This window comes from Pelodiscus sinensis, chromosome 1 (genome assembly GCF_052426305.1).
Source record: "Pelodiscus sinensis isolate ZL-2025 chromosome 1, ASM5242630v1, whole genome shotgun sequence".
Classification (NCBI taxonomy): Eukaryota; Metazoa; Chordata; order Testudines; family Trionychidae; genus Pelodiscus; species Pelodiscus sinensis.
This window is the reverse complement of record NC_143052.1, coordinates 134,846,117-134,916,333: the sequence shown is the minus strand read 5'-3', so window position 1 is coordinate 134,916,333 and position 70,217 is coordinate 134,846,117. Positions and strand designations below refer to the sequence as shown.

General features: G+C 47.1%; 4 protein-coding genes across 9 annotated transcripts in view; 1 reads left to right on the top strand and 3 right to left on the bottom strand.

Annotated features, from left to right (window-relative positions):
* The window catches only part of LOC112545270 (C->U-editing enzyme APOBEC-1-like), a 22,193-nt gene extending 22,040 nt beyond the window's left edge, over nt 1–153 (bottom strand). The window contains exon 1 of one of the 3 annotated variants that reach the window (XM_089771661.1): nt 1–153. This exon is cut by the window's left edge and continues 68 nt beyond it. The gene's annotated coding sequence lies outside the window, so the exon portion shown is untranslated. The other 2 variants (XM_025183026.3, XM_025183025.3) reach the window with 2 other exon arrangements.
* A 14,647-nt stretch (nt 154–14,800) lies between these two features.
* LOC102452472 (C->U-editing enzyme APOBEC-1-like) lies at nt 14,801–24,572 on the bottom strand. The gene is made up of 4 exons (XM_075901924.2): nt 23,514–24,572; nt 19,384–19,803; nt 17,677–17,792; nt 14,801–16,967 (listed from the first exon to the last, which is right to left on the bottom strand). Exons 1-4 carry the CDS (start codon nt 23,533–23,535, stop codon nt 16,554–16,556), a joined length of 972 nt encoding a protein of 323 aa, XP_075758039.2. The 5' UTR covers nt 23,536–24,572; the 3' UTR covers nt 14,801–16,553.
* A 1,742-nt stretch (nt 24,573–26,314) lies between these two features.
* LOC102450155 (C->U-editing enzyme APOBEC-1-like) lies at nt 26,315–43,424 on the bottom strand. Of its 2 annotated transcripts, none has more exons than XM_006119932.5 (5): nt 43,367–43,424; nt 38,046–38,073; nt 37,359–37,759; nt 36,256–36,374; nt 26,315–26,925 (listed from the first exon to the last, which is right to left on the bottom strand). In XM_006119932.5, exons 1-5 carry the CDS (start codon nt 43,407–43,409, stop codon nt 26,815–26,817), a joined length of 702 nt encoding a protein of 233 aa, XP_006119994.2. In that variant the 5' UTR covers nt 43,410–43,424; the 3' UTR covers nt 26,315–26,814. The 2 variants fall into 2 exon arrangements, with proteins under 2 accessions (XP_006119994.2, XP_014427439.2); XM_014571953.4 differs by lacking the exon at nt 43,367–43,424 and adding an exon at nt 41,272–41,360 and having other exon boundaries at nt 26,316–26,925.
* Nucleotides 43,425–52,975: 9,551 nt separating this feature from the next.
* On the top strand, nt 52,976–69,331 carry LOC102452218 (C->U-editing enzyme APOBEC-1-like). Of its 3 annotated transcripts, none has more exons than XM_089771624.1 (5): nt 52,976–53,079; nt 55,589–55,711; nt 55,912–56,312; nt 57,142–57,260; nt 68,715–69,331. In XM_089771624.1, coding segments are annotated over exons 2-5 (633 nt in total). In that variant the 5' UTR covers nt 52,976–53,079; nt 55,589–55,709; the 3' UTR covers nt 68,826–69,331. The 3 variants fall into 3 exon arrangements, with proteins under 3 accessions (XP_089627750.1, XP_075758112.2, XP_075758095.2); XM_075901997.2 differs by lacking the exon at nt 68,715–69,331 and adding an exon at nt 58,079–60,437 and having other exon boundaries at nt 52,990–53,079; nt 55,589–55,616; XM_075901980.2 differs by having other exon boundaries at nt 52,996–53,079; nt 55,589–55,616.
* The last annotated feature ends 886 nt before the right edge of the window (nt 69,332–70,217 follow it).

Below are 70,217 nucleotides of genomic sequence, written 5' to 3'. Positions count from 1 at the left end.
AAGTTTATCTCTCTTTCAGTTTCTATTCCTTTGAGCACTGAGAATTTTGGTCTACGCCTACTCATGGTGCTACATGCAACTACAAGTAAAAAGCCACGCCCCAACATCCCTTCATTATACCCTCAAAAGTGCCAGAGTGGACAGTGCTATGTAGGTGGGAGAGGAAGAGAAATTCCATGAATGGTAAAGGGGGGGAGGGACATGAGTGGAAAAGCTAGTGCACCACTGAATTAGTCCCATTGACTCAGGGCAAGTCTACACTTAAAGACTAGCTGTAGAGCTTTAGTGAAGAGACTCCAAGGCTTTGTGTACGTGAGCAAGCTCACAGCAGCACAGCCACACAGTCTCTCATGTGGCAGCTCTGAGCCAGTGGGAGAGAGCTTTCCCGCCAACATAATAAAACCACCTCAGCAGCTTTGTCAACAGGAGAAGCTCTCCCATCCATAGAGCACTGTCCACACTGCCACTTTTGTTGGTGAACTTATGTCACTCAGATGGGTGTTTTTTCACACCCTTGAATGATTTAAGTTTTGTCAATGGAAGTGGTGGTGTTGGCATGGTCTAAGCCATGGGTAGGGAACCTAAGGCTTGACTAGATCTGGCCCCTGAGGATCGGGGCTCCCCCTCAGAATTGAGAAGCCAGCGCTAGTACTCTGGAGCCTCCCCTGCTTTACTGCTCCCTTTGTGCACACAAAATCTACTAGCCCAACTGATTTTTCTGTGGGTCAGCAGCCCCTGACTCAAAAAAGTTTCCCCACCCCTGGCCTAAGCAAACTAGTGAAAGCTCTCCCATCAGCATAGTTAACCCTGCTCCCCTATTTACACCGGGAACTTATATTGGCATCGCTATGTCTTTCAGGGGTGTGAAAAATCTACAGCCCCTGAATTCTTCCGAGCTACCACCTCTCAGAAAGCTGGAATAATTACGATGAGGGGAGAACTCCTGTCAGTTTAGGTAGTTTCTACACTGAAGTGCGACAGGCATGCAGCTGTGCCACGGAAGTGGTATAAGCGTAGACATACACTTAGGTGAGATCACTCAGTCCTGTTTTTTGTTTCAGCTACCCGAGCACAGTACTACTATCTGTACTTATTGCAAAGAAGGTGGCAGAATTAAGCCCTCAGAGTAGAGTAACCTATTTCTGGCTCTGTGCTGTTGAAGAGGGTGAAAGGCTCAGGAAAGGGGAACATTGAGCTGGAGCAGAGGGAAATGATCCCATAGTTGGGACCTTCCTTCCAGAGGATGTTGTGGTATCCTCTCGCACTGAGGATACCTCTCCGGGAGAGGGAACGCCAGACACTAGGAAAAGGCAGGTATTAGTAATGGCGGATTTGATTATTAGAAATATAGACAGCTGGGTTTGCAATGACCAGGAGAACTGTATGGTGACTTGCCTGCCTGGTGCAAAGGTTGAGGATCTCTCAAGACATCTAGATAGACTTATGTGTAGTGCTGGGGAGGAACCAGTGGTTGCGATACATGTAGGTACTAATGACATAGGGAAGGGTAGGAGAGATGTCCCAGAGGCCAAATTTAGGCTGCTAGGAAAAAGATTGAAATCCAGGACCTCTATGGTAGCATTCTCTGAAATACTTCCAGATCCATACGCAGGGCCAGGTAGGTAGACAGAATTGCAGAGTCTCAATGTGTGGATGAGACAATGGTATAGGGAGGAGGGGTTTAGATTTATTAGGAACTAGGGAAACTTTTGGGAAAGGGGGAGCTTATATAGGAAGCATGGGCTCCACCTGAACCAAAATGGAACCAGACTGATGGCACTTAACATTTAAAAGGTCATAGAGCAGTTTTTAAACTAAGGGCTGGAGGAAAGCCAATGGGTGCGGAGGGGGAAATGGATCAGACAGAGACATCTCTTAGGGACGAATCTATTAATAGAGATTCTCTATGTTTTAGTCAGAAGAGGATGGAAGATGATAAAATATGGGTCAGATAAGAAGAGAAACAGTCAAATGAAAAAGAATCTAACACATCAGGAAATGGCAGACAGCCAAATACTGACAAATGCTAGAAGCCTAAATAATAAGATGGGTGAACTAGAGTTCCTCATTTTAAAGGAGGATATTGATATAACAGGCATCACAGAAACTTGGTGCAATGAGGACAATCAATGGGACACAGTCATACCTAGGTTCAAAATATATTGGAAGGATAGAATAGGTCATGCTGCTGGGGTAGTAGCACTATACGTGAAAGAAAATGTAGAATCAAATGAAGTAAATGAACCAAAATGTTCCATATTATCTCTATGGATAGTAATTCCATGCTCTAACAATAGGAATATAGCCTTAGGGATATATTATCAACCACCTGACAAGGATAGTGATAGTGACTATGAAAAACTCAAGGAGATTAGCAAGGCTATAAAACTAAAAAACTCAGCGGGGGATTTCTACTAATCCCATATGGACTGGATACACCTCACCTCAGAACAGGATGCAGGGATAAAGTTTCTTGACACCTCAAATGACTGCTTCTTGGAACAGATGGTTTTGGAACCCACAAGGGGAGAGGCAATTCTTGATTTAGTCCTAAGTGGAGTGCAGGATCTGGTTCAAGAGGTCCATAACTCGACTGCTTGGAAATAGTGACCATAATGTAATAAAATTTAAAATCCATGTGATGGGAAAAACACCTCAGCACCCCAACACTATGGCATTGAATTTCAGAAAGGGGAACTACAAAAAAATGAGGAGGTTAGCTAATCAGAAATTAAAAGGTACAGTGACTAAAGTAAAATCCGTGCAAGCTGCAAAGAGACTTTTCAAATACACCATATTAAAGGCCCAACTTAACTGTATATCCCAAATTAAAAAACACAGTAAGAAAACCAAAAAAGTGCTACCATGGCTTAACAACCAAGTAAAAGAAGCAGTGAGAGATAAAAAGGCATCTTTTAAAAAGTGGAAGTTAAATCCTAGTGAGGAAAATAGAAAGGGACATAAATTCTGTCCAATTAAGTGTAAAAATATAAGAAGAAAAGCCAAAAAGGAGTTTGAAGAACAGCTAGCTAAAAACTCAAAAAGCAATAGCAAATTGTTTTTTAAGTACATCAGAAGCATGAAGCTGGCTAAACAACAGTGGGGCACTTGGACGATAGAGATGCGAAATGAGCACTCAAAGGGTACGTCTGGACTACAGGCTTTTGTCGACAGAAGTTTTGTTGACAGATACTGTTGACAAAGAACGTCTAGACTACAGCCAGTTTTGTGGACAAAGCAAGCCGCTTTGTCGATATGACAGTGTAGACGCAAAGGACAGTGTGGATGCAATAACTCCTTCTGTCAACAGAATTCTGTCAACAAAAGGTGTTATTCCTCGTAGAATGAGGTGTACAGCTGTCGACAAAACTGCTGAGTTCTGTCGACGTTATGTCGACAGAACTCAGCGGCAGTATGGATGCAGGTGTAGTTTTGTCGACAAAAGTCCACTTTTGTCGACAAAACCCTGTAGTGTAGACACACCCAAACACAATAAGGTAATTTTGGAGAAAATAAATAAATTCTTTGCTTTGTTCTTCACAGCTAACTCAGGTTAGCTAACTTGGGTCAAAATAGCATTCATGAGCCAGCAACTCTAGCTTTAACTGGCATTAGCAGCTCTAATCAACCCCAAGCTCCCTTGTAGGTTTTCACATGACCTGCTAAACTGAGCTAAAACTCAGGTTGCTGCATCCTCACTGCTATTTTAAGCTAAGTTAGCTAACCCAAGGTAGGAACACACTCAGCCACAGGGAGGACCTCTGCAGAGGAACCATGCCAAGCACTTGTGCAAACAGTGCCATGCACAGGGCCCTGCACTGACAATCTTGGTACACAAACACAGCCTAAGCAATATGTAACCTGGGGGTTAATCCTCCAGTGGCCTCCACAGAGATTTCACTAGTTTCCCTCTCAATCAGGTTCAAGCCTCCTTGTGTGTGGAGGGGGGAGGTGACTGTGGGAGAAGGAATGGAACAGAAGGGGTACGTCTACACTACAACGTTAATTGGAACTAACTTAGTTCGAATTAGTTAATTCGAACTAAGCTAATTCGAACTAACGGATCTAGACTAAAAAACTAGTTCGAAATAGCGTTTTGCTAATTCGAACTAGCATGTCCACACAGAGTGGACCCTGAACCGGGGTTAAGGATGGCCGGAAGCAGTGCCGGCAGGGCATCAGAGGAGGACTTAGAGCGTGGAGATGCTGCCTCAGGCTAGCCGAGGGCTGCGCTTAAAGGGACCCGACCCCCACCCCGGACAGACAGTTCTCAGGGGTGCCCCGCTTGCAAAGCAGTCCTGGCTTGGAGTGCCCTGAGTGCCCACACTGGGCACATCATAGCACTCGGCCATCAGCCCGGCTGCACTTGCCGCAGGCTGCCATCCGGGGAGAGGGAGCAATTGGGGGGCTGCAGGAGAGGTTCCACCCCCAGAAGCCCGCAGAGCCAGCCCAGTCCTCCCCATAGGGGGCTCGTACCCCATTCCTCCCTCACCTCCTTCCACTTACCCTTCCCTAGCCCCCCTTCCTGATGTACAAAATAAAGGACAATTGTGTTCAAAAATAGAATCTGTCTTTATTGAACAAAACTGGGGGAGACTGGGAAAAGGAGGTGGGAGAGGGGAAGAGACTCATAGACTCATAGACTTTAAGGTCAGAAGGGACCATTATGATCATCTAGTCTGACCCCCTGCACAGTGCAGGCCACAGAATCTCGCCCACCCCTCTTAGAATAATCCTCTCACCTATGTCTCAGATATTGAAGCCTTCAAATACTTTGAAGGCCCCAACATGCAGAGAGTCCTTCAGCTGTGATCTGTGCCCAATGCTACAGAGGAAGGCGAAAAACCTCCAGGGCCTCTGCCAATCTGCCCTGGAGGAAAATTCCTTCCTGACCCCAAATATGGCGATCAGCTAAACCCTGAGCATGTGGGTAAGACTCACCAGCCAGACACCCAGAAAGTTCCCTATAATGAATGGTAAATTAGTTACCAAGATCATGTTATTTCATCCAACCATCCCCTTATCCTAGAATCATAGAACTGGAAGAGACCTCAGAAGGTCGTCAAGTCCAGCCCTCCGCTCTAGGCAGGACCAATCCCATCTAAATCAACCCGGCCAGGGCTTTGTCAAGCCGAGACTTAAACACCTCTAGGGATGGAGACTCCACTACTTCCCTAGGTAACCCATTCCAATGCTTCACTACCCTCCTAGTAAAATAGTTTTTCCTAATATCCAATCTGGACCTCTCCCACCACAACTTGAGACCATTGCTCCTTGTTCTGCCATCTGTCACTACTGAGAACAGCCTCTCTCCATCCTCTTTGGAACCTCCCTTCAGGAAGTTGAAGGCTGCTATCAAGTCCCCCCTCACTCTTCGCTTCTGCAGACTAAACAGACCCAAGTCCCTCAGCCTCTCCTCGTAGGTCATATGCTCCAGACCCCTAATCATTTTGGTTGCCCTCCGCTGGACCCTCTCCAATGCGTCCTCATCCTTTTTGTAGTGGGGGGCCCAGAACTGAGAGGCTGGGAGAGGGGAGGGCAACTACAATGATCAGGGGTTGGGAACAGGTGCCATATGAAGAGAAGCTAAAGAGACTGGGACTGTTCAGCTTAGAAAAGAGGAGACGGAGGGGGGACAGGATAGAGGTCTCTAAAAGCAGGAATTGGGTGGAGAGGGTGCATACAGAAAAGTTCTTCATTAGTTCCCATAAAGAAGGACTAGAGGACACCAAAGGAAAGGAATGGGTAGCAGGCTTCAAACTAATAACAGAAAGTTGTTCTTCACAAAGCAAAGAGTCAACCTGTGGAACTCCTTGCTGCAGGAGGCTGTGAAGGTTACAACTAGAACAAAGTTTAAAGAGAAGTGAGATCAAGTCATGGAGGTTGGATCCATGGAGTGGTATTAGCCAGGGGGTAGGAGTGGTGTCCCTGCCCAAGGTTTGTGGCAGGCTGGAGAGGGATGTCACGAGACAAATGGCTTGGTCACTGTCTTCGGTCCATCCCCTCCAGGGTCCCTAGGGTTGGCCGCTGTTGGCAGACAGGCTACTGGGCTAGATGGACCTTTGGTCTGACCCAGGACGGCCATTGTAAGCTCAGGGCTCAGGGTCGGGGGTCTCATTGGATCCCCTTGATTTTCATGCACACCTGCTCCTGGGTGGCCAGGCTGGCAGCTCTCCTGCCCTAGCCGGCCACCTTCCTGTGCCTAGTACGGAGGTCGTGGACGAGGTCCACGATGTCTGCACTAGCCCAGGCGGATGCCCACCTCTTGCGGTCCTGGGCAAGCTCCCGGGAGCCGCCAGCCTGGTCTCGGGAAGAGGGGGAGAGCTGGAGGGCATCGGGTGGGTGGCTCGAGCCGTGCCAGGTGCAGGGTCTGCTAGCTAGGTGCTGGCAGGCTTGCACCTGGCACGGGCACTGTAGCCAGCCCGTGCCCCTTTAAGAGGTCCGGGGCCGGGAGGGGGGCAGACGAGTTTCCCTGGTGGTGCCCAGAGTGGCCACCAGGGAAAGCTGGGGAGGGCTAGCCTCCCACTAGTTCGAATTAAGGAGCTACACACCCCTTAATTCGAACTAGCAAGTTCGAACTAGGCTTAATCCTCGTGGACTGAGGATTACCTAGTTCGAACTAAGCGCTCCGTTAGTTCGATTTAAATTCGAACTGGGAGCGCTAGTGTAGCGCCTATGAAAGTTAGTTCGAACTAACGTCCGTTAGTTCGAACTAACTTTGTAGTGTAGACATACCCAAGGTGAGCAGAGTTTGCCCTTGGTATGTACTGGGTGCCTCCTGAAAGGTTCAGTAGGAGCATCCTTAGTGCTACTGAAATCAACGCAGTTGAGGGCTCTCAGTACTGCATTGGGATCAGCCCTAATTTATGTAGGAAGGAAACTGAAAGGCGGGGAGAAAGTGATAATAGGGCCTGTTCCTACTCCCCTTGAGATCTATCAGGCCTGTGTCTGAGCTGTGTTTTCTCCTTGCTACACCCTCTCCATGGCTAAAATTAGAAGGGATGACATGGCATGTAGTATTTAGCATTTAAAGAGAAAGACACACAATTACAGGTAATTATCATATTAGCTAGAAGCTTTTTCCCTGATCAAAACACTACTTAACAGCATGGAAGGCAAGCAGATTATGAAATGATTCATGGGTGGTTTAACAGAGATGAATTTCATAGAATTGAGAATCACAGAGCTGAAAGAGACCTCAGGAGGTCATTGAGTCCAGCCCACTGCCCAAGGCAGGACCAACTCCAACTAAATCCAACTGTCTAATTGCAGAATAGACAGACCCTGGGAAACAGCCTACAAAATCTTGCTCTCAAATACAGAAGGATAGAGTGAATTCCTCTAATATTTTTCAATACCACGAGTCCAGGTTGGTCTTGATGTGAGTGCATGGAACTCCTACTCCAACTCCAGCCAGGGCTTTGTCAAGCTGGGACTTAAAAACCTCTAGAGATGGAGATTCCAGCCCCTCCCTAGGGAACCTATTCCAGTGCTTCACCACCCTCTTAGGGAAATAGTGTTTCCTAATATCCAACCCAGACCTCCCCCGCTGCAACTTGAGCCCATTGCTCCTTATTCTGTCATCTGTCACCACTGAGAACAGCCTCTTTCCATCCTCTTTGGAACCTCCCTTCAGGAAGTTGAAGGCTGCTATCAAATCCCCCCTCACTCTTCTCTTCTGCAGACTAAATAAGCCCAAATCCCTCAGTCTCTCCTCATAGGGCATGTGCTCCAGCCCCCAAATCATTTTTGTTGCCCTCCACTGGACCCTCTCCACATCCCTTCTGTAGTGGAGGGCCTAGAACTAGATGCAATACTCTAGATGTGGCCTCACCAGTTTTGAATAAAGGGGAATAATCACTTCTCTAGATCTGCTGGTAATGTTCCTCCTACTCCACCCCAATACACCATTAGTCTTCTTGGCTACAAGGGAACACTGTTGACTCATATCCAGCTTCTCATCCACTGTAATCTCCAGGTCTTTTTCTGCTGAATTTGCTGATCTCTTGTCTATGGTTCACAAAGTGGGAGCTTTAGGTGGTCTCCCCTTTCATTAAACCATTGTATATCATGACATGTTATGAATGAATGAAAAATGGTTCCTGTTCAGCCCTGGCATAAATACATACTCCTTTTGAGCTCAGTAGGAGTTCCATGCACTCACATCAAGACCAACCTGGACTCGTGGTATTGAAAAATATCAGAGGAATTCACTCTATCCTTCTGTATTTGAGAGCAAGATTTTGTAGGCTGTTTCCCAGGGTCTGTCTATTCTGCAATTAGGCACCGACAGCTGGCCCATGCCAGCTGACTCTGACTTGTGTGGTTTGGGGAATTTGGGATGTGCCCGGCTGCAGCAGCCAGTGAAAGAGGAGACTTTCCTTCAAGTTGCAGAGCTGCATCTGCTGGGGAGAGACAGGCCTTCTTCCCAGCCTCAGCTCTGTGGCTGCTGTGGTGGGGAGAGACCCCTCCTGATATTAAAATATGAGTTGGGTGCTTTCATTTGTAGAAACCAAAAAAGTTAAGTATTATCTATATTCTTTAAAATATAGTGCCTTTTATCCAAAGCACTTTACAATAGTTAGCTAATGGGAGAGCTCTTCCCAGCAATTCTAGTGCTCCACACAGTCCCCCACAGGGGCGGATGGGCCCCATAGGGGACTTCACTTGATGGTTGCAAGGCCATAGGCAGAGGTGACAGTAAGTGGGTGCGCCATGCTGTGTAGCTCCAGCAAGAGCTGGCTGAGCTGTGGCAAAAGCCAGCAAGGAGATACTTAAAGAACTGGCAGGGAGCTGGGTTGCGATAGGATAATCTCTGGAAGACATTTTAAGTTACTTTCACTGCTGGCCACGGGGGCAAGAACTATGGGGCCAGGACCAGGGCAGCAGGGCAGGGGTCAGTCTCACCCCTGCTCTAACCAGAGATGGGGCAGAAAGCAGAATGATCTGACTCCAGCCCGCTCCACTCCCCTGATTCCCAGCTGCATCGCTCAGGGGAGGTAGTTCCGAGGGAAGAGGTGAAGTTGCACCCTGGCCTGCCTGGTGGTGGGAAGTGGAGAGATCATTAAATGGTCTACTGAGACCATCATCTGTTTTCAAGTGGGCCATGAAAAAAAGGTTGAGAACTGCCATAGACGGTATCTAATCAGGAAGCTCATCAGAATAGGGACTTTGTGCCAAATCCTTATTTTGATTTCCCTGGTTTAAATCCACAGATTTCAATTGTTTGACATTGGTGTAGCAGCCAGCTTCCACTGAGGTCAGTGAGCTTTGGGTCAGATGCAGAGAGAAGGAATTGGCCCAGTAGCTCCACACATGCATGCACCTTGCACAATGTTAGTGCTATACAAATAATAACTACAAACTGTCGAAGCAAAAATACGCTCCTCTCTGTTTAGGCAGGTAACAACTGATTGCTTTATTGATCAGTAAAGCAAAGTGAGCCAAACGTGGTCCCAGCAAAGTCTGGCCCAGTAAAGCTGCTTAATACAATCAATCCTAGTATCTTTATACTCTTAACCAAACAGTCTGACGTCAGGGCATCCAATTACAGAAATCCTCAATTAAATTTGGAAAAACAAAGCCTTAGCAACAAGATGGCGGACAGGTACGAGGGAGTACATCTCCTGTCCCAACCAGCCCAATTAACACATACCAATAGCCCATCCTGTAGGCCTCTTCTCACGGGGTGACAGAAAGTTCACTCTGGTCTACGTGCTTGAGAGAAAAGCTGAAATGGTTTCTGATATACAAGATGGCTTCTAGCTAACCATAAAATAGCTTTTACAACTCCCCCCTTTTAGCCTTTTAAAGGCTAACCTTGAAACCATTTTATACTTTATAAATTAAAGTATTTATGTACATTTCTTGTTCCTTTCTCTGCTCGTCCTATTTTAACATCATGAGTTCCACATTCCCTTTGGTAAGGGTCTGTCTTGTGTTTTCCAGAATACAAGAAATACAGCATTTGATTAGCAAGAAACAAAAATAGGCACAAAAGAATATAGCTAATACTAAAACTATACCTTGCAAAATCCAAGTTCCCACATGTCCAAACCAGCCTCCCAACCAATTCCAGAGGGTCCAGTCTTCCCCCTGCCTTAGGCATTCCACAGTTCTTTCAATCTCTGAGACATCTTCCTTTACTTCTTTGCTGGTGTCAGAAATATACACACAGCATTCTCTTCCCACTAAGGCACAAACCTCGCCCTTACTAGCTAGGACATAGTCTAGGGCCATTCAGTTTTGGCTTTTTCTCACCCTGGCTCCTGAACCATTACATGTCCAGCAGTACTTTCCAATTGGGGTCAAGGCTAGGCGGATATACCCTGGGTTAGTAAACCCTTTATCCTGCCAAGTATCATTTGGCTTAGTTCACTAAACAGTGTGCCATTCATTTGAGTGTTGTTTAGTGGGACTGGAATCATTGGGATGCCTCCTTCTGAATGTACAGGACTGTGAGCACATATCCAGCAACCTGTAGAATTAAATTCTTGGGAAACTCGGTTCATTAAAAGCATAAACACATTTGAACTATATAGGTTATAACTGCTAGGTATTAAAAACAAGATTAAGCATAAGCTTAACATGAATTGTTTGTCCAGCCTCATGCTGGCTGTTCTTCAGGACTTCGTAGATTGCTTCACCTATCGCTGGCAGGTCCTTCTGGGCCGCAATTGGTACCTTGGCCTCGGTCTTTCAGGATCGTCTGCTTCAGGGCTTGGATTGCCGGCCCCAAGCCTGTGCTGATCCTTGTCTACTTCTGGACCTGGGTTTCTGGTACCAGGTCTGCGGTGATCCCCGTCTGCTTCTGGACCTGGGTCTCCAGTACCAGGTCTGCGGTGCTCCTTGTTGGGGCCAAATTCTGTAGGGGCCGGAACGGGTTTGCAGTGGGATGCGTGAATCCAGGTGGGCAATCCTTCACACTTTACAGCAGTATGGGTGGTTAGAAGGACTTGGTAGGGACCCTTCCACCTGGGTTCCAGGGCAGTCTTTCGCTTGTGAACTTTCACGCAAACCCAGTCTCCTGGTTGTAGTTTATGGCACGGCTCAGTCGGGACTCCTGGAAGGCGTCCTTAACCTGTGAATGACAGGACTGTACACACCTCATAAGTTCCTGACAATACTTGACTATGCTTCCTTTAACGAGTGTGGCATCAGCCAGGTTAATGTCTGGGCTGCTTAACAGTCTCAGAGGTCGGCCACATGCAATCTCATGTGGACTGAGTCCAATTTTCTGATTAGGAGTGGCTCTCATGCTCATTAGGGCAATCGGGAGTGCTACTATCTATGTTAAGCCAGAGTTCTCACATATTTTAGCAAGTTTGTTCTTTAAAATCCTGTTTCATCTTTCTACTGCTTCTGCACTCTCCAGGTGTCGTGCACAGTGCAGTGCTTGTCTGGTAGAGTAGTACTTTTCCAGTTTTTTTTTAACAATTTGCCCAATAAAGTGGGTACCTTTATCACTGGAGATCACAAGGTGTATTCCCCATGATGGGATGTAATGATTTAGAAGTTTCTTTGCCACTGTGATGGCATCAGCTTTCCTGCAGGAATAAGCTTCTACTCATCTCAAAAACAAGCAAACAATAACCAGCACATTATTCAAAAGATTGACATTTAAGCAATTGAATAAAGTCCATTTGTAAATTCAGAAATGGTCCCAAAGGCGGAGGTCTGGTTGCCAGAACTGTCTTTACAGGTTTACCCACGTTGTGGGCTTGGCAGACAGGGCAAGCCAGACAGTAATCTTTGGCTGCTTGGGAGAATTTGGGAGCAAACCAATTTTGTTTTAAGGATTGCTACCATCCCCCCCTTTGCCAACGTGCGATAATCCAGGGAGCACGAGGCAAGGTGAGGTAGCAAGACCACGGGGGCAACAGTGTGGCCATCAGAGCTGCACCACAAGTGGTCTGGGTGCAAGGTGCACCCTGCCAGTCTCCACTCCTTCTTTTCCAATTCTGGGGCTTGGTCTTGCAGGAGGGCCAGTTCTGACAGAGACGGCAAAGGAGCTGGTGATCATAGGAGAGAAGGGAAAAACAGCAGGTAGAGGAGCAGATTTCACTACATTCTAGACAGTACAAACTGCATAGCCTGCTACTAAAACTCTACTAGAATTATAAAAGCAAAAAAGCCATCTGTGTAAAGCACGAAGTTAAGATTATTCAAGGGACTTAAATTATTCTTTCATTCAAACAACAATATTGTACACACAACAATGTTAAAAATACATATATCAAAATTAAGACACACACAAGACAAATCTGGACAGAACACAGAACACAAACTTATTATGTCATGACACAGAACCATGGGTTTTTTTTCTTCAGTTAATTTTCAGATGATATTAGTGCTTCTTGATGATCTGAAAGACAAAGAAAACATTTCTACCCACATTGGGGTGGTGCATTATATTTTAGAACACTTTTTCTTTACAGATTTTTGCTACTTTTTGATCAGCCTGCTGTTACCCAACTAGCTTCGGAGGGTTTGAGTAAATTACTTCATTGTTTAATTATTAAGTTAAAGGTGGCATGCCTCAGTTTCCCTCTTGTACTGCAGACCAGGCTTTTTTTTTTTACTGCTACATAAACTTTCTTAGAACAAGGTGCTTGCTAGTTACTATTCCAGCAAGCAAAAGTTTTTCCTTTCCTGAAAAGAATCACATGCAATGTTACAGACTTACTTATGGGGGACAGTGCTCCCCCCCTTCCAGAACAGACAGGCAGTTTGCAGACACACACAACCTTGGATCTGAAAGCAAGCCAAAAGTGCTATCAGCTCAGCCTTGAACAGAAACACTGTGAAGTTTCTGGGATTGGATTTTTTTAAACAATAATTAGGTTCCTTGGAAGATACATTTAACCCTTAGGGTGCAGGTTTTACAAATTTACAATGTATAGATTCTATTCTTTTATGCGGTTAACCAATTAAGTTTCAGTAGAATTCCTTATTTTCTCTTTAATAGATTTAACAAAGTGTCTGTAGCCAAATGTTTAACTTGACTGTTTCATTGCTAAGATGATTAAAAGAGGCTGCAAGAAACAAGGAGTCATTTCTTAAAGCAGGGTTGTTGTTTTTTTCCCTCCCCCTTAGGATTTGGAGGAACACTTTCCTTAAACTGTTAAACTTATTTTAAACTTTGTGTTTTGCTTTGGATCGGGCAAGTTTGTTACAGGAGCCCGTGTTTTCAAAGGGAAGAGCTAATTCCTTTTAGTTATTTTTCATGTTTCCTCTCTATCTGTGTATGCGTTATAAAGAGGGATAGAGGGGTGATGTTGTGCCAAATTTTCCCCCCAAGCTTGGTTGATATGGGTGTGCCAACTGAGAAATCTTTTTTCTTTTTTTTCCCACTTCTTATGTGTTATTTTGGCACAGAGGTGCTGCAGCAACTTTTAAGTTACCTATCTTACTGCAGGGCGGATTTTTGCTTTTCTGAGCTTTACTTTCATCCCTCAGGGCTTTAATTTTTCCTCTTTTTCAATTTGTTAAATGCTTACAGGTCCTTGGACCATTATGCACATACATGTAGTACACAGGGGTGCCTTTCGGCAGAGTGGGGGGTGTTTAGACTAACCCCCACTTAAACTAACTTTACACACTCCAAAGAAAGAGTCTGCCGGGTCTAGACTGTCAGACCTTAGCAGCTCATGAAATAAGGGGAGTCGTCACTCCCTCACATATCCGCTGAGTCTTGAGGTTCAGCTGACCCCGCCCCCCCTTGCGTTCAGAGCTCCCTCATGGGAGAGCCCTGGTGCAGCTGAGATCAGCTCAAGTCTCAGACCTATGCAGAGGCATTCATTCTTCACTCATTACATTCATACTCATTTTTCTCACACATTTTTTTTTCACAATTTTTTTTCTCCTTTTTCACATTTTTCCGACAGTTTCCACATTTAGATGCATCTTTCTTTATTGTCCAATTCTCATGGGTGTTTCTATTAAGTGGCGCTGCCCTAAGACATCCGGCACTTAATATCAGATTTCATTAGGATCCTATACCAGAAGGCTCTTATCATAAAGGCACTGGAATTCCTGTAGACTGACCTACCCCCATTTTCTGCGCGCGCTTAAACAGATTCTGTAAGGCACTGAACTAAAAGTCCGCCTGCTTACACCTTCTGCGAGTCACCGAATTAAGAGATATCCACCTGCTCGCACTGGTCCCCCCCCTTTTGTTGCGAGGCACTGGACTCAAGGTCCACCTGGATCACAGGGGATTCCGGCACCCGTCCCAGCCCGGCAGAACATCACGTCCTGGCGCCTGGAGACAGCCTGGCGGAATGGGGTACTATGGCCTGGGGTTAGCCTCAGAGGTCAGTACTATGCCCACAAATAACAGAGAGAGACAACAAAGCTTCCCCACAGTTCCGTGTGCCGAGAGAGAGTAATGGCACCACACCAGCTTTTAGCGTCTGAACACAGAGGGTCCAGCACATGGCTGCCTCACTAGAGACACCGGTGTGCACTTTTGGAACTGTGACACATAAGACAGGCCTAATAGACAAAGACAGACACAGACAAACAAAATGTTAGCCGCTCCACAAAATTGAATTCCGTAGCGCCCCTTACACCAATGGCCGTCCGTCACTCCAAATCCCAAGCCCTCACAAGGGGTATGTCTACACTACCCTCCTAGTTCGAATTAGCGGGGTAATGTAGGCATACCGCACTTGCAAATGAAGCCCGGGATTTGAATTTCCCGGGCTTCATTTGCATAAATTGGGCACCGCCATTTTTAAATCCCTGCTCGTTCGAACCCCGTGCCGCGCGGCTACACGTGGCATGAACTAGGTAGTTCGGACTAGGCTTCCTAGTCCGAACTACCGTTACTCCTCATTCCACGAGCCTTAGCAACAAGATGGCGGACAGGTTCGAGGGAGTACATCTCCTGTCCCAACCAGCCCAATTAACACATACCAATAGCCCATCCTGTAGGCCTCTTCTCACGGGGTGACAGAAAGTTCACTCTGGTCTACGTGCTTGAGAGAAAAGCTGAAATGGTTTCTGATATACAAGATGGCTTCTAGCTAACCATAAAATGGCTTCTACAAAACCATTTAAACTATTATAAAAGGAGAGGCATCCGTCACGCCGTCTGTCACAGGGAACATTTGAGACTGCTCTGGAAGACTCAAGAAGTTTCTAGAAAATGCCAGAATGAGTGAGAAAACTATTGGGCTGAAGCCGTGTTTTCTGCCATGGGGCTCAGCTCCATTTCTGGGTGGCCCCGCCCCACAGAGCTCTACCCAGTTCCCAGGCAGCCCTCCTGGAGGGCTCAAGCCCCACGGTGGCAAAAGGGCTTCAGCCCATGGCAGAGGCCACCCAGGAATGGGGCTGGGCCCCACGGGGGGAGGTGTGGGTGCCAGGGAATGGAGCTGAACCCCACGGCGGTGAAAGGGCTTCATCTCCGCAGTGGGGCTGCCCGGGAACAGGGCTTCAACCCCACAGAAGCAAAAAGGCTTGAGCCCTTCAGCAGGTGCAGCCTGAGACAGGGCTGAGCGTCACCATGAGGGCTGCCTGAGAATGGAACTGCAGCCAACGGTGAGGGTGCAAGAGAAAGGAGCACCAGTGAAGGAGCCCAGCAGCAACTCCAAACCAGATCAACTCCAAACTTGAGTGTACGTTTACAGTCACAATGGGACGGGTAATGCTAGTAATAATAATTAATCAGTGCGTTTTTTAAAAAAAAATCCAGGTGCTGGGCCTCTATTTATTGGATAGTTTCAATATTGCTGAGGTGACACTTTTGTCTCACAGTAGGTCATTAGTGGTTTAGTGCTGCCACAGTCATTATGATGGCTAAGAAAAATGCACACTCTTTAAAAAAGCAGCAAAATTAAACAATAAGAGCGGCAGCTCACTAAAGTAAATGTTTGATTTATTTTATTGATAAGGTAATTTTGCAAATACAATGGAAAACAAAATCTAAAAACCTCCTCCCCAACAGAAAAATCATACTAAATAATAAGCTTGGAAGAGTAAAGAGTCTTCCAGGCCTTGGAGTATCAATATTTATCACAAATTATTTCCTCACAAAACTGTTCATAGGAGCAAATGTTTAGATTATTCATAATAAATGTGTTGGCTAAAGAATGTTAAAAAGTGTTTTCCCTAGTTTACATCCTCACCCTCTTAAGAACATAAGAACATAAGAATGGGCCGTACTGGGTCAGACCAAAGGTCCATCCAGCCCAGTATCCTGTCTACCGACAATGGCCAATGCCAGATGCCCCAGGGGGAGTGAATCAAACAGGCAATGATCAAGCGATCTCGCTCCTGCCATCCATCTCCACCCACTGACAAACAGAGACTGGGGACACCATTCCTTACCCATCCTGGCTAATAGCCATTTATGGACTTAACCTCCATGAATTTATTTAGTTCTCTTTCAAACCATGTTATAGTCCTATAGTCTTGTGTAATTCAAAGTGGGTGCACAGGTTTGTGACTCCCAGAGATTTATTTTTCTATGAATATCCAAAGGGTTCCATTCTAGAGCCTGTTATTTTGTTGTTGCTGTTGATTGGCTAATGGTCTAGGCTTGAATCCTGTTACTGTCGCTGATTGGCTGGTAGTGCTGGCCTAAAGACAGGTCTGGTCAATGGTCCTGGCCCAATCATTAGTGGCTGCTGGTGACTGACTGCTGGTCCAGGAATAAACATTCGCTGTTGCAGGTGACTGACAATGGGTCCAGGCCCACACATTAGTGGCTGATAATGACTAACTGGTAGTCTAGACCTAAATGCTGGCTGTTGTAGGTGACTGATAGATAGTCCAGGCCCAAATGCTAGTGAGTGCTGATGATTGGCTGCTGATTCATGCCAGTAGTGTGGTGATGTCACATGAATGGCTTCTGTGTTAACCCTTTGCCGAGGCATTAGGTGACCATACTCTGGTTGAATAAGACTACAACTCGGAATCTGGTTGCTTCTTGCTGGGCAGATCTGTAAGCTGTCTCGAAATCCCTGGTGGGAAAGGTGGGAAAGATGAAATATTAATTTAAAAAACACTTGGAGGTTAACAACTAAACATAATGACGTTAGAATCATTCACGTATGGGTAAGATCTGCAAACACCTGCAACACTTTCATAAATGTGTGTCCGGCTCATGAGCATTTCAAATGTAATGCAGATGCAGCCTGCCCAAAAGAACAATAAACTTCTCAGGCCCTGCCCACGAGCTACAGCACTGCCATGGAACCATGTCACTCAGATCCAAGGAGAATTCAGGAGAGGTCCATGGAAAGTTAATAGCCTTATCAGGTCCGGACACAGGGGAGGTGTGAAAGGTACCAAAGCACCCTGTCCCCATGGTTCTCCAAGTGAGCATGCTCTGGCCAGCCAGGGGAAGGCAGGAGCAGTGCACGGTCTGTGCCTCCCTTCCCCTTGCTTTGGCCAGCCAGGGAAAGGCTAGAGCTGATTTCCATGCTTACTTGGGGGATATCGGGGGTGCATTCACACCCTTGGATCACAGAAATTCCTGCATACAGGCCTGACCTTATGAATTCTTCAGTCACTGGCTGCTGTAGCTCAGCCATGAAAATGGCCATTCAGAATTAGGAAAGATTTCAAGGGCTTCAGCAGAGATGCATGAACTAGCATGATGGTGTCCTCTGGATACCTCATCTGTACATGACTTTGGATTGAGTCTTTTCCTTCCAAAGATCTACTAACCTGAAGGATCAACTGGAGTTCAAAAGAAAAGAACATTATCCATGGGGTGAGGTGCCACGGCCAGTAATCATCTCCCTGTTGATGGCTGACAAATGTTCTCCAACAATAGTTGTAAGCTGAGGAAACAGAATTATCCAGTCACACAAATTAAAAGACAGGTCAAGAGGCCACGCAATTCACTGCTCTGTGAGAGGTCAATATGGTTCGAGAAAGATTAAATTGCTATGTAACTGCCATGAAAACAGAGCATTCTTTTTTCCTTTTTATTTACTGAGGAAGTTTTAATAGGCTCACAAATCCTTGCCATGTAAATATCAGAGACAAAATAATATACATTGCAACAGTGAACTTTTGTTTACAACAGGGGGTTTCAAAGTACAGTCGCAACCCAGTACTGGGTTGTGGAATGCCAGGCACCGGGTTGCTTTGCTGTAGGGTGACCAGGTAACTAGTGGGGCTTGCTCAGGCAGGCTTCCTCCCTGTCCTGGAACCACGGACCTCACTATCCCAGAAGTGGCCAGAAGCAGGTTCAGTTCCTAAGTGGGGGCCACAGAGCTTCACGCACTGACCTCCCCCTGAGCACTGGCTCAGTATTCCCATTGACTGATTCCCGGCCAATGGGAGCCTGGGTGGAGGTACCTGTGTGTGAGAGCAGTGCACAGAGCTGCTTGCACCTCTCTGCCTAGGACTCAGACCTGCTATTGGCTGCTTCCAAGGCACAGCGTGGTCTGAGGTGCCAGGACAGGTGGGAAGCCAGTCTTAGAATCCCTGCTGCTCTGCTAACTGTGAGTCGCTGTAGGTAAGCCCATGCTCAGCCCAGTGCCCCAAACCTCTACCCTAGCCCTGAGCCCCTCCTGCACCCAAACTCCCTCATTCCTGGCCCCAGCCCTGAGCCCCTCCTGCACCCAACCCCCCTCATTCCTAGCCCCAGCCTGGAGCCCACACTCTAGTCAAAAGATATAATTATCTTGGGTCACAGACATCAACAATTTTCTTCAGTTGGACCATGAGAAAAAAAGTTTGAAAATCATTGGTTTAGAAAAACATGATACGGTATTAGAAACATCACATCTCTTTACGGAACAGAATGCTACCATATTACATAGCATGTGGCTAACAAACCAGGTACTTGTATTCAATTTTCTTATTCTAAAATACTGGACAGGTGCACCGGGGGGTTATGCAGTTGAATGTACTTTGTCAGACTATTGAAAAAAAAAAGATGTTTTTTGGTCTCTCTATTTTGCTGAGTTTATTGAACTGGTGTGTTAAGAGAGAGAATCTTTTTATCAAAGAAAAGCTCCAGTTTGGCACTGAATTAAAGATTGATATTAATGAAAGTCTCTTGATGGCACTAGAAAATGAAATTTGCAATTTATCCTAGGAAGAGGATGGGCCCTGGTGAGTGTGTAGCTGTGCCTCTCATGCCCTCCTCGCCAGTGTGATTTAATCTTTCCCTATGAGACCACAAATAACAGGGAACAATGTTCTATTTGCATGTTGCAGCCAGTCCTTGGCCTCGCAGCTCTGACTAACAAAGGGGACAAAAGTGTTCAATGCAGGGTCTGTAATGAAAATGACTTTTCTCCATTATACACCAAAGTCCTGCTAAAATCAAGAACATAGAAATGAAATGTCCCACAGCCCTGTCCTTCAAACCTGTTTATTCTTCCAGCTCTCTTTCCACCCAAAGGAATGGTTGGTTACCTGAGAGGTTCATGACTCTTATGGTGACTCCGTTCATCACCAGGTCACGAAGGCCTTGACGGTTGCATTCTTCTTCATGCCGAAAGAGCCGCGCTACATATATTTCTAGGTTCACTTTGGGATATGCCTTCCGAAACTCTACCACAGATTGGGAGCATTTCCAACAAGGACTCCAGGACAGGAACCAGGTGACAGAGCAGTGAGTCAAAGGATTCAGAGATCTTTCCTTGAAGGCATTTTCCAGGAAGTTGACTTCAGCATGCTGGGTGTAGGTGTTTCGGTACCAGTTTCTCCATATCTTGGTGCTCTTCACCCATCTGATTTCATAGAGCAGATAAGTAACCTTAGGAAGTGCACTCGGATCATAAACATCCTTAAACTCCTTTGGCTGTATCTTCCACCTTAAATATGAGTCAGTCACTGTAAAAACGTAATGTCCATTAATGGCACTTTCAGTGGCCCTGTTCTACACAGCCAATTCCAGATGCCAAAACGAGAGACTCAGGTCCACAGACACATAAATAGAGGGACACCAAGAAAAAAAGAGAGAGAGAGAGAGAGAGAAGATTTAGAATACAAGTGAATGAGAGAGACTATCTGGAATCTTCCATCCCTCTTTCCAGAACCCTCTATGGAACAGTTCAGGTTTGGGGATATAGAAGTGTTAAGTGACCTATTAGAAAATATATTTGGAAAATTTTCTCTCTCACAGAAACGCAGAATAAGACAGGAAAAAGATCCTGGAACTCTGCCTTTTTGTGGTCACAGAAATCAATTGCATGAGTCTCCTAACCTGGTCCTAACAGATGACCCATGTTCAATGCTACTGAACAGAATGTAATTCTGGCATGACATCTCTTATATTCCTTAGGGAAGAAGAAATCTTTCTGAATCTTGTTTGCAGTGATCTCATTAACCCTGCATGTTAAACCTCTAGAGAAGCATCTAAATCCTCTTTATAATCCAAGATGTAATTAGGCCCAGATCTTCAAAGGTGTTCAAGCATCTAACACCGATGGAAATCAGTGGATGTCAGGTGCTTACGTACCTTTGAGAATTTTGGCTTTGGTGTCCAAGGAGGTGCCTGTTGTTATCTTTACTTTAATCTCCAGAGAACAGAGTCTTTCTAAGACACATCTGAAAATTATGTAATTAATGATAAGCTCTGACTGCCATGGACTGTGATCCTCATCTAAGTGGGTAGCAGATTTCTAGCTATGGTTACACTGATGAAGCACAATTGAAAGAGAGGCCAGTTCTGGGGCCCTTGGTCTGACAGAAGACCTCCTATGACTGGGCATTTGGGCTGCCTGACATTATATGCTTTATTTAATGTTGCTATATTGCATTTTCAGGAGATATATTTAGGCTATTAGAAAATAACTATTTCTTGTTACTTGTACTGAGAAACAAAAAACAAAACTGAAGAAACACAGCACAGGAGCACTGAGAACAAACATTTAAAAAATGGAGGGCACTTTTTAAATGTTAATTTACCCCTAAATATCAGGAGTTAATATTTAATAAAAAAAACCTCAGGTCTTTAAAATTCCTTCAATAGCACTTTTCTGTCCACTGTTTTCATGTCTCTTTCATGACTCTTTACATGCTCAGCCATATACAAGCATCTACTTGGCTAGGCCCTGATCCAAAGCCCATTGTGTTGCCTGCTTTTCAGAGATTAATATTATTATAAAGGCTCGCCAATCACTTTGTCCAAAAGATAATGAGTCTTGTTCTGGAATCAAATGACACAGAATTAAATATAGAGACTTCAGTGCCTTGTAAGGACCCTTAGGACATACGGCAAGAACTCTCAGGCTCCGGACAAAACATATCCAGAGAAACTTTTATTAAAATAAGTGAATAAGCTCCAAGCCAGAACCAAAAAGGACTAGTGCTCTATAGGGGGTTCCTTTAGGAAACTCTGAGATTAGCATACTTACACCCCTCCTTTGGGGACCTGATGGTAAGAGGCAAAGGACCAGCCTTGCTTCTGGCTTGCCAAATGAATCCAATGGTCCAGGTCCCTCAGTGCCAAGACTGCTAGTGAATAATAAAGCTGATGGGTCAAACGCTGAGTAGCCAAGTTAACCATAGATGGCTAAGAGACTCCAAAGGCAAGATGAAGAAAAGGCTCCCTCCACATGCTTGTTTGCCCTCTCATAGGCCCTGAGCACTGTTCTGATAGTCATGCTAACATCCAGCCTTCCATTTCAAAATCTAATTTCCTCACCTCTTATCAGAGTGCACTTGTTCTATTGACTAGCATATCAATGCCAATTAGCTCATTTTCAGACCTTCCACTTCTTGTCCAAACTGGTTTAAAGTTTTTACTTCCATGTTCTTGTAGTGTTCCCTGATCACCTTCAAGTTCTGACTTGCATAGGTAAACACGTCAAATTCCCCCAAAATCTGAAAGGGTGACTGTTAGGCCATGTATCTATGCTGAACATAGCTTACTTAACAATGCTTATGCCAACTTGCTTAAGCTAACTGTGACAGCCATGTCAGGAGCCCCCAACCCTGCACCCCCATCCGCAGCCAGATGTGACTCTCACCCAGCCAGTAGAGTAGAAAGTTTTATTGGTCCTCCGGGACACAGCAAAGCCCAGGAGCGATAGCATAGACAGAGAGCAGAAAGCCTTATTCCTCTTGTGGGGAAGGGCTCACGGGCCCTGAACCCCCCTTTCCTGCTCTCAGTCTGCTCTTATCTTCCCCCAGTTGCAGGGCTGGCCTTACCATGAGGCGAATTGAGGCGGCCGCCTCAGGTGCCAGAATGTGGGGTGTGTCACTAGGACCCAGAGTGTAGAAAATTGTGTCTCCTGCAGGTGCGTATGTAGGTAGCAGAGCAGTCTCATGAGAGGAGTAGAACAGGAAAAAGGCAGAATTGAGACCTTGCAAAGTTTTGGCCCAAGCAAGGGGCCATAAGGGCGTTATTTGAGCTCCCCACTTCAAGTGCCAAAATGTTGTGGGCCGGCCCTGCCCAGACGAGACTAACTCAGACTCCCAGCAACTGGTCACTCAGCCCGCAGACAGCCCCACCTCTTGCTTTGTTCAGATTCCTCCACCTAGCCCAGCTGTCAAGCCAGCTGGGCCATTGCTTATGTACTTCCCCTTAGGGACCCATCCCCCATTGGCCACTGCACACACAGACACACACAAAGCCTATGCAGACCAGCACAGGGCAGTAGGGGTGACAGCACACAGCACAACAAAGCAACCAGTGAATGCAAAACCAGAGTAGATCCAGGGCCACAAGAGTGGACAGAATCCCTACTATGTTACACTAACCATACAGGATTCAAACCTGTAGTTTCCTTGCATTACAGTTAAACATAATAAAGCAATCTAATACAAAATACAAGCCAAATATAATAACCCAAACAAGCATACCAACAAATAAAGACAGAATAAGCCAAAAATAAAGGCAGAATAAAGCAAGTCAGCAGGCTGGCCCTATAGGCTACAATTGAAATCAGCAAAAAGACGTCCCTTGACTTCAATGGACTTTGGGTCAGGCCCATAAGATACGCCCATGAAATGACATAGGAGTGGAGATTTTATACCAATATAGATATTTAGTTACACTGGTGCAAGTTTTCTAAGCCCATACAGATGGACATGAACACATATGCACAGACACACAAAAGAATCGGAACTGTCTGAGGAAAGATGGGCACAATGGGATGTGCTAATTTTTTAAAAAATTGTTGCTTTAACTTTTCATAAAACCAGTATTTATATATACTATACCTTTTAACTAAGACTTCTTCAGCTCTGCTGTATTTTCTTACTCTTTGTCTTTGTAAGAAGTACTTATTTATTACTGATGTAAGAAAATCATTGTCAGTAATTTCATTTTTTTTTACTGAAAAGATAGTATCTAAAAATACCATATATGTATAAACATGTGCAGAGTGATAAACAGTCTGGATTTATCTACCAACTATACATATCTCATATACATAAATCCACCACATTCATACAGATGCACATACATATGTGCACACATAAATGTATGTAGCCATGAAGACACACAAATGCACATGTATACCGTATTGATATAGCCACACATATAGGCATATATTGCAAACAGGTACACACATAAACTAATGTTGCACCCTTACCTCTCTCACAGCCAGAAACCATGGTTCTCCCTAACTAAAGCCATAAATCTGTCTTCTTTTACTAGTATGCTTTTTTCCCTTTCAGTTTCTATTCCTGATGACAGAAACTTAGGAGATTAAGAAGCCTGTAGTACCCAAATAGTGACTAATGATTCAGCTCTGGGAAGTTAGGTTCTAAATGATGTGGGGGCATAGACCTCAGAACTGATGTAAAATCGTTCTTAAAAAAAACTATTGTTGTGTATACAGACAGTTACACAAAATAACTAGATAAATTAATGGAGGATAGGTCCATCAATGACTGTTAGCCAGAATGGGCAGGGATGGTGTCTTGAGCCACTGTTTGCCAGAAGTTGGGAATGGGTGACAGGAGATGGAGCCCTTGATTACCTGTTCATTCCCTCTGGGGCACCCAGCATTGGCCACTATCAGAAGATCCAGATTGAGCTGGGGATGGGTAGATAATATACTGGGTAGCGCTTACTGAAATAAACAGCAGCCTACTGTAGGAAAAAGGGAAGGAGGAAATGACCCAGGGAGGCTGACTTGAGGCACTCCAGAATGGTCAGCCCTTGCATGGCCCTGGCTCAGAAGCTGATAGAGCAAGTGGGATCCTCTATCCCTTACACTGTGACCGATAGGTGGAGTGGCAACCAGAGACTGCCACCACAAGATAGACCCCTGACCTGGCCAGAGTGCCCTCTGAATATTAATTTATATTTACTAATACATTTCTTGCTAGAAACTTGATCGGTAAAACACACTGCAAATAATTTTTTAATATGTATTCACAGAAAAGGTTTTATTAACTCCCAAGGGCATGTTTCACATGCCCCACATATATTTTCTTCTTACTTACCTGTTTTACACCAGTGTATATCTGTGGACTTCAGTGGAGTTATTCCTCATTTACTTTGGTATCAGTGAGAGAAGAATGATACCAATGATACCTAGTGCATTTGCAGAAAGCACAAATATAACTACATGCCCACCCAACCATATGTATATATACTCTGTGGGTACGTCTAAACTACATGGTTCCATCGACGGAGCCATGTAGATTTGTTTGTTTGGCAAAGTCAAATGAAGCCGCGATTTAAATGATCGTGGCTTCATTTAAATTTACATGGCTGCCGCGCTGAGCCGACAAACAGCTGATCAGCTGTTTGTCCGCTCAGCTCGCTAGTCTGGACGCTCCCCTGCCGACATCAAAGCCCTTTGTCGGCAGCCCCGGTAAACCTCATCCCACGAGGAATAACAGGGCTGCTGACAAAGGGCTTTGATGTCGTCAGGGGAGCGTCCAGACTAGCGCGCTGAGCAGACAAACAGCTGATCAGCTGTTTGTCGGCTCAGCACGGCAGCCATGTAAATTTAAAGGAAGCCGCGATCATTTAAATCGCAGCTTCATTTGACTTTGCCTATGTGTCTAATCTACATGCCTCTGACGACAGAGGCACGTAGTCTAGACACAGCCTGGGTGATGCTGCACCCCATATACTTCAAAATTATATGATGAGGACATAATTATGCTGCATCTTGTATAAGATATGTCTTGCAAGATGTCTATAGAAAAGTTGTGATTTGTTGGCCATGATTATCCTATTTGTGTGCCTGTATCATGTTTGTACCTGAAGTGATTGATATTGTCTATGAATCTGTATTTTAAATGTGCTTTCTCTGGGTGACATGACAACTAGCCTTTTATTATGACAATGAAGAAGCTAGACAGTGCTGATGGCCCGTCAGCAATGACAGTGGAACATGGAAGAGCTTAGCCAGCTCATGAGTAATGGCCACTGTGACGCAGCAAGGACATGTGACCAGGCAATGGGACACTGAACTCTATTTTGCTCCCTGTATTTTTCCACAGTCTGCACTGGGAACAAAGGGTTCCTACCATATGAAAGAGTTATAGAAGGTAGGGAGTGACATCATCTGAGCAGCTCTTTCCCCGCATGGTAAACTCATGGAAACTCCTGAAGGACAAGGACTAAATGGGTGTGGGAAGGCAGTGCTGGTCGCTAGCCTGTGTATGGAAACTTGGTAGGCTGCTTGGCTCATCAGTCAACAGTATTAAAAAGGGTGCAGAAGTTTTGAAGGTGTTTGTGTGCATGTGAGCGACAAAGTGACAGAGATAGACATTGTTGGGATTAATGAGATGAGGAGAGGTGTGCACACACATAGAGAAAGGAAAAGTTTCACTTGGAACTTGTACTTTGTTTTCCAGTTTGTGTTCCTTGGAAAATCACTTCAATGACCTCTCGGTCCCTTCCAGTTCTAGGAGAGAGGCAATCTCCATTCATGTAAAATGCTGGGCCCTATAGCACTCCAGCTGCAAGTGCTGAAAATGGAGTTGCTCTTTTCTCCACTCATCTTCTGCTGGATGAGGGCAGGAGTGGAATAATAGGGAGCTCCCTAACCTCAGCATCTGTCTGTTGGGAGAGTCTAGGGCTATAACAGCTGGGAAGATGCTGTGCAAGGATTGGCTCTTCTTGCCCAGCACTGTATTTTCTCGGTATAAATGCACGTTCAAGTCTACATATATCTGAGGTGTGTGGGATGAGACCCACTTCTAAGCTCTCACAGAGAAAGGCATGAGAATGAGGCCAAGTGAGGCCCTACAGAAACATGGGCTCAAAAAAGCTAATGTTTGGAATGTTTTTTCCTCTCCCCCACTCCATGAATTCTTACAACTGTTTGTAATGGCTTACATTGAATAATTCCTATGTTAGCACTGACTAGGGTATATTCAGCAGTACCACATGAATTGCATATTGAAAATGGACAAACACATAAAGACAGGGCTTCCTTACATTATAGATATTTTATTAAAATGTTATGTTCATAAGTGACATAGAAAGTAAAACTTGGAAATCTACCAAGAGAGAAATAGTTCAGAGAAACAATCCCAGAGAATAAATCTTCTCAACAGTCACTATATATGTAAATGAATTTGTTCCTTAAAAAACTGAATGCACAAAGCAAACTGTATAGGACTAGGTCAATTTGGTGAATCAGCACTGGCTGCAGAATCAGTAAAATATTCATGTGTGATGTGTGAGGGAATAAACTGGTACACTGGGTCACAGGGGTTAACATGACCAGTCACTGAACAAAATTACACATTTAAACATGATTCACTTTCAAAAGGCTACCACCTGAAGCAATGGGAAGGAAATGGCTATGAGTAACTAAATCAAAGCAGTGTTCTATCAACATCCCTCCCCCATGACCATCTGGTCCAATACACTCCTGGCTTCTGGATGCTGGTTGGCTGTGTGGATCAGGATGCTGGTGGCTATCAGGGATAGGCTGCTGTGAGTGCTCTTTTCTGTTGATCGTCTTCTACACATAGGCTGAAAATTGGAGTCTGGTTCTCACCATGTGAAATCTCTAAGCAAGAGGGCATGTTCTGGTGAGAAAAGCAAGAGCTGATGTTAATTTCTTTTCTGGTTGTTGGCAGCTGAACATTTGCACTCTAGACTCACTCTGGGATTTAATGGACATGGCAAGAACTCACTGAAACTGCAACCATCTATTAATAATTTCAAATCTCATTCAGAATCAAGGCAAATTACAAAGAGGTACCCAGGCATATTTAATGGACACAGGGATTCATCATTAGATCTGGTTGGGAATAATCCAACTCAATGCTTTTTCATAAAAAAATGCTGCTTTCACAAATCCAAAATGTTTTGTGAAAACATGTCAGTTGTAAAGAAGGTTTTGTTGGGAAAAATCTCTGATTTCTGCCTTTTGGGGAAAAAAAAGAGAGGGAGAGGGAAAGAGAGAGACCCTACCCTCCAATAGTCTGGATGGGACATTCCCCTGAAATATAAAAGACTCAAGTTCAAGTCCCTGCTATGTCACATTCACATCAGGGACTTGCACCTAGGGCCTAGACCAGGAATGGGCAATAATTTTTAATTGGGGAGGGGACACTCCAAGATTTTGGAAAGTGGCCATGAGCCACACTTCTATGGCGGGGGCGTGGAGTCGATGACAATGGGTTGGGTGCAGAAGGGAGCTTGGGACAGAGGACTGGGCTGCAGGAGGGAATGAGGGGTTTGAGAGGTAGTTTGGGTGAAGGGGGGTTATAATCTGGGGCAGGGGTTTGGGCTGCAGGGTCCAGGAGGAGTTATGGGTGCAGGAGAGGATTCTGGCCTTGGGGAGGGGGACAGGAGAGGGTGCAGGGTCTGGGAGAGAGTTGTGACCTCGAGGAGATGGGGAGAGGGGGATACAGAGGGTTTGGGTGGTGACCTAAGGCAGGAGGGTCTGGTGACCTGGGGCAGGTAGTTCGGGGTGGGGGGAGGAAATGGGGGGTGTCAGAGGCAGGCTGTGGCTGGGAGACTCTTACCTAGTCGGCTCCCAGCCAGCAGCCCAGCAGGAACCTAAGACAAGCTCCATGCCTGTCTGCTGGGTGGACTGCTCCATGTGGCTATGCACCAGCACTGGGATGGGGGAAGAAAGAGGCTTCACTCTGATCCTGCCACCAGCAAAATTTCTCAGCTCCTATTGGCTGGAAATTGGCTGCTGGGGGCAGGGATAGTGCACAAATTCTCCCATCTCTCCTCAGCATGCAGAGCAATCAGAAGTGAGCTGTTTAAAACAGAGTGAGCTGCCCTGTAGTGAGGGTGCTGGCGAGGTGGCTGTGGGTCAGATCCAGTGACTTGGAGAACTGGAATCATCCCGCTACCTGCCTCTTGCCCACCCCTGGCCTAGACTATACTTAAAACTATAATACCATGCATGACATACTTAGGGCAACCTCTCACTGTAGATGCACTATGGTGGATTGAACAATTCTCCTGTTGACATAACCTCTCTCATAGACACTAACTCTTGAGGGCACTGTAGTGCCTACACTACAATGCTACGGCAACATATCTGCAGTGCTGCCTCTGTGCCACTGCATCTCTTGCAGTGCAGACACAGCCTGTGTTGTCCAGAGGAATGTGAGAGTACCCTATGCTACTCTTGGGGGGGTGCTTGTGCTCCCTTTCTTCTACCTCCTGATGATTTTCACACAATAACTGAAAAGGTCTCGGGTTTGTTTCAGTGCAGCATGAAAACACATCTTGGAATTTCTCATGGGACTGAAATATCTGTATTGGCTGGATCTCCCTTTCATGCCCTGAACTGCAATACTGGTGATTTGGAAAGGGGGCAGATTTCAGGGGAGTTCAATGAAACATTCAGTGGTCCCAATATTGGGAGGTTACATAACCCCCATCTAGCTGCTAGCAAAGAAAGGGATTAACCCCAGTCTGGTTGGGAGATAGGAGGCCTAGCAACCGTTTTCCTAGTGGAGATGGGCTCTGAGAGAAGGATGAGCTGCATGGATTGGCAGCTGTGTCTGTAAGGGAGAGCCAGGGAGACAGGTTTCTAGATGGAGGACAGGATCTAAGGGAAGAGAAGAACAATGGTGTTTCCCTCTGTGTAACTTGTCTAGCCATGCACTAGGCCCTGTTTTGTTCTTCGGCCGAGGAAAACCTCTGTTACCCTGTTCCTTTAAGGGAGACAAAGTACTTCTGACAAACAACGAGATGTCCTGTGGCACCTTATAGACTAAGATTTATTGGAGCATAAGCTTTCATGGGCAAAGACCCACTTCGTCAGATGCAAGACAAACTGCGTCTTTTCCCACAAAATGTGTGCAAGGTGTGGAATGTGGCAAGGTGATAGGGAACAGCCAGCATGGATTTGTAAAGAACAAATTATGTCAAACTAATCTGATAGCTTTCTTTAATAGGATAACGAGTCTTGTGGATGAGGGAGAAGCGGTGGATGTGGTATACCTAGACTTTAGTAAGGCGTTTGATATGGTTTCGCATGATATTCTTATCAATAAACTAGGCAAATACAACTTAGATGGGGCTACTATAAGGTGGGTGCATAACTGGCTGGATAACCGTACTCAGAGAGTAGCTATTAATGGTTCACAATCCTGCAGGAAATGCATAACAAGTGGAGTTCCGCAGGGGTCTGTTTTGGGACCGGCTCTCTTCAATATCTTCATCAACGATTTAGATATTGGTATAGAAAGTACGCTTGTTCATCTTGGCCTCTGAGGATAGAACAAGAAGCAATGGGCTTAAACTGCAGCAAGGGAGGTTTAGGTTGGAAATTAGGAAAAAGTTCCTAACTGTCAGGGTAGTCAAACACTGGAATAAATTGCCCAGGGAGGTTGTGGAATCCCCATCTCTGGAGATATATAAGAGTAGGTTAGATAAATGTCTATCAGGGATGGTCTAGACAGTGTTTGGTCCTGCCATGATGGGGGTTGTGGCACCCTTCTCCTGGCCCGTGTCTCGGCCCCTCTCTCAGGACATATACAGTACTAGAGGCCTAGCCGCTTGGAGAAGCCTCTCCAGGCCCAGGGTTTGATTATCCCAGGCAGGGGGAATGGGTGGTGGGGGGACCAGGGCCCTCCCTCTCCACCAGGTCCCAGCCCAGGGCCCTTTAGGCAGGGCCTATGGCTCCTGCCGGCTTGGCGGGGAATCCAGCCGATACAGGCCGAGCCAAACTTTGTATCTTTTGCCCTGGGCTGCTTCCTACCGCGCCCCGGTTCCCCTGGGGCCCATTCGCCTCTGAGGCCGTACCTGCCGGGGTTGTGGGCGCGCTCCTGCTGCCCTGGGTCAGTGGCTGCTTTCTCTGTGCCAGGGTCAGCGACTCCGGTCTCAGCAGCTGCAGAAACACCATCCCAGCCTGGTCCACCCCCTCACCCTGCAGTCTCTCTGACTGCAGAGCTCCCTCTGTTTTTATACCCGGCCTCTGCTGGGAGCATGCCCAGCAGGGTCGGAGGGGCGGGGCCTTCTCAGTCAGCTGGGCCTGGGCTACCCCGTGTCCGTCAGTGCCGGGCCTGTCCACCCCGTCACAGGCTGCCAAGCAACTTCAGGAGATTCTCAAGCCCTTGTTAGCAAATAGATAACTACAGGCTCTCTGGCTGGAATCGCAGGCAACCCAAGGATGTTTTATAATGCATGAGAGGGGGCCATCCAGAAAAAAAATAACAAACAGTTAAAACCTTACCCTCACACGCCGTTATAATTGGCTTGAGGGCGTGGGAGGAGGCAACCTAAAAGCCACCCTAAAAGTCAACTGGTAGAAATTGAATTTGAAGATGTAATCACTAGAAGCTAAATCTGCCCTAACAAGGAGACACATTTTGCAACATAAATCTCCTTACAGAACATGGTCGAGTGATCCACCCCAGAGTCAGCAGCATAGATCAACTGCTGCAGCATGGATGTTATGGAAACCCTATACTGAGAAGTTTAAAATTAGTAATAGCTGTCTGCAATACACATTTGGATTTACCTATTGAAAAGAATTAGGAGGTGTGGGGGCTAATGGAAAAGCTCACTCTCCTTACCAAATTAATACTGGATAAACTTGTGTCATTGGGAAAAGCCATTTAGCAGGAATCAGGATGGACCATAAGAAGGAAAAAGCATGTAAAAGGGGAAGGCAAAAGGTTTGGAGCCCTATAGGCATAGTGGAAGGAATTAAGCGATTGTTGTAATATGTGAAGGGAAACCTGTTTTAAAAACGACACCTCGTTTCTTTGCAGTCTCTTTCTTAAGCAGTGTGCAAACCATCTAGGCAAAGAAATAATCAAATTTAACTATTTGGCTACAGACACTTAAGTGGTTAACTGTATAAAAGAATAAATCTATACATTGTAAATTTGTAAAATCTGCACCCTTAAAGGTTAAATTTGCTCTCTAAGAAAACAAGTTATTGTTTTAAGAATTCAAACTCTGAAACTTCACTGTGTCTCTGTTCAAGGTTGAGTTGATAACACTTTTGGCTTGCTCTCAGATCCAAGGTTGTGAGTGGGTTCAGACTGTCTGTCTGTTCTGAAGAGGTGTGAAACCAACTGTCCCTCATAAGTAAGCCTGTAACATTGTACATATGATTCTTTTCAGGAAAAGAAAAGCTTTTGGCTTGCTGGAACAGTAACTGGCCAACCAATACCTTGTGCTAAGGAAAAGCATTATAGCTTCACACATTAAGCCTGATCTGTGGTACAAGAGGGAAACTGAGGCATGCCACTGTTGGGGAGGGCTAGCAACTCTAAGGTAATTCAAGGGAGTGGAAGGTCACGAGTACCGATGAAGCACCCTTGTTCTCGGAAAGTTGCAGCTCACTCGCCCATGGAAGTGGTTAGGAACTAGCTGTAACCGGTTCCCCTAACAGATCGTAGGCAGTATTTTAAGTTATAATGGGCCACCCCGACGGGGGTAGAAATGTTTTCTTGTCTTTCAGATCATCAGAAAGCGCTGGTGCCAGCTGAAGAAAAACAACAAACAACAACAACAACAAAAAAACATGGTTCTGTGTCATGACATAAGTTTGTGTTCTGTCCAAGTTTGTCTTGTGTGTCTTAATAGTAATACGTATTGCAAATATTATTGTGTGTGGGATATTGTTTTAATGAAAGGATAATTTGAGTAAAGCAGAAGCATTAATTCAAACCAATAAAATTAATAATTGGGCCCAATGAATTGGCAACTCTAAACTTAGTCAATTGGCAACTTTAAAATTCAGTGAAAGGATAATAGTTTGGTAATTGTTTAGGCTAGGAGAATGTCAACAATGTCTCCAAAGGTGAACAAAAAAGGAACTGGAAGGAAGCAAGAAGTGCATCACGTGAACAGAAGGACTGGGAGTGGGGTACCACCTTCTCCCCCACCGGATTGGTTTTGCTTTAATGGCTACACAAATGAAATATTTAGCTTCTGCAAATTTGCACACCAACCATAAAAGTGGTTTGGCCAGAGATAATAAGAAATCTATAAGAAACAACACGGGCAAGTGGGACATCAGCATATTTACATCAGCCCACAACAATGAGGAAACTAGTAACCTCACCATTGCAATAACAGCTACTTGCCCTGCTACTCATTGGTGCTTGATGCCTTAAAAGGCCTCAAGAATTATGGAATTGCATGGGTTATCAATTAAACATCTGTGAACCATGCTTGGTCCTATAAGAGAAACAGTGACTCTAGTCAATGTAACCTCCTTCAAGTCACATACATAGAACAAATACACACTAATAGCAATGGGGAATACACAGCCTTGGGCCGCCCCTCATTCACACATAATTATTTTATTTATTGTAACAACATGAACACTACGAGGACAAAGAATACACAGTCCTCTGAGTTAAAGTTTGTATGGAATATTGTGGGAAAGAAGCTAAACACTAACATCAGGCCACTGAAGTTGGCCCTACTGACTCCCACTGGGGCTTACCACTTAAAGCCCAGTCAAAGGTAACCTCTGAATCATGGTTGTCATTTGTTAAACTTGCCCTCATTTGGATATCATCAACAAGGACCTTAAGGACAAAATAGAGCCTCCCAATTGTGAATCATGCCCTGAACAGACCCCTGTCCCAGAACCAGGACAACCGTCACTGGTCCTTACCTTGGTGATGTTCCACACTGGTATAGATCAGCTGTGTGCTAGACTGGCTAATCAAATTGGCAAGTGCCTGATTAGGCAACGATGGTGCTTAGCAGATACCATCGCAGATTGGTTTGGGCCTGGAAACTCTGTCAGCAACACTTATGTCATAGCTCAGAAATTGTATAGAATCCAGGCTGGTAGATGCAGTAATATCCAGTGCCCGTGGAGGCCTAGACACCAGCCAAGCTAACCGATTGATCCTGAATAGTTTGAAGGATCTGTCCACTTCACTAGACCTAACCAGATATTTGGACCAGAGACTAATTGGATTGTTAATTAATGGAACTAAATTAAAGAAATTAGAAGCCCAGTATTGAAGAATAGGATAGCTTTGACCACCCAGCCCTTATGGTGGTGAATCTCCATCTCCTCCATGCCTACCCATGGGAGTGGGGAAGTAGAGAATCCATGAGGACCCAAAGGCCCACCTGGACAGGCCATAGTATAACCATTTTCTTTTTGGCCCCTCTGGGGATTCCTCACTCAGATCAGATCAGAATGGTAACCTCCCTGCCTGTACCAAAGCAGGAGCATATAGATAGAGTCGAGGGCATTGCTTATTCTGAAGGTGTGGGAGCCTCCCTATACCCAGGGATTGTTGCACCCACTTTGATAAGGAAATTTTATGTACCTGCCTATTTAATATCATGACAAATCTGCCTAGGTTTGATGTGGTTGTCTCAGAGAAACAAAAACATCGAGCTGGTCCAAATGAATGGTACCTACTAGTGTTTGACTACCCAGACAGATCACTCCATCCTGCCCCTCTACATATCCGTCTGTGTGCATAACAGCCCCTCACCAGCTGATCCTGACCGTCTATTGCACTTCGGCAGTGGAGATAACCTCACATGAGATGCTGAGTGGCACGGCGGAAGTAAGTACCTAGAGGAGGGTTTACTGGCCCTGCAGGCAAACATCGAGGAGTTGGTGGCCAATGCCCAAAGATATATCGGGGCTGGCCATCTGAGGTACACACAGATAGGGAAACACTGTGGATCATGCCAAACACCTACCTCTGCAGCACTCAACCAGGCAGTAGAGGTCAAACCTATAATCATGGGCAGTGCCAGTAAGGCAACAAAATATCTTGGGGATGGATTTGAATAGTGTTTGCCAAATTATGTGGGGAGTTTCGATTATAACATTTATAATAATGCTGGTGCTGGACTGGCACTTCCAGAGTAAATTAAAACCCCTTAAATTATTGTATTTAACCTGGTGGGTTAAGGAGAACCCCAAAGTCAAGAGAAAGGAACTATAGGAGTAAACTGAGGCAGGCCATGGTATCTTGCTGAGAACTGACAAACTCAAATCATTAGGTCAGCCTGAGAAGCATACGCTACAGCAGGTACTGTGACCCTGGCTCCCCTGGCAACCACATTCCAAAGGGTCTCACTTTGATAAGGCCAGTATCAAACAACCAAGCAACCTAGGAAATAACCTTGGTTCCAAAGGAGCTAGCTGGCTTTTAGCTCAGAGGATAGAGACTCTTATGTCCATCAGCGAAAGACCGCTCTAGAAAGACCTTTACCAAGTTTTGCTAACCACCAACACCGCTGTGATGTGCCAAGAACTGACTGTTGGCCAATGCTTCTCACTGCAAAAAGATCCCTCCATCTTGAAATGATCCTACCCCGACTGCTGATAAGCCTCTCTCTTCTGGTCCTGCTTTCCCACCTGCTGGACACCAGAAGAACCAAAATATTACAGGGTGATGTGCTGGTAACCTCTCCCCTGCATGATGCTGAACCACGACTGTTTCAAGAAAAAAAAAGAGGAAAAGTCTGCTCCTCTGACACCGCCAAAGCCCAAAGATTTCTGACTACAAAAGAACATTAAGAACTGACCTTGGTGAAAGAAGCGAAGTATTGTATATTGCCAAGGAGAAACTTGTGGGAGTGGTTTGGGTTTCTCCCTTTGATCTGGACTCTGTGCTTATGGACGGGTACCATCAGCATGTACCGGCCCTCCCTAATTTGGTTACTAATTATGATATGTTGTGTTATGTTACTAAAATTATAGAACAGCCCCATCATAGAATTATATTGGGGATATTAATGATTATATTGCTTTTGCTTATTAAAGGTTTCATATTTATTGTTGTTGTAAAAGATGTAGTAATAGAAATAGCTTTTATGTTTGTACTAATTATGTAATGTTTAATGAAAATAAAGGTTTAGAAAGGTAGTTGTGCTGTAAGCACAAAAGGGGGGAGTGTGGAGGCAGGAAAAGGGAACAAGGGAATTTGTGTGCAGCCATCTTGGTCTTGTTAACAAGAGAGCAAGAGTCAGGCTAAGTCTGTGGTCTGACAACGCGAGATCTGTAATTAGACGCTGGCTTTGCCTCTCGCTTCTATACGGAGATAAGGATAGAATGCCGACTCTGGTAGGGACCTTGAGATAAGGAGCATCTGGGTGGAACTAAATAACTGTTAGCCATTGGTGCTTATAATGGGAAGGAGACTAATTGTTATTGTTATTATATCTAATAGACAGTATATAAACTGCTTCATAATTGCTTGTATTCGAAGATCTGCCTTGGAAGGGGGGGAACTGTCTGAACCAGTTTTTCCCTTGCTGCAGCTCATAATAAAACTGCGTCTGGCTACTTGTTGCTTACAAATTCAGAGTGAGGACAATGTTTTCTTCCACACCTCTGATACTTCTGACACGTGATGCGAAGAACCTTTGCTTCCCCCAAGCAGCCAACCCATTCACCCCCGTAGACACTGAGAGCGGGCGGCCAATTTACGGCGCTCCCGGGGCCGGCACTCACTGTGAGCCATGCGCCCGGGCCGGCTCTGGCACCATGCATGCAGCCCCGAGCACTTGGCGGGCGCACATGAATGCCCCCGTGGGCACCGTGTTGGGGACCACTGGCCTAGGTTGTGGTGAGAACCCTCCGGGGAGCCTGGGAAGCTGTGGAGAGTACTGGTGGTGGGTCACAGTGCACAAAAACAGCCCCCAGCCGGTGTCCCTGCCCACACAGGATACAACACCCAGGGCAAGGGGAGGTCTGGGGCTCCCTAGAGCAGTTTGGGCTCCATGGGCAGGTCAGACCAAGGCCCAGTTTCTGGCCAGGTCAGAGGGGAAGGAGTTCAGGGAAGGGGAGGAGCAGGGAACTGGGGCCCTGAGGCAAAGGTGGGGCCCACATCGTCTTTGTGCCCAAGGCCCCAGTAAATCTTAATCTAACTCCAGTTCTGCATGTGACTGTGGATCATTTCTTCATGCAAATGTCCCCTCCCGGAAGTTCTACTGACCTGAAGGATGGACTGGAGCTCGAGGGAATACAGCATAATCCAGGGAGCAAAGTGCCTGGGCCAATAATCTTCATCCTTGTCCTCATCACAGACAAAGGTTCTCCAGCAGTAGCTATAAACTGGGGAAATGGAACCATTCAGACACGTGCGGAGGGAAACGTCAGTGCACTCAGTGTCCTCACGGCTCAGTCAGTCTCAAGGGAGCAAGACCAATGTGAGCCACGCGCAACGATTCCTCTGGGTCTCCCTTGGGCAGTGCCAGCTCAGGACACGACAGGTTTGGGCCTCATGATCTCTTGGCCTGTTCCTCCTTTCTGTCCAGGGAAGGCCTCATTACACCAGCCCTGCAAAATCTCATTTAGCTGGGATAAGCCCACTCTGTTTGCAGCAGAGACTAAAATATCGTCTGTTTCTTCAGGATGGGCAGAAGCAGCACTGGCTGAGCTGATTTACTCTCGGGTCAGATCAACCAAAACTGCAAAGGCTGCCCCGACCTTTAACTACAAGGCTTTGTTCTCCAATGGAGCTGCAAGATAGCAGGTGGGCTGCGCCGGAAGCCGCTGCTCTTCCCTGCTTATGCCCTGAATGGGCCAATAGAGACAGTGGCAGAGCCGGGCCAGCCCTACCCACGCACATGGCTCGTCAGTGGCCCACTCTGATTTCCACCGCCTCTGGCAGTCAAAGGGGCTTGTCTCTTCCTGGCACGTTTGCACCCCAGCCTCTCTGCAGAGATAAGGAATCAGCAAGTGCCATCAGGGATGCAGAGTTTAGTGATTTTAACTGTACTGCTAGCAACTGGACCGCAAACCCCAGCATATTTCACATAGGCCAAAAACTGGCTGTCAGCCACTGGCTTTGGGCCCCTAACACTCTGGGGATACCTGAGAGCTAAGGGGATAAGCCCAGAGTCCCACTGTAATATTGGCCAAAACTTGGGACCTGATTGGAACTACAGACCTAGAAGAGAAAAGACTCCATAACTATCTACAGGCTCAGTGGAGCCATCTGTGACCAGGGCTGAATTGGAAGCAGAGACCTAGAGGAAAAATGCCCCATGTTCCATCTCTATCCCATCCTGTCCCCCAAACTCCATGAGTCATTACCTGGGAGGTCCATGATTCGGATGGTCACTCCAATGTTCACCAGGCTCCGTAGACCCTGGCGATTGTTTTCTTCTTCATGGCAGTAGATCCGTGCTACATAAATGACCAGATTGACATTAGGCTGTTCCTTCAGGAAATTCCTGATTGCCTTGCAGCATTCCCCACAGGGACTCCAGGTCATGTACCAGGTGAGAGAGCAGTGGTCAGATGGATCATTTCTTTGCCTATTAAAGACATCTTTCAGGAAGTAGATTTCAGCATGCTCGATGTGGGTGTTATGGCAACATCTCTGATAGGATCTTTTGCTGCTGCTCCACTTGATTTCGTAGAACAAGTAAGTTTCGCTGTGAAGAAGACTTGGGTCACAATTCTCCATAAATGTCTTCTGATCTATCTTCCCTCTGAAACATGAAAGAGTAGTCACTGACCAAAGCTTTATCTTAGAGAGCTCGCCAGTCACGGCCAGTTCTCAATGAGAGCTATGAAGAGGAATGACAGGTAGATGGAAAGGGGAACACAGGAGATTAAGGGAAAATAATGGAGTGAGAGGGGGGAGAAAGAGAGAGAGGCAGGGAAGAGGGAGCGCTGTATCCCAGTAATGAGCAGGGAACATGTTCTGAATCTTCCCAGCTCCCACTTAGTCTGTAAATCTTGTAGTGCATGTAGATACGGTGCTTCCATTCTCACCCCTGTGTGATGCCTCTGGACACATGATCTGTGGGAAAAAGAACAGCGTCACCTACTACGCAGAGGAAGACAGACAAATTGAGGTCCCCCAAGGTCTCCTCTCCAAGACCACACAGCTGACTATTGTGCATTCTCAATGGTTAAGTCCTGTTCAATACTGCTCATGAAAGAAACTCCAACCCCAGCACATGGGGGTGAGAAATGTTCATCCTGGCTCCAAAAAAGGCCATTAATTTAACCCTGTGGCTGTGTCTAGACTGGCCAGTTTTTCTGGAAAATCAGCCACTTTTCCGGAAAAACTTGCCAGCTGTCTACACTGGCCGCTTAAATTTCCGCAAAGGCACTGACTTCCTACTGTAAGAAATCAGTGCTTTTTGCGGAAATACTATGCTGCTCCCATTCGGGCAAAAGTCCTTTTTGCACAAAACTTTTGAGCAAAAGGGCCAGTGTAGACAGCAGAGATTTGAAAATGGCGATCGGGGCTTTTTTGCGGAAAAGCGCATCTAGATTGGCACGGATGCTTTTCCGCAAAAGTGCATCGTTATAACGCGAACTCCGCGCCAATCTAGACGCTCTTTTCCAAAAATGCTTTTAACGGAAAACTTTTCCGTTAAAAGCATTTGCGGAAAATCATGCAAGTCTTGACATAGCCTGTGTGGAGAATGGCCATTACTTGTTCTTGAACAGCCCAATAAATAAAAAATAATATCTAGTATGCATGCATGGCTCATTAAAATCACTCAGACTCCAGGGCTGTCTCTAGACTGGCATGATTTTCCGGAAATTCTTTTAACAGAAAAGTTTTCCGTTAAAAGCATTTTTGGAAAAGAGCGTCTAGATTGGCACGGACACTTTTCCGCAAAAGCACTTTTTGCGGAAAAGAGTCTATGGCCAATCTAGACGCACTTTTGCACAAAAAAGCCCCGATCGCCATTTTCGCGATCAGGGCTTTTTTGCGGAAAACAAATCTCAGCTGTCTACTCTTGCCCTTTTGCGCAAAAGTTTTGCGCAAAAAGGACTTTTGCCCAAATGGGAGCAGCATAGTATTTCCGCAAAAAGCACTGATTTCTTACAGTAGGAAGTCAGTGCTTTCGTGGAAATTCAAGCGGACAGTGTAGACAGCTGGCAAGTTTTTCCAGAAAAGCAGCTGATTTTGTGGGAAAACTGGCCAGTCTAGACACAGCCCAGCTGTCTAGTCCCATATACAAGGGTAAGATCCTCCACATACAGACTGTACCTCTCTGAACCAGGACACTCTGGTACGGCAACTTCCACGGTCTGATAGGACAGACCATGATTGTTTCTAGACCAGAGAGCCCAGGAGCAACGAGGTCTTGCAGCGGCACCAGGAACCCTGGGAAATGGGGAGGCCAGCAGTATGGGGAGTCCTACTGCAGGGGGCAGTATGGTGGCATGGCTGTGAGCATTGTAGCGGGGAGTTCAATGGTGTGGCTAGGACCCCATGGCAGTGGGGGTCCAGCACACAGGGAGTCCCACCTCAGGGTAGGGCCTGGCCGCGCTGTCAGGAGCCTTGTGGTAGGAGGTCCAGCCAGGGTTGACAGCACAACCGGCTGGAGGCTAGGGAGTCAGCCAATGGCAGGCTGGGGGTCCGGTGGCAGGGGACCTCCTCTGATCCCACAAATCCCTCCTTTGGAACCAGTCAGGTCCCAAGGGTACCGGACCAGGGAAGTCCAAGCTGTATCTAATGAACAGGTATTTCCTTTCTTTTTACTTTAAATATATGTATTTTCCTATGGAATTAATAATCATTATGCATTTAATTTTTTAAAATTGAGATTTTTTTCAGGATATATATTTAATTTGCTTCTATTCAGGAAGACAATAAGAGTCCCTCGTTATGTGCACTGACAGTCTGGAAAGCAAAACAAGGCACAGTAACATTGAAAACAAACATTTAAAAATGTAGGGCACATTTAAAATGTTCATTTCCTCTTAATTATCAGGAGTTAAGATTTAAGAAAAAACCCTGATGTCACTAAAATTCCTGGATCAGGAAAGATGTCTTTGTGCACTGTTGTCATGACACTTTACATTTTCAACTCAAATCTGAGAGCCCACATCAAGGCATGCAGAAATTTCAAAACCTGTACAGCCATGCACAAAAACATGCTCAGCTAGGGCCTGATCTGAAGTCCATTAAAACTGTGAAAAGATTCCTTTTGACTTCAGTGGACTTTGGATCGTGCCCATAAGGTACACAAAGGAACAGATACAAGAGTGGATTTTTGCACCAATATAACTTATAGTGCTGCACATATTTTAAATATAGGCATCCCCATACAGACAGACACAAAAATACATACCAAAACACGCACAAAAATCAGAACTATATTAGAAGATATGAGCACAGTGGAATGTACTAATTAGAAAGAAAAACCATTATTTAACTTTGATAAAACCAGTCTCTATATCTACTATGATATGTAACCTACACTGCCTCCACTCTGATATATTCTCTTACTTTTCGTTTTTGTAAGAAATACGTGTTCAGTACTGATTGAAGAAAAACATGTTACTGTCAGTGATAAGCTACGTCTACACTGGCATGATTTTCCGGAAATGCTTTTAACGGAAAAGTTTTCCATTAAAAGCATTTTCGGAAAAGCGCGTCTAGATTGGCAGGATGCTTTTCCTCAAAAGCACTTTTTGCAGAAAAGCGTTCATGGCTAATGTAGACGCACTTTTCCGCAAAAAAGCCCCGATCGCCATTTTTGCGATCAGGGCTTTTTTGCGGAAAACAAATCTCTGCTGTCTACACTGGCCCTTTTGCGCAAAAGTTTTTCGGAAAAAGACTTTTGCCCGAACGGGAGCAGCATAGTATTTCTGCAAAAACACTGACAATCTTACATGATATCATCAGTGCTTTTGCAGAAATTCAAGCGGCCAGTGTAGACTGGCAAGTTTTTCGGAAAAAGTGGCCAGTCTAGACACAGCCATAGTGTCTATCTTTACTGACAGGTTATTAATTTTAAAAAAACTATATGTTTATATATACTCTCAGGCAGTTAAACAAACCAGTCAAATATACATATCTTATATACAAGATGTACAACAGTCATACAGATGCACATATGCCACTAAATGCATGAGCACGAACACACATGAATGCACATATATACTGTATAGACATAGAAACACAAATGCAGAGATATATGCAAATACTTGCAAAAGTACACGAGCATGTGCACTATTGCTGTATCTTTACCCCCATTCCAGCCGGCAGCCATGGCTTTCCCTCCCTAGAGCTTGTGTTACTGTTGCACTTTTAAGTTTCTATTCTTGAGAAAAGAAACCAGAGAGATTAGAGAAACCGACTTTTCCTTGTCAGTGATTGGTGATTCATCTCTGCAAGGTTACGCTCTGAGTGAGCTGGAGTTCAGCAATGATCCAAAATTGTATTTAATAAAACTATTTAATGTATTCTTGTTTTAGGTTGTTACAAACTTGGCTCCATGTTTTCTAAATTTGAAGAAGCCCTTATAATTATTTATATTACATGGGACTTGGAGAAAATAGTTTCTCTATTCATATTTCAGTTGCTTGCTTTACTAAATGAAGTGTCCAGGCTAATTAAAGAAATTCCTAAGAAATTTCTGCTTTCTCCCAGGATGACATGGGAATGAAAAGCTGGAAGGGGACGTCTCCCCCTGCTTAAGGAATGTTAAGACATTCTTTTTCTGGGCTAAGACAGGAGCTTCTTCTTTTAACCTTTCTTTCTAGAGCAAAACATGTTTTAAGCTCATACAAGTGATTCCAGGAGTATTCTTATCAAACACTGATACCATGAACAAACTCTCTGAAATCTTCATGTTATTAAAAATCCACGTGTCTAAAACAGAGGGAGTAATGTCCAGTTACTAAGATGTGTTCCCTCCATGTCTTGTTTCTCTGGACTATACGGGCACGTCTACACAGCAGGGCTAAACTCAAAATAAGTTACGCAACTTCAGCTACACTAATTGCGTAGGTTAAGTCGAAATAGCTTATTTTGACTTTTGACGCTGTTTACACAGCAGTTATTTTGAGTTAGAGCACTCTACCTCCGGCTTCCCTTACTCCTCGTACATGAGGGTTACAGGAGTCGGAGTAAGCAGTCCTCCAGCTTGACATTATTTCAACATTATGTCAAAATAACTGCTTGTGTGTAGATGTGTACTATATTACTTTGGAATAATGTCAGTTATTCCGAAATAACTCTGTTGTGTAGAAATAGCCTAAGGGTGCATCTACCCTGTGGCACTAGCTCAAAATAAGCTATGCGATTTGAGCTATGCAAATTGTGTACCTTATTTTGAGTTCATTTCAAAATTGTCTATTTCAAAATTTGGTGCTGTTTACACAGCGTTATTTCTAAATAGAGCACTATTCCAATAAGTCCCTTAATCCTCATGGAATGAGGTTTAGCAGGATGTTGGAATAACATGCTCATTATTTCAATTACATTTCAAAATAACGGGAATGCTGTCAAGATGCAGAAAACACTATTTTTGGGATACCAAAAGTATCCCAAAATAGCATCGCAGTGTACTCGTACCCTTAGACTGTATATTGGAAATACATTTACTTGTTGCTGTCTGACTTGAAGTAGCCCTTTGGCTAGCTTAGTCATGTCTCTCTATAACAGTGGTCCTCAACCTTTTGGGGCTGCCAGGTGCCCAGGGACGGGGCTGTGCATGCGCCGCACGCCCGGCGGCAGGGATGCCCATGCACTGCGCACCCGGGGGTGGGGCCGCTCATATGACATGCACCCAGGGCCAGCACCATGCATGTGCCACGCATCCTGGGCAGGGGCCGCGCATGTACCACGCACCCGGAGGCGGGGCCTCCCATGCGCCACACGCCTGGGGGTGGCACCATGCATGTGCCACAGGCCCGGGGCAGGGCCAGCCCTGATCACTCAGCAAGAATACATAAATGCCCCAGCGGGAGCCATGGCGCCCGCGGGCACCGCGTTGGGGACCACAGCTCTATAACATCCTGGTTTTGGGAATCACAGACCAAAGTGTCTGTCTCTCTCTTTCTTTGGATAGGGAGCCTATGCCTAACCCAGGCTTTGTGAATCATAATGTGTTCCTGTGATTTTCCAGGCATCTAAAAGTTAAGTGTTGTGATACTCAGAGTACGGTAGTGAATCAAGGCTGACACAGGAGACCCTTAATGCCCAGTGCAGTGCTTGTTTCTGTATCTCTGTAATGACTTTTGCTCGTTATAACCAATATTCAGACGTGGAAGGCTCCATAGTACAGCCCCCCAAACTGCTTCATTCTTCCAGTCTCCTTGGAAATAAAATGAACATTTACCTGAGAAGACCATGACTCTAAGGGTGATTCCATTCATCACCATGTCACAAAGGCATGATGAGCGCTTCCGTCTTCATGCCTACAGAGCTACGTGACACACATGTCTAGGTTCACTGTATGTCTTCAGGAACTCTCCCACAAACCCGGAGCATTCTGAGCCAAGGCTCCAGGAGAGGAACCAGTTGATGGGGCAGTGAGGCAAGGATTGAGAGATCTTTCTTGGGAGGCTCCTTTCCAGGATGTTGATTTCAGCATGTGGGTGCTGGTGTTTGAGCACCAGTTTCTTCATATCTTGGTGCCATTGCCACACTGGATTTCATGGAACAGATAAGTCACACTTGGGTCATAAACCTCCTTGGTACACCTTTGGTTGTATCTTCTCCTTGAAACGTGAAAAATAGAACAGAGTTAAATCTGTTAAATAGTTAAATCTGGGGCAGGTGGGGGATGGGGAGAGAGAGGGTTTGAAATCAAAGTGGATGAGGAAGCAAATTCTCTAGCCCCCTTTCTTTTGGAAACCCTCAATAAGACTAGTCAGGTTTGGGAACATAGAATTGTCATTCTCACCTCTACATGGTGCCTTCAGCCAAGTGACCTGTTAGAAAAGATCATTAGAAAGTGGTCCATTGTTTGGTGGCAGAAACAGAGAGAGGAAGAACCAAGGTCCCACAACTTTGCTTTTTTGTGATCAAATAAATCAGTTGCGTGATCCTAACATCTGGATACCAACATCAACTTCACTAGACTTCCTGCCACATGGCTGAATCCAGGGTCCAAAGAAAGAGATGCAGATCCATGGAGACAAAGATAGGGGAAGACACAGGGGATGTGGAGCATGGGGTGAGCAAGAGAGAGTTCTCATTCACTTTTATTCCAAATCTAATTGGAGTTTTCCATATCCCTGTCTTTCTGGGACCCTTGATGGGATTGGACAGATTGGAGGCTATTGAATTGTTATCCTTACCTCCAGATGGTGTCTTCTGCCAAGTGACCCATTAGAAAGTCGTGGCAGAAACAGAAAGGAAAAACCAAGATCCCACAATTTAGCCTTTTTGTGACTGTATCAATCAGTTGCGTGGGCCTCTGAACAACCTGGTACTACCAGATGACCCACATTCAGCGCTACAAAATACCTCAGACATCCCCTCCGATATACTTGTTAGGGAAGAGGGTGCTTCTCATCTCCATTTCTGGTGATCCGTTTAATTCTGCATGTTAAGTCTCTAGTGAACTGACTAATTCTCTTTATAACCAGGGATATGGTTAGGCCCAAATTCTCAAAGATATTTAGGCAGCTCATTCTGATTCAAATTACCAGGGTTAAGTTTCTAAATACCTTAGGGTATGTCTACACTGCATCCCTAGTTCGAACTAGGGATGTAAATGGAGACAATCGAACTAGTTAATGAAGCGGGGATTTAAATATCCCGCGCTCCATTAACATGATCTCGCCGGCGCGCTAGTTCGAATCACAGCTGATTCGAATCAGGAAGTGCGCGCCGGGATGCGTTAGTTCGAACTAAAGCCCTTAGTCCGAACTAATGGTACTCCTCATTTTTTGAGGAGTAACATTAGTTCGGACTAAGGGCTTTAGTCCGAACTAACGCGTCCCGGCGCGCACTTCCTGGTTCGAATCAGCTGTGATTCGAACTAGCGTGCTGGCGAGATCATGTTAATGGAGCGCGGGATATTTAAATCCCCGCTTCATTAACTACTTCGATTGTCTCCATTTGCATCCCTAGTTTGAACTAGGATGCAGTGTAGACATACCCTTAGAGTATTTGGGCCTTGTTGTCTGAGGAACTATCTGGTGTTGTTTTTAATTTAATCCCCAGAGAGTGGATTCTGTCAGAGATACACCTGAATAATTGTGTAATTAAATGATTAGCTCTGAGTGCCATTCTTTGTGAGCCACATCCAGGTGGTTGTCAGAGTTCTGTTCACCATAACACCAAGGAAACACCATTGAAAGAAGAGGCAGATGTGAAGCCGTCCATTTCATGGAGGGAAGTGAGGACCTCCCACAACTACACCTTCTGTCAAAGCTGACTTGTTTTATGTTACTACAGTTTGCTTTTTAATTGCTTAATATTTCTTTTTCTTCTTTAGAAATTATATCACAGTTGATAGGGTTTTTGCAGTGGCTATTTTAACCTCATCTTACAGAAACACCAATGAAAGCATCTTCTGAATTCAGTCATTACAAAATGTGTTACAGGATCACAACTGATAGAGAGGGGCAATAGATCATTCATTTCATCTTCTGGGGCCAGGTCAGGATTGTTTCCCACACTATACATAAACTTCTCAGTAACTTGATTTGCAAGGAATGGAACACAGCATTGCAGAGGGCTTCTCACACAGTCTTAGGGTATGTCTACACTACAAAGTTAATTCGAACTAACAGCTGTCAGTTCAAATTAACTTTAATAGGGGCTACACATGCAAACCGCTATTTCGAATTTAATTGGAACTAGCTGAGCGCTTAATTCGAACTAGGTAAACCTCATTCTACGAGGAGTAATGCCTAGTTCGAATTAAGTAGTTCGAATTAAGGGCTGTGTAGCCACTTAATTCGAACTAGTGGGAGGCTAGCCATTCCCAGCTTGCCCTGGTGGCCACCCTGGGCCAAGCCAGGGAAACTTTTCTGCCCCCCTCCCGGCCCCGGAGCCCTTAAAGGGGCACGGTCTGGCTACAGTGCCCGTGCCAGGTGCAAGCCTGCCAGCACCCAGCCAGCAGACCGTGCACCTGGCACGGCATCACCCAGCCACCCGCTGCCACCCAGGCCTCCGCCTCTTCCCAGGACCAGGCTGACAGCTCCCAGGAGCCTTCCAAGGGCTGCAAGAGGCAGGCGCCCGCCTGGTCCAGCGCGGAGATCATAGAATTCATCCAGGTTTGTGGGGGAGGCCTCCAATGTCCACAATCTCTGCACTAGGCACAGGAATGCGGCCGTCTAGGGCAAGATAGCTGCCAGCCTGGCCACCAAAGGCCACGTGCAAACCCAGGAGCAGGTTTACATGAAAATCAAGTTGGTTCAGCGAGACCCCCGACCCTGAACCCTGAGCTTAGAACAGGGGTGTCCAAACTTTTTTCAAAGAGGGCCAGATTTGATGAAGTAAACATGCGTGAGGGCCGACCATTTTGCCTGACATTCTTTGAACCATTAAAATTAAATGCAAATTAACTATTTTATGCAAAGTTTATTGCAAATGGCAAACGACATAACACCAACTATACATGTTGTGTCCAAATATATTTATAACTGATTTAGACCAACTGACATTAACTGAGATTTTACAATGTATTCATCTCAATTGAAAAAAAAACTTGCCTACACTAATGTGAAGGGTGAAACTGAGATCTGGACTGCAGTACATAGGCTAGGTCTGGTTCAAAGGCAGTGGTTTTGATGCGCAAAATGTCACGCAGGTGAGAGTCACTTAGTCTTGTCCTCACGCGGTTCTTGTTACAGTTCATAGCAGAGAATGTCTTCTCACACATATATGTTGAGCCAAACAAGCTCAGCATTTTCTTAGCCAATGTTCGAATCTCTTGAAACCGGCTCTTATCCAGTTGGCGGTAAAAGTTCACAAGAGAGAGCTGTTGGTGACGACTGCGTAACTCGCTGTCACAATGCAGCTCAATGAGCTCGAGCTGCAGCTGATCTGGAGCATCATCGGGGTCAACAGAGAATGGAGAGGAGAAAAGGCTGATCTCCTTTTCAATAGCTGCAAAGTCCTGAAAGCGCCGTTTAAACTCCCCAGCCAGAGATGCAATGTCTGCTGCATACCTGCTCGTTTGCGCACTGATATTGTCCTGTGGAAAACTGTTCATTATTTCCTGCAACGCTGAAAAATGTATGGTATTGGGCTGTGTTTGTGACAACTGCCTTATGAAAAGTTGCAGCTTTGTCCCAAAGGCTTTGAGGTGTGAATAAAGCTGGTTCACCGCTGCATCTTTCCCCTGAAGACTCGTGTTCAGTACATTCAGATGCTTTGTTATGTCAACTAGAAACCCCAAATCAGCCAGCCAAATAGGATCAGATAGTTCTCGCATTGGTTGTCCCTTTGTTTCCAAGAATTCTCCGATTTCCTTTCTGAGAGAGTAGAAACGCTGCAGTGCAGACCCCCGACTGAGCCATCTTACATCGTTGTGATATAAAACATCTTCGTATTCAGCCTGGATGTCCAGTAGAAACTGTTTAAACTGGCGGTGGCACAGGGCTTTAGAGCGAATAAAATTAATAGTCTTTAGCACCGGTTTCATAACATGATCATATTTGAGATGTTTAGCACAGAGAACTTGCTGATGAATGATACAATGGAGTTTAATAGCTTTGCCTCCTTCTTCGATCACCTTGTTACAGATTAGGGTTGATAATCCACTTCGTTCACCAACCATGGCAGGTGCCCCATCAGTAATAATCCCAGTAACTTTGTTCCAAGGCAGTTTCATGTCATCTATGGCGGAACTAACAGAAACAAATAAATCTTTTCCTCTTGTTTGGTCCGTAAGGCTCTGGAGGTCAAGTAGCTCTTCAGTCACATTCATTTCATCGTCCACCCCTCTCATAAAAATCAGCAACTGAGCTGTGTCAGATAGGTCCGTGCTTTCATCACAGGCTATTGAAAAGAAGTCAAAATCCACTCCTTTGGATGTCAACTGTCTCTTAATATCTGATGAAATCTCCTCAATTCTCCGTGCTACAGTGTTACGAGCCAGGCAAATGTTGGCAAACTCTTGCTTCTTCTCGGGACAGATATTCTCAACCATTTTCATAACGCATTCTTTGATAAAGTCACCCTCAGCAAAAGATTTGCAATTTTTAGCAATTAACGTTGCCACCTCATAGCTCGCCCTTGTGGCATTTTCATTTGACTCACGGGCTCTTATGAAAAATTTCTGTTGTGACATTAAAACAGCTTCAAGTTGCTTCAACTTTTCACTGCGGTCGTGCCCTGTAAGCTTATCGTATGTGCTATGTCTCGACTGGTAGTGTCTCTTGACATTAAATTCCTTATAAACAGCCACAGTCTCTTGGCATATCAGACAAACACAGTGATTCTCTATTTCAGTGAAGAAATATTCCACTTTCCACCTGTCCTGGAAGCGGCGGCCCTCACTGTCAACTTTCCTTCTCTTATTTACAGTCGCCATTTTTTAAAATTGACCAGAAGGGGAAGGGATCATGTGAGCGCAGTGCCAGAGGTTTAATACACTGCCCAAGTAATACACTGCACTAATACACTGCCCAACAAGAATTCTCTTGCCTTTGTGGCTGTTTGTGGCGAAGTCTCTAATGATGAGCTCCACGTGCCTGAGCCCGCCAGGAAGCTGACAGTGCGCAGGGCCAATCGCAGATACTGAGCTTGAGCAGCTGCGGAGTCCGTCCCTGATCTCAGCAGCTGCGGAGTCCGTCCCTGATCTCAGCAGCTGCGGAGTCCGTCCCTGCACTCTCAGCCCCAAGGTAGAGGGCTTGCAGGGTCAGAGGTGGGTGGAGAGCGCAGGGCACGCTGGCCTCACGGCGGCCCGGGGGCAGGGCGAACCCGTAGCCAAGCGGGGGAGCAGGGCTGTGGACGTGCCCTACATGGTGGACTTTAGGACCGCAGCGGCCGCCATGGACGGCGGCAGAGCGGCCGGAAGCGGCGTCAGTCAGAGGAGTGCCGGGGAGCCAGGAGAGGGGGAGGAAGCGGGGGCTGTCCCTGCACTCTCAGCCCCAAAGCGGAGTGCAGGGGCAGGGTTTGGGACCGTGGCAGCGGCGGCGGCGGCGGCGGCCCGAAGCGGCGCGCTGAGCGCGCCAGTTAAAAAAAGCACCGGGGAGCCGGGAGAAGCGGGGGGCCGTATTAAATCCGACCGCGGGCCGCATTTGGCCCGCGGGCCGGACTTTGGACATGCCTGGCTTAGAATATAAGAACATAAGAAGGCCGTACTGGGTCAGACCAGTACTGGGTCAGATCTAGCCCAGTAGCCTGTCTGCTGACAGCAGCCAACACCAGGTACCCCGGAGGGGATGGGCCGAAGACAATGACCAAGTGATTTGTCTCGTGCCATCCATCTCCAGCCTTCCACAAACAGAGGCCAGGGACACCATGGACCCAACTTCCATGACTTTATCTAACTTCTCTTTAAAACTTCTGTTATAGTTCTAGCCTTCACAGCCTCCTGTGGCAAGGAGTTCCACAGGTTGACTATTTGCTTTGTGAAGAAGAAGGGTATGTCTACACTACCCCGCTAGTTCGAACTAGCAGGGGTAATGTAGTCATCCGCAGTTGCAAATGAAGCCCGGGATTTGAATTTGCCGGGCTTCATTTGCATGAAGCCGGCTGGCACCATTTTTAAATGCCGGCTAGTTCGGACCCCGTGCCGCGCGGCTACACGCGGCACGGACTAGTTAGTTCGGATTAGGCTTCTAATCTGAACTAGCTGTACACCTCGTTCCATGAGGCGTACAGCTAGTTCAGATTAGAAGCCTAATCCGAACTAGCTAGTCCGTGCCGCGCGGCTACACGCGGCACGGACTAGCTAGTTCGGATTAGGCTTCTAATCTGAACTAGCTGTACGCCTCATGGAACGAGGTGTACAGCTAGTTCAGATTAGAAGCCTAATCCGAACTAACTAGTCCGTGCCGCGTGTAGCCGCGCGGCACGGGTCCGAACTAGCCGGCATTTAAAAATGGTGCCAGCCGGCTTCATGCAAATGAAGCCCAGGAAATTCAAATCCGGGGCTTCATTTGCAACTGCGAATGACTACATTATCCCCGCTAATTCGAACTAGTGGGGTAGTGTAGACATACCCGAACTTTCTTTTATTAGTTTGAAGCCTGCTACCCATTCATTTCATTTGGTGTCCTCTAGTCCTTATATTATGGGAACTAATGAAGAACTTTTCTTTATGCACCCTCTCCACACCACTCATGATTTTATATATGGTTGTGACTATTTTATTCTACTATTTGATCTGAGGAAGTGAGTCCGGCCCACGAAAGCGCATAATCTAATAAACCATCTTGTTATTCTTTAAAGTGCTACATAGTCCTGTATTTTGCTTCATGATTTTATAGTCCTCTATCATATCCCCCCTCAGTTTCCTCTTTTCTAAGCTGAAAAGTCCCAGTCTCTTTAGACTCTCTTCATATGGGACCCGTTCCAAACCCCTAATCATTTTAGTTGCCCTTTTCTGAACCCTTTCCAAGGCCATAACATCTTTTTTGAGGTGAGGAGACCACGTTCGTACATTGTACTGAAGATATGGCATATCATAGTTTTATACTTCCCCTCCTCCTTCTTCCCCTGGCTTCCCCCTTCCAGCTCCCTCCTCCCAGGTTTCCCCCTCCCCTCTCCCACTCTCTCTCTTCCCCTCTCCCACCTCCTTTTCCCAGTCTCCCCAGAGGTTAATCCCCCCCCTCCCAGTTTTGTTAAATAAAGAGAGTTTCTATTTTTGAACTCACGTGTCCTTTATTTTTTACATCAGGAAGGGGGCCTAGGGAGGGGTAAATGGAAGGAGGTGAGGGAGGAATGGGGCACAAGCCCCCGATGGGGGGGACTGCGGTGGCTCTGCAGGCTCCTCAGGGTGGAAGCTCTCCTGCAGAGCCTCCTGGATCCTGACACCCCCCTGATTGACTCCCTCGGATGGCAGCCTGCGGCAAGTGCAGCCGGGATGATGGCCGAGTGCTGTGATGTGCCGAGTGTGGGCACACAGGGCACTCCAAGACAGGACTGCTTTGCTGTCCCTCATCAAGGTAGACAAGCAAGCTGGGAACCCTGAGAATTCTCTGTCCGGGGTGGGGATCCGGTCCCTTTAAGCACAGCCCTCGGCTAGCCTGAGGCAGCAGCTCCATACTCTAAGTCCTAACCTGATGCCCTGCTGGCACTGGTTCCGGGCAGCCTTAACTTCAGTTCAGGGTCCACTCAATGTGGACATGCTAGTTCGAATTAGCAAAATGCTCATTCAAATTAGTTTTAGGTCTAGATGCACCAGTTCGAATTAGCTTAGTTCGAATTAATTAATTCGAATTAAGTTAGTTCGAATTAGTGCTGTAGTGTAGACATACCCTTATTTACTTATGTGCAAGCTGCACCAAACCCACATCTTGGTTTAAATATTCAATCTGCCCTATGTTAGAAATACACTCTTCCCTAAGGGCATGTCTACACAGCAGGGCAAATGTCAAATTAAGCTATGCAACTTCAACTCTTATACAAGAGTTCTGACCTAACCAAGCACTATTTGTGGGACATTTTCAAGGACTGGTCCACCAAAGCCTCAGGAATTCTAATGGCTTTCATGCACCCCATTGTTGTTTTATTCTTGGTATATATTTCATTGTATTTATATACTTAAGCTAGTATACCAGATTGTTGGTTCAACAGGTCACCAAACTCCATCAGCAGTTTTTGGGGGGCTGCTGTCTGACGATCCTCATTATGATCAAATTATCAAGGGATGGGAATGTAACCAGTTGGATACGATTCCCCTCCATTCTTTTCACTGGCATCTAGCTGGCTGACCATACTCCTCTGCTTTCCCCTTTTCCTTGATTCTTGCGCTGCTCCTAAACCAGTAATAGATCACAGACTCTCTGCCCAGTTGCTCAGGCCAGCTGACAAGATCCATATGTAGGTTGCTTTCTACACATGTGCACCTGTACACATATGGACGCTATGGTGCCTCCAATCTGTGTGTTCTGAGGGCGGGGAAAATTTCAATGGTAGTTCTGGGCTTGGGTTGCTTTACCATGCATGGAGCAATGCCAGTTTTGTGGCAAAGGTTATATTTCTTCCCCTTCACTAAATATCATGTAGCTCCCTTCCATTCCCACCACTGCTCCACATGCCCATCACAAGTCCAATTTGTCACAGTGGGATAAAAGGGCTGTTTCAAGTTGGTGAGCAGCAAGTACATTTATTCCAAACATGATTAAATTTCATAATCTAAAGAAACAAGAAATGGAGGCACTGCATCTTAACTGTCTTGATGCTCATGCAAGGACATGACACTGACTTTTTTAGTCATCAGTTTCCCTTAAAGTTACATGAAGACTTTGGAGAGTTAAGCCACTGAATCAGTTTTTTATAAGAATGCTGCTGGAATCTCTTGTGTGAGCTTAAAATTGACATTTTGCTCTCAAAAAAGAGAAGGGTTAAAAGAAGAGGATCCTGGCTCAGCTTTTGTGATCAGGGGTTTTGTACCCCACTTATCTCCGAGAGGCTAGAAAAAGAGTATCTTCATATTCCTTAAAAGGGGGCACCGTCCTCACCCCTTCCGGCTTTCCATGCCTGTGTCATCTGACTGAATGCACACAATTTCTAGCAGTTTCTGTAATTAGCTTGAACACTTCAATTAAACAAAGCAACTAAAAACATCTGTGTAGAAGCTATTATTCTCCAAGCAGCATGTATATCAAAGTCCTTATAAATAGCTCTTCAAATTGAATAATTTGCAAGCAAATCTGAAATGACCAAATGTAAGAATACATTATGTAACTATTTTGTATCAGTTATGAGGTCTAGAGCTCAGCTTAGCCTCACTGGCTGTGTACAACTGGCTTCCACACTATCTATGTCTCCCAGTATGTCAGGGAGTCTCCTATTTACAAAAAGCTTTTATGTTTCTATTCTGAAAAATAGAAACTGAAAGGGAAGAAATGCACCTATAAAACAAACAACCTTGGAGGCTGTGGTTAGTGAAAGCCATGGCTGCCGGTTGGGACAGAGGTAAAGTAGTACCATTAATATGTGGGTGTGTGTTCATGTGTTTGCAAGTATACATATATGTGTGTGTATGTTTGAATACAATTTTTAGTTAATTTATGTTTGTTGATGTCTATATCAATGTATGGGTGAATATATCTGTTTGCATCTGTAGGGCATATATATGTATGCCTATCTGTACAGCTATTGTGGCTCTGTACATGAGAGATACATACATGGTAAACACATTAGAGTTGTTCTTTCTATGTGTTTTACATCTAAAATGTGTTTCTAGTTTCTGACTTAGCAAAGGAAAACAAGTTCACTGACAGTAAAATGATTTTGTTACATGAGTATTACAAGAATACTGTATGGCTACGTCTAAACTGGCATGATTTTCCAGAAATGCTTTTAACAGAAAAGTTTTCCATTAAAAGCATTTTTGGAAAAGAGTGTCTAGATTGGCACGGAGTTCGCATTATAACGATGCGCTTTTGTGGAAAAGCGTCCGTGCCAATCTAGATGCACTTTTCCGCAAAAAAGCCCCGATCGCCATTTTTGCGATCGGGGCTTTTTTGCGGAAAACAAATCTGGGCTGTATACACTGGCCCTTTTGCACAAAAGTTTTGCGCAAAAGGGACTTTTGCCCGAATGGGAGCAGCATAGTATTTCCGCCAAAAGCACTGATTTCTTACATGAGATCGTCAGTGCTTTTGCGGAAATTCAAGCGGCCAGTGTAGACAGCTGGCAAGTTTTTCCGGAAAAGTGGCTGATTTTCCAGAAAAATTGGCCAGTCTAGACACAGCCTATGTGTGTGATCACAGTTATAGCAACAATTTGTGATTACAGCTCATTGGCTCTTCTTTCCTAAAATAGGTCTTATTTTCCTGTCTGTATAGATGCTTGTGTGTGACTTGATGCCACCACCCTGCCCTTCCCAGATGAATGCCCTATCCTCTGGGCCATGCTAGAATGCACCCCTGTCTTACCTTTAGGGTGTCCCTTATGCTGCCTTCCACCCAGGCAGCCTGGGTGTGACATGTCCCTTTGTTCAGCAAGACTTGAACTGACCACCCTGCTCTCTGCAGGAAAATGCACTAATCCCCAGCCCAGGTTGGAACCCACCAGGTTACCTTTAGGGTGTCCCTTATCCCACCTTCCACTGGAGTGGCCTGGGTGTTGGCTGTAACATGTGCACATAATAAACTTAATGGCTATATTTGGGACCAGGATGATACCATATCACTTCTAAGTTCCTCAGGACACTGCACATTTGCAAGGAGCTTCAATAATCAGCAATATTGAATAGGAATTGTCCACTGAGAATGAAGAATTGTATGAACATGTGGTTCCAGGGAGGGTACATTGGAAGACCAAGACTTTAAATTAAATTAATGGAGATTGCCTATTTCCTTGAACTGGAAGGGACCTTGAAAGGTCACCAAGTCCAGTCCCCTGCATTTACAGCAGGACCAAGTACCATCCCTGACAAATTTTTACCCCAAATAGCTTCCATGAGGATTAAACTCACAACCCTGGGTTTAGCAGGTCAATGCTCAAACCACTGAGCTATCCCTCCCCCAATGGGGGGGGGGGAGGGGGCGGAGGAGTCAAAAAAGAACTAGATGCATTCCAGGCCCATATGCATGAATTTCTGTGTGTGTGTGTAAATGTGGACCACAAGGGTGTGAATGCACCCCTCATGGTCCTCCAAGTAAGCAGGAAAATCAGCCCCAGCCAGTCAGTGCATGGGAAAGGGAGGATCAGGCAGTACACTGCTACTGCCTTCCTCCTGCCTTGTCAGGGCATGCTTACTTGGGGGACCATGGAAGTGCTTTGACACCCTTCACATCCCCCCTTGTGGGCTGGCCTGCATCCATGGTGGTTAGATTCATCAATACTTATTAGTCAGGATGGGTAGGAATGGTGTCCCTAGCCTCTGTTTGTCAGAGACTGGAAATGAGTGACAGGAGAGAGATCATGTGATGATTCCCTGTTGTGTTCACTCCCTGGGGCATCTGGCCTATGGCCACTGCTGGAAGGCAAGATAGCAGGACCTTTGATCTGTCCCAGCATGGCTAGGGGGACAGGTAGTTCTTGAACCCAACGCCCTTCCTTCCCCAGGTGAATGCCCTATCTCCTAGCCATGCCAGAACCCACCTCACCACCAGGGCATCACTTGTCCTGCCTCCCTCCAGGTCAGCCTGAGTGTTGCTTGTCCCTTCACTCTGGGGTGGGGGTAGGAAGGTCTTGAACCCAAGGCTCTGCCCTCCCAAGGCAAAAGCCCTAGCCTCAAAGGAACCGACCCCACCACATTACCTTCAGGGCATCCTTTATCCCATCTCTACCCCAGCAGCCTGGCTGCTGCATGTCCCTTCACTCCTGGGTGGATTTGAACCCACCAGCCTGCCTTCCCTAGGCAAATCCCCTACAGCATGCTGGCACTCACCCCACCACTTTATCTTCGAGGCCATTCATGACTTGTCCTGTGTCTCACTCTGCGCACTGGGTAACTCTGTTCTCTTTCCTACAGCTCATGTGTCGAGAGGCATCACACAGGGGTGAGAATGGAAGCACTGTATCCAGTTGCACAAGATGTACAGTCTAAGAGGGAGCTGGGAAGATTCAGAACTTGATCCCTGCTCATCACTGGAATGTCAGATTTAACTCTTCATCTCCCTGCCTCTCTCTCTTCCCCCCTTGTTCTCTTAGTCTCCCTCTACCCTTCTGTGTTTTCCACTTTCAATCTACCTGTCACGCAGCTCCATAGCTATCATTTGGAACTGGCCGTGACTGGTGAGCTATCAAAGACAAAGCTGTGGTCAGTGACTACTTGGGATCTCTTTCATGTTTCAGGGGGAAGATAGAGCAGGAAACATATATAGACAGTTATGACCCAAGCGTCCTTCGAAGGGTGCAATACCTGCTCTATGAAGTCAAGTGGAGCAATAGCAGAAAGCTTACGCAGAGATGTTGTCATAGCACCCGCACCGAGCATGCTGAAATCTACTTCCTGGAAGATGTCTTTCATAGGCAAAGATATGATCCGTCTGACCACTGCTCCCTGACCTGGTACATGTCCTGGAGTCCCTGTGGGGAATGCTGCAAGGCAATCAGGGATTTCCTGAAGGAACAGCCTAATGTCAATCTGGTCATTTATGTAGCACGGATCTACTGGCACAAAGAAGAAAATAATCGCCAGGGTCTACGGAGCCTGGTGAACATTGGAGTGACCATCCGAATCATGGACCTCCCAGGTAATGACACATGGAGTTTGGGGGACAGGATGGGATAGAGATGGAACATGGGGCATTTTTCCTCTAAGTCTCTGGTTCCAGTTCAGCCCTGGTCACAGATGGCTCCACTGAGGTTGTAGAATGGATTAAGGAGTTTTTCTCTTCTAGGTCAGTGGTTCCAAGCAGGCTCCAAGTCTTGGGTGATATTGCAGTGGGACTCTGAGCTGACCACCTTGTCTCAGCAGAGAGGCTGAGGCGCAAGTCTGCCAGGAAGAGACAAGCCCCTTTGACTGCCAGAGGCGGTGGAAATCAGAGTGGGCCACTGGCGAGCCATGTTTCGTGGGTAGGGCTGGCCCGGCTCTGCCACTGTCTCTATTGGCCCATTCAGGGCGTAAGCAGGGAAGAGCAGCGGCGTCCGGCGCAGCCCACCTGCCATCTTGCAGCTCCATTGGAGAACAAAGCCTTGTAGTTAAAGGTCGGGGCAGCCTTTGCAGTTTTGGTTAATCTGACCCGAGAGTAAATCAGCTCAGCCAGTGCTACTTCTGCCCATCCTGAAGAAACAGACGATATTTTAGTCTCTGCTGCAAACAGAGTGGGCTTATCCCAGCTAAATGAGATTTTGCAGGGCTGGTGTAATGAGGCCTTCCCTGGACAGAAAGGAGGAACAGGCCAAGAGATCATGAGGCCCAAACCTGTCGTGTCCTGAGCTGGCACTGCCCAAGGGAGACCCAGAGGAATCGTTGCGCGTGGCTCACATTGGTCTTGCTCCCTTGAGACTGACTGAGCCGTGAGGACACTGAGTGCACTGACGTTTCCCTCCGCACGTGTCTGAATGGTTCCATTTCCCCAGTTTATAGCTACTGCTGGAGAACCTTTGTCTGTGATGAGGACAAGGATGAAGATTATTGGCCCAGGCACTTTGCTCCCTGGATTATGCTGTATTCCCTCGAGCTCCAGTCCATCCTTCAGGTCAGTAGAACTTCCGGGAGGGGACATTTGCATGAAGAAATGATCCAGAGTCACATGCAGAACTGGAGTCAGATTAAGATTTACTGGGGCCTTGGGCACAAAGACGATGTGGGCCCCACCTTTGCCTCAGGGTCCCAGTCCCCTGCTCCTCCCCTTCTCTGAACTCCTTCCCCTCTGACCTGGCCAGAAACTGGGCCTTGGTCTGACCTGCCCATGGAGCCCAAACTGCTCTGGGGAGCCCCAGACCTTTGTCTTGCCCTGGGTGGTGTATCCTGTGGTGGCAGGACCATAGGCTGGGGGCTGCTCTCAGGCTGCTCTCAGAAACCCCGACCCTCCTCCCAGGACAGGTGGAGGACCTGGGTCTCCCCACAGCTGCCCAGGCTCCCTAAAGGATTCTTACTGTAGGCTAGTGCAGCAGTCCCCAAACTGTGGGGCGCACCACCCTCGGGGGACATGGAGGAATCCTCAGGGGGATGCAGTAGGGTCTGGGTCAGAGGCGTAGCAAGAGTGTTATGTGCCCTGGGACAAAGACAAAATTTGCACCCTCCAATCATTTGTTACTATTTATCTGTTACTAGCTGGACTTACCCAGCATTGCTCAAGAAACTGGAGGAAGAAAATTTAGAAAATTTAGGAAAGGAGGGGACCCTGAGCCAGGGGACCCCCAGAGCCACAGACCCTGGGGGCTGATAGCTCCTGGCCCACACCTGACCCTCTGAGAGTAGCAGGACCCTCCTCCCCCCAGGTCTGAGCAGCCAGCCCCCAGGAGAACAGTACATAGTCATGCGGCCAGTAGCAAGGGGACTTCTCTTTGTAAGGTTGCCTCAGGGATCCACCTGCCCTGCCTTGGCAAGCAAAAGCTCAGAGCTCACATCTAACGCCGATGGCTGGAACCAGGCACAGAAGAGCCCCACTCACAGTACGAACAGCAGCCAGCTGGCTTCACAGCAGTGTAACACATCGAGGTGTGGAAGAAAACACGGTCCTCACTCTGAGTTTAGTAAGCAACAAGCCAGAGGCCATTTATTTTGTGCAATTGCAAGAGAAGCTGTGACAAACCTAGACAGAGTTGTCATGATGTTATATAGGCAGCAGGTACATAAGATTTCCTTATCAGAGTGGGTGCAACAGTCTCTGGGGTCCAGGGAGTCCCTCACACCTTCAGAATAAGCGATGCCCTCAACTCTAACTATATGCCCCTGCTTTGGTACAGGCAGGGAGGTTACCATTCTGGCTAGTAAGGAATGCCCAGAGGAGCTATGTCATGATCATGAGGGTTAGCCAGCAGCCTGGGGACTAGGGGGTTAACTATGTCCCTTACCTAGCCAGGTGGAGTGGCCAATAGGAACATAGGTAGGAATTTCAAACTGGGACAAAGGAATTTTTGGTTTTTCCCTCCTTTGTTTGGGGCAGTTTTCTCCAGCAAACGAGAGCAAAGGCAAAAGGTTATACTATGGCCTGTCCAAGTGGGCCTCTGGGTCCACATAGATTCTCTACTTCCCCACTCTCATGGATGAGTACAGGGAAGATGGGGACTCACCACCTGCATAATGGCTGGATGAACTCGGACATCCAATAGATCAATTACAATTCCCTGGATAGTAGTGGATAAAGCTTGCTCTATTCTCCAACACTGGTCTTTTAATTCCTTTAATTTAGTCTCATTAATTAACAATCCAGTTAGTCTCTGGTCCAAATATCTGGTTATGTCTAGTGAAGTGTACACAGAGCTGGACAAATCCTTCAAACTGTGTAGGATTAATTGGTTGGCTTGGCTGGTATCTAGGCCTCCACAGGCATTGGATATTACTGACAGAGTTCCCAGGCCCAAACCAGCCTGCAATGGTATCTGCTAAGCCCGTTGTTGCCGAATCAGGTGCTTGCCAATTTGATTATCCAATCTGGTACACTGCTGGTCTATACCCTGTAGGGCAATGAGGACCTCGACCAATAAGTGTGGAACATCAACAAGGTGAGGACTGGCAACACTGGTCCTATCATTACCAGCCCTGATTCTGGGACAGGGGTCTGTTCGGGGCATGACACACATTCGGGAGGTTCTATTTTGTCCTTGCAGATCTGGTTAATAATATCCAAATGAGGGCAAGTTAGCGATGGCCATTGTTTAACAAATGAGTGCCACACCTCGGGGGTTACCTTTGTCTGGGCTTTAAGTGGTAAGCTCCAGTGGGAATCCGTAGGTCCAACTTCAATGGCCTGATGTTAGAGTTAGCTTCTTTCCCCGCAATATCCCATACAAACTCTAACAAGGAGGACTGTGTATTCTTTGTCCTCGTAGTGTCTGTGTTGTTACAATAAGCAAAATAATTATGTGTGAATGAGGCCCAAGGCTTTGTATTCCCCACTGCTATTAGTGTGTATTTGTCCTCCTATGTATGTGACTTGAAGTCAGGTTACATTGACTGGAGTCACTGTTTATTGTATGGGGGAACATCATGGTTCTAGGATGTTTTAATTATTAATGGGAACCCATGTAATTCCATGATTCTTGAGGCCTTTTAAGGCATCAGGCACCTGTGAGTAGCAGGGCAAGTGGCTATTATTGAAATGGTGGGGTTACTACTTTCCTCATCGTTGTGGGCATCTGTGCATGGGCTTTATTCAAATATTCTGATGTCCCACTTGCCTGTGTTGTTTTACTTACAGATTTCTTGTTATCTCTGGCCAAACCACTTTCATGGTTAGTGTGCAAGCTGCAAAAGCTAAATATTTCTTTAGTGTGGCAATTAAAGCAAAGTGAACCCAGTGGAGGGGGATTGGTACCCCACTCAGAGTCCTCCTTTTCACATGGCATACTTCTTGCTCCCTTCCTTCAAGCTCCATAGGAGTAGCAGGAGCAGGAACAGCCTTAAGGCTACCTTCCTTTTTTGTTCACCTGTGGAGACGTTGTTAACATTCCCCTAGCTTAAACAATTACCATGCTATTACCCTTTCACTAAAATCAGAGGGTATGTCTACACTACCCCGCTAGTGCGAACTAGCGGGGTAATGTATGCATACCGAACGTGCAAATGAAGCCCGGGATTTGAATTTCCCGGGCTTTATTTGCATAAGCCGGCCGGCGCCATTTTTAAATGCCGGCTTGTTCGAACCCCATGCCGCGCGGCTACACGCGGCACGGACTAGATAGTTCGGACTAGCAAGCCATTCCGAACTATCTGTACGCCTTGGCCATTTAAAAATGGCACCGGCCGGCTTATGCAAATAAAGCCCGGGAAATTCAAATCCCGGGCTTCATTTGCACGTTCGGTATGCATACATTACCCCGCTAGTTCGCACTAGCGGGGTAGTGTAGACATACCCAGAGTTGCCAATTGATTGGGCCCAATTATTAATTTTGACTGGAGTTTAAACTCATGCTTTGTTTAAACTCATGCTTCTACCTTACTTAAAATAGCCTTTCAGGAAAAAAAAACAATTTTCTACACACAGTTTTTTTTTATCAGCCTGATGTTACGCAATGGTATGCTTTTATTTTGTAAACCAGTTTCAAAGGGTTTGGATGAGTTACTTCATTGTTCAATTATTAAGTTAAAGGTGGCATGCCTCAGTTTCCCTCTTGTACCGCAGATCACGGTTTTAACGTGTGAAGCTTCAAATTATTCACGGGTAGTACTGAGAGGCTTTATTACTATAGAAAATTTCCTTAGTACTATGTGTTTGCCAGTTACTGTTCCAGTGAGCAAAAAGGTTCTCTTTTCCTGAAAATAATCATATACAATGTTACAGGATTACTTATGGGGACAGTGGGTTTTATATTCCTTTGAAATAGACAAGCAGCTTTGGATCATACAACTTTGGATCTGAAAGCAAGCCAAAAAGTATTATCAACTCAGCCTTGAACAGAGACACAGTGAAGTTCCTGAGCTTGGATTCTTAAAATAATTATTTGTTTTCTTAGAGACCAAACCCGGCCCCTCCTCCCTGCTCTGCAGCAGGCACACGGATTTCTTCTGCTCGGATAAGCCCAGCAAGTAGAGCAGAAAGGCTGGCCGGCTTTGGTTTTGGTTTCTGGAGGGGGGGGTGGCAGGTGGGGAGCGACCCCAGGTGGAGGAGAGGTTACACGCGGGAGGGGTGCCCCAGCTCGTGCCCGGGGCTTCAGGTGCCATGGGGAGCAGGGCAGGTGCCCAAGCCATTGTGCCCATAGGGGTGGGGGTACTGAGTACCAGCGGGAGGCGGAGGGGAAGAGGGTCGGTTATGTAACCTTGCGGGGGGAGGGGATGAGTCCCGGGAGGCCACATGAGGGAGGGGCCCCCCAGCTCATGCCCGGGGCCGCAGATGTTGCGGGGGGACAGAGCGGGACCCAGATCAGGTCCAAAAGTACCTTAAAACCTTATCCTGGATAAAAGGTTATCCCATGCAAAGTTTGAATGTGGTATCTCTTCTAGGGTGTGACTAGACTACATGGTTCTGTCGACAGAGCCATGTAGATGAGGCAGGACAACAAAGGGAAATGAAGCATCGATTTAAATAATTGCCGCTTCATTTAAATAAAAATGGCCACCGTGTTGTGCTGATCAGCTGTTTGTTGGCAAAGCGCAGCAGCCTAGACGGGGATCTGCCGACCCCAGAGCCCTTTGTCGGCAGATCCTGTAACCCAAAGCCATTTTGATTTAAATGAAGCGGCGATTATTTAAATTGCCACTTCATTTCCCTTTTTCAAGTAAACTAATCTACATGGCTCTGTCGACGGAGCCATGTAGTTTAGACGTACCCATAGTGTCCAAGTTATTAGCACACAAACTTACAAATATTTTCCTATATATATTAGATAGGGTGGTACTTGGACAGATGTGGTGGAAGAAAATCAGATTCTCTGTCTCGTGTGGGACACAGTCTGGCTAGGGAGGTGGCAGGTGAAGGGTGGGGCAGGGCGGATCAGGGTGCTGTCCATGTGGGGCACAGGCTGACATTTAAAGAGGTGGCAGGGGAAGGGTGAGGCACAGGCCAGCAGTTAGGGAGGTGGCGGGAAAGGGGGTGGCAGTGTGCAAAAGAGCCGACCCCACTCTCCCTTCCTCCTTCTCTCTCTCCCCCCTTTGTGACTGGCCTGGTGCCGGTTTTAACCATCAGCGCCCTTTTCCACCCTGGCATCCCTGCCAGCGCCCCTGCTCTCCCCGGGTCCACTTGCGCACCAGTTTGCACGCCAGCTAAGGCGCGCCTGCTCAGTGAGGGTGGTCCTCCACATGCCACCTCTGCACAAGTGCCACAGGCCCAGAACAGTGGCAGCCTGGGAGTGCATTGCCGCCACCAAAGCTAGTTTCGGGGGAGGGTGGGAGTGAGGCCCCTATCACACCCTCCCACAGTACCTTAAAACCTTCTCCTGGAGGAAAGGTTATCCCATGCAAAGTTTGGTTGCAGTAGCTCTTATATTGTCCAAGTTATTAGAGCACAAACATACAAATATTCTCCTTTATATAGTAGATTTATTTCTGTCAGCAAAAAATAAAAACATACATTTAAAAAAGAACAAAATACTTCTAATATCCACTGATACTGGGATCAGTTAGTAGATCATAATTACAGACAAATATCAATCATAGTTTTTGTGTTTTACATTCTGTTAAATAATTTTTTCCTTTTAATTTGTTTGTATCCCGTTCTCATTAGGATCATGTCTTTTACATAAAAAATGTCAAATGCTTACAATATGTAAGTATTATAATACACAAGAGAAATAAATGTTACACAACCTAAGTATGAATTTAATCACTATATTTCAATCAAGCATTTAAAACCACTGTTATAGCAGATGAGTAACTCAGGGTATGTCTACACTAGAAAGTTAGTTCGAACTAACGGACGTTAGTTCGAACTAACTTTCCTATGCGCTACACTAGCGCTCCGTTAGTTCGAACTTAATTCGAACTAACGGAGCGCTTAGTTCGAACTAGGTAAACCTCATTTTACGAGGACTAACGCCTAGTTCGAACTAGCTAGTTCGAACTAAGGGCTGTGTAGCCCTTTAGTTCGAACTAGTGGGAGGCTAAGGCTTCCCAGGTTTCCCTGGTGGCCACTCTGGCCAACACCAGGGAAACTCTATTGCCCCCCTCCCGGCCCCGGAGCCCTTAAAGGGCCACGGGCTGGCTACTCACTTTGTGCCAGTTGCAAGGCTGCCAGCACCCGTGCCTGCACAGCCTGCACCTGCCACACCATGAGCCAGCCATCCGAGGGCTCCCAGCCCTCCACTGCTCCCCACGACCAGCCTGGCGGCTCCCGGGAGCCTGCCCGGGGGCGCACAAGGCGGGCGCCCGCCTGGTCAAGTGCGGAGATCGTGGACCTCATCGAGGTTTGGGGGGAAGCCTCAAATGTCCACGATCTCCGCACTAGCCACCGGAACGCGGCCGTCTATGGACGCATGGCTGCCAGCCTGGCCGCCAGGGGCCACCAGCGCAGCCGGGAGCAGGTGCGCTGCAAGATTAAAGACTTGCGGCAGTCCTACTCCCGGGCCTGCCTGCCAGGGGCTGACCCGGAGGCCTGCCCCCACTTCCATGCCCTGGACCGCATCCTGGGGCCTCATGCCGTCCCTGCCCCCCGGGACGTGATTGACCCCGGGGCAGAGGGACCGCTCCTGGACACCGAGGAGGAGCAAGAGGGCTCTGAGAGCCAGGAGCCTGCTGCCAGCCTTCCCAGGACCCGGGACCCCCGAGGCACCCCACAGAGCCGCTCGCCTGCATCATCAGAGGCCGGGGAGGCGTCCACCTGTGAGTACCCTCGTGTTCCCCTTATGTGTACGGGGGGCTGGGGCGAGAGGGAGCCCCGGGACCGTGCGCCTGGGCCTTGCCCACCACGGAGCAGCAGCTGGGGATCCTGCAGGGGCCCTGGCCTTGCAGAGGGGAGCTGGGTTTCACACACCTGGGCCCCTGGGGTAATTGACCGCTGGTCTTCTTGCACCACAGCTGCAGCACCGGGGACTGCAGGGCGCACCACACCGCCTGCAGCAGCCGCCCGCGCCCGGGCAAGCAGGACAGCCAGGAACCAGGAGGACTACCAGAGGCGGCATCTCCGGTTCCTGGACCGACAGCTCCGTCTCCAGGACCACTGGGTCCAGGAGGACCTCAGGCTGCGCCAGAGGAGTCTGGAGGCCCTGGAGGAGCAGGGCCGTGCCCTGCGAGGCCACCTCCAGAGCCTGCTAGACCGCTTTCCATTTCCTCCTCCCCCTGCTCCCCCTCTTGCTCCCCCTCTTGCTCCCCCTGCTCCCCCTCTTGCTCCCCCTCTTGCTCCTCCTGCTCCCCCTCTTGCTCCCCCTCTTGCTCCTCCTGCTCCTCCTGCTCCTCCTGCTTCCGCTCCTGCTTCCTCCACACCCCCTGTCCTCTCTGCCCCCCCCTCCACAACCATTCCCCACCGACGCCCCCGGACCCGCAGTGTGGCGAGACGGGAGAGGCACCCAGACTCCCACCCCTGAGCTTTCCTTTCCCTTCCTCCCTTCCCTCCCCTCCCCTTCCAGCTCCCTCGTCCCAGGTTTCCCCCTCCCTTCTCCCACCTTCATTCCTCCCTCCCCCACCCCAGTTCTCTGAAATAAACAGACGTTTTTGTTTGAAAAACAGGTGTCTTTATTGTACAGTAGCTAGGGAGGGGAAAGGGGAAGGGGGGGGGTAGGGTGGAAGAAGGCCCCGGTGGGGCATGCAGGGAGAGGTCAGTCCTCCTCCTCCTCCACCTGGAAGCTCTCCCGCAGGGCTTCCCGGATCCGGATGGCCCCCCGCTGGGCTTCCCGGACGGCGGCGGTGCGGGGCTGACCGTAGTGTCCAGCCATGCGGTCAGCCTCAGCCATCCAGGCTGGCAAGAAAGCCTCCCCCTTCCGCTCACACAAATTGTGGAGCACACAACATGCCGCCACCACGGGAGGGATGTTGTGCTCGGCCAGGTCCAGACGGGTGAGGAGGCATCGAAAGCGGGCTTTCAGTCGCCCGAAGGCCCCCTCCACCACGATGCGGGCCCTGCTCAGCCTGTTATTGAAGGCCTGGCGGGAGGGATTGAGGTGTCCCGTGTAGGGCTTCATGAGCCAGGGCTGCAGTGGGTAGGCGGCATCCCCCACCAGGCAGACGGGCATGTCCACGTCCCCGACCCTGATGTGGCGGTCGGGGAAGAAGGTCCCGTCCTGCAGCCGCTGGCACACGGAGGAGTTCCGGTACACCCGGGCGTCGTGTGCTTTGCCGGACCAGCCCACATTTATGTCCGTCAACTGTCCCCGGTGGTCACATACGGCCTGCAGGATGACGGAGAAGTACCCCTTGCGGTTCACGTACCGGGACGCCTGGTGTTCCGGGGCACGGATGGGGATGTGCGTCCCGTCGATGGCCCCCCCGCAGTTGGGGAAGCCGAGGGCGCCGAATCCCCGGATGACGGCATCCGGGTCGGCGAGGCGGACCACCCTGCGGAGCAGCACCCGGTTGATGGCCTTGACCACCTGCGGAGAGAGACACAGCAAAGCGTCAATCAGTGGGGCGCCCGGGTGGCTGGGAGCGTGCGTGCCCTGGCAGTGCCCCGCGCCCCACTCCCGGAAGCAACCCCCCTGGCGGTGTGTAGTACGGCCGGGACAGCCCGACCCCTCCGGTGCGGGGCGCTTTCGCCTCCTCCCGCCCCCCCCTTTGTCCCTGGGGCGGCCCATCCCCTCCTCGCAGCCCCCCTGCCCCCCGGCTCGGTGGCCGACGAGCGCCGTACCTGCATGAGCACTGCTCCGACAGTGGATCTCCCCACGCCGAACTGGTTCCCGACGGATCGGTAGCTGTCCGGCGTGGAGAGCTTCCAGAGGGCGATGGCCACCCGCTTCTGGAGGGGGATGGCGGGCCTCATGCGAGTGTCCCTTCTTTGCAGGGCAGGGGCGAGCCACTCGCAGAGCTCCAGGAAGGTGTCCCTCCTCATCCTAAAGTTCTGGGTCCACTGTCGGTCGTCCCAGCGCTCCAGGACGATGCGGTCCCACCAGTCGCTGCTGGTGTCCAGACGCCAGATGCGGCGGGGCACGCCGGTGCCGGGGCGCCGCCGCGGCTCCTCCACGGCCCCCAGGGCGGCCAGGCGGAGAGGCAGGGGGCTGACGTTCCCCAGGTGGTGCCAGGCAGCCTCGAGCCATTGCTGGCAGGCTTGCAGCAGCAAGTCCAGAACGTGCACCAGAAGGTGCAGGGCGAGCCGTGGCTCCATGTTGCCACCTGCGGCGGCCCCCCCGAAGGGAAGCACCGACACAGACGGGCACAGAGACCGACGCTTTGCTGTCCCTCGGCGAGGTTGGCAAGCAAGCAGGAAAAGCTGAGAACCGGCTGTCCAGGGGGGGTCCCTTTAAGCACGAGCCTCAGATAGCCTCAGACAGCAGCCACACAAAGCAACTGCTGACCTGATGCCCTGCCAGAACCGGTTTCAGCTGCCCTTAAATGCCCCCCTGCGTCCAATCAGTGTGGACGCGCTAGTTCGAACTAGCAAAACGCTAGTTCGAACTAGTTTTTAGTTCTAGATGCGCTAGTTCGAACTAGCTTAGTTCGAATTAACTAATTCGAACTAAGTTAGTTCGAACTAGCGCTGTAGTGTAGACGTACCCTCATTGCTTTAATGAATAAAAGGAAACATTTTGAGCGTATCAGATTTATTGTAAACAATCTATAATGCTTCCTAACTGCCTAGTTACTTACCTAGTTAACCTAGTTGGTTTTCATACTATCGCACAGTAATAAACTACATCACAGTTATGAATGTAAGAGATTAATTTACATGTTAAAATAACACACAGAAAAACTTTTAAATAAAACTAACACACAGCACAAGAATTGCCCTCACTTTTTTGAAGGCACTTGAAGCAATAAAGCTGAGGTTGCACTTTCTGTCTGCCATGAGGACTTTTTCCTTCAGGCTGCCGTGAGATTCTATCCTGAAGTAAAGGAGAGAGGTCTCTCTGAGCTGCTCTTCCAAATTTCACACAAGCCATTCAACTGAAGCCATAGATGTCAAAATTCAAGGCCAGCCTTGCCTTTGGCAGACTGCCTCGCCAGGTGTTCACAATCACAACATCTGAACACAAATAAGACTTTTAGCTGACAAAACTGTGTTAATCCCAAGTCTCTGCTATGACTGGGAGATGTGGATGACCTATAGAAAACACCAGCATTTTCTTTGGAAAAGCCACAACAAAACATGGGGGTATCAATCACTTCAGTAATGCCATCTCCTTTAGAATTGGGGCCCTGATTATCCAGCACCAGCTGAGGTAGAGCAGGGACTGTGTGCACATGTCTGATATATTTTTAGCAAAACTGCTACCTGCCCAACTCACCAAAGGAGAAAGGAAACAGGGAGGCCAAAAGGAATGATATAGAGCAGTGTTTCTCAAACTTTTTTTTATAAAGTACCCCTTTAAAAACATTGTAAGTACCCCCAATGCACCCACCCCTCCCCCAGAGCCAGGCACCCCCAGCCCTGTCCCCCCCCCTCCCCCGCTCTAATGCAATGCACCCACCCTTCCCGCAGACCCAGACACCGGAGGTACAGGTAAACCTACCTTTGAAGTGTCCGTTCCTGCCGCCCAGCCCTGCCTCAGAGGCTTGATTAGACAGGGTGCATGTGGCCCGCCAGCGTTGGGCTCACCATGACGCATGGGCTGTGTACTCTGCCCCCAACCCAGCACCCCCCTAGCTTGGCACCCTGGGACAACTGCCCCCCCTTCTACTCTCCTCGCTATGCCTCAGGTCTGGGTCAGCTCCCGCAGGGCATGGGCAGGGAGCACCACCCAGTACTGCTGAGCCCCTGCCACACCTCTAACCCCTCTCCTGATTGTGGCCCCTTGTCCTGTCATGGTTCCCTGCTCCTGCTTCCTGTGACTGCAAAAGTGCGAGGAGCCCTGGCCCATGGTAACCCTATGTCCCCTTTTGGCCCCGAAGATCCCAACGCTTTGGGCAGAACTGGGCGTTTGTCATCTTTGCTCTTGTCAACTGAGCAGCAGCTGCCAAGTGCAAATGGGAAAATGCCCGGTTTTGCCAAAGAAGAGCTCAGGATGGGGGTGAGTCGGGGAGGGAGCTCAAGCCAACTCTGCAAGGGAGAGGTGGGGGCTGGGGAGAGTGGCTTGGGACTGGTCCGTGAGAGGTGGGCAACAGGAGCTGGGGCCAGTTCTGCAGAGCCAATCACCTCCCTCAGCATGGAGGAGAGGGAGAGGAATTCAGTCTTCCTACTTCAGCTCCACCTTCCAGTGTCACTGTGGCCTGGTCTCTGGGAGGGAGTCAAGGAGCAGGGAGGAGGAACATGGCTGAGGGTTGGGGGCGTGGGGGAGCAGGAAGTGGTGCTAGAGTTCAAGAGCATCAGCTGGAGCCCCAAATTTCCTGGAAACCCCTTTGTAATTTGCCCTGTTCTGTACGAGATTCTTGCCATGTCCATTAAATCCCAGAGTGAGTCTAGAGTGAAAATGTTCAGCTGCCAACAACCAGAAAAGAAATTAACGCCAGCTCTTGCTTTTCTCACCAGAACATGCCCTCTTGCTTAGCGATTTCAACAGATGAGAACCAGACTCCAATTTTCAGCCTATGTGTAGAAGACGATCAACAGAAAAGAGCACTCACAGCAGCCTATCCCTGAAAGCACCAGCGTCCTGGCCCCGCAACCAATCAGCATCTGGAAGCCACGAGTGTATTGGACCAGATTGTCATGGGAAAGGGATGTTGATAGAACACCAGTGTATTTAATCATTTCAGTTTGATTTAGTTACTCATAGCCATTTCCTTCCCTGTTGGTAGCCTTTTGAAAAGTGAATCATGTTTAAATGCTTAATGTTGGCTAGTGACTGGTCATGTTCACCTCTGTGACCCAGTGTACCAGTGTATCCCCTCACACTTCACCCAAACGTATCTTGCTGATTCTGCACCCAGTGCTGTTTCACTAAATGAGCATAATCCTGTATGGTTTGCTTGTGCAAGCAGTTTATAAGGAACAAATTCATGATTCATTTACATATATAGCGACTATAGAGAGGATTTATTCTCTGGGATTATTTCTCTGGTTTATTTTTGTCTTGAAAAATTTCTAGGCTTTACTTTCTGTGTCATTTCTGAAGATAACATTTAAATAAATTATCTATAATGTAAGGAAGCCCTGTCTTTGTTCATTTTCAAAATGTAAGTCATGTGGTACTGCTGAATAAAGCCTAGTCAATGCTAACGTAAGACTGGTCCAATGTAAGACATCACAAACTGTACTAATTGGGTGAGGCTGGAGGAAGAGTTTGGTGATCATGCTTAAAATGAAAAAAACCTTCCAAACATTAGCTATTTGAGCACATAACATTCCTAAGCCCTCCCCTGGGCTTCATACTCTCCATGTTGCCTTTCTTTGTGAGAGCTTAGAAGTGGATCTCATCCCATACACCTCAGATATATGCAGACTTGAACGTGCATTTATACCGAGAAAATACAGCGCTAGGCAAGGAGAGCCAGTCCTTGCAGAGCATCTTCCCAGCCGGTATAGCCCTCCTAGACTCTCCCAACAGACAGATGCTGAGGTTAGGGAGCTCCCTGTTATTCCACTCTGCCAGCAGGGGGTGATGAGGATTGAAAAGCAGACGACTCAGAGCAACTACACACACACACTTCTCTTTTCTGCTACCTCTCCATGCTAGGATGACATCTGCCAAGGGAGAGCATTGACAAGTTTTAAGGTGCTGAGGACCCCACTTCATGTCCTGCAGATTTTCCCACAGAAGTGACAAGTGTAATCTTGAAGGAGACCTAGTTGGTGGCTGGATTGTGGTGCCCTTTCTTTTCTCTTTTGTCGCTTCTCTGTGTCATGCACACACCTGTTCTCCTCCAAAGGAGTGGTGGCTTGGTGTATGGTATTGGCAACACTGTACACAGTGACCAGCCCAACAGAAATAGTGTTTTATGATGTTCACTTCTTCACTTCACTTGGTGTTGGCTGTGGTGGCAATGCTGCTGTTAGGATCCTCAGACACTTTCTGAGGCAGCGCTGTTGGAA

Coding starts and splice junctions, on each gene's coding strand:
- LOC102452472 (XM_075901924.2), bottom strand. CDS start 23,535: ATGGTTTCTGGCTGTGAGAGAG. Junction 17,793..19,383: donor AAGAGTCATGAACCTCTCAG/GTAACCAACCAT, acceptor CTGTTTCCTCAG/CTTACAACTATTGTTGGAGA. Junction 16,968..17,676: donor AACTCCAGTTGATCCTTCAG/GTTAGTAGATCT, acceptor CTTTCCCACCAG/GGATTTCGAGACAGCTTACA.
- LOC102450155 (XM_006119932.5), bottom strand. CDS start 43,409: ATGGTGATGAATGGAATCACCCTTAGAGTCATGGTCTTCTCAG. Junction 38,074..43,366: donor TAGAGTCATGGTCTTCTCAG/GTAAATGTTCAT, acceptor TTTTTCCCACAG/ATCATGTGTCCAGAGGCATC. Junction 36,375..37,358: donor CCGAATCATGGACCTCCCAG/GTAATGACTCAT, acceptor CCATTTCCCCAG/TTTATAGCTACTGCTGGAGA.
- LOC102452218 (XM_075901980.2), top strand. CDS start 53,058: ATGGCTGCCGGTTGGGACAGAG. Junction 55,617..55,911: donor TCGAGAGGCATCACACAGGG/GTGAGAATGGAA, acceptor TTCATGTTTCAG/GGGGAAGATAGAGCAGGAAA. Junction 57,261..68,714: donor AGCTCCAGTCCATCCTTCAG/GTCAGTAGAACT, acceptor TTTTCTCACCAG/AACATGCCCTCTTGCTTAGC.